This window comes from Anoplopoma fimbria, chromosome 24, assembly GCF_027596085.1.
Source record: "Anoplopoma fimbria isolate UVic2021 breed Golden Eagle Sablefish chromosome 24, Afim_UVic_2022, whole genome shotgun sequence".
Taxonomy (NCBI): Eukaryota; Metazoa; Chordata; class Actinopteri; order Perciformes; family Anoplopomatidae; genus Anoplopoma; species Anoplopoma fimbria.
Window position 1 is genome coordinate 16,822,941 of NC_072472.1, and position 60,243 is coordinate 16,883,183.

Genomic DNA, 60,243 nt, shown 5'->3' on the forward strand with positions numbered 1-60,243 from the left:
TATGATGGACACATTCATACATCTATCTAAACTAGCGTATGCTCTCATTAGATAGCTCATTTTCATAATGGTTGGGCCATTTTCATACAGGATAAATATTTACATTTTCAGACTACATTTATATTTAGTTCTAACATCAGCTCATCAAGTATCAACACCAAAAAACTTTATCCTATTTTTGGATTTAGAGTTGTTTTTTGCTAATGTCGACCTGCTACAGGTCGGTCCAGTGATACTCCATCCAAGTTACACAACCTTTGAGGGGATTTTTCTCTTCTGTTGCACTTTTCCCATCTCCTCTCCTCTCGTCTTGTTTCCTCTCCTCTCCTCTCCTCTCCTCTCCTCTCCTCTCCTCTCGTCTTGTTTCCTCTCCTCTCCTCTCCTGGTCCTGCCAGCATGAAAACTGCTTTAGCTGTCCAAACATTTTCAGATGATAAGCAAACAAACCTGTTGAGAATGACAGAGGCCGTGACGTATGAAAGATAGCTTTATTGCACAAGGTGTTAGAATGATCTTTTTAGTTTTTGTTTTCTTTTCATAGAAAATGTACTTTTGAACACAAGCAATTGCTATAACAAGCAACTCAAACAAATGTTTGGGATACCCTCAACATTTTTTTTTGTTTGTTTTCTTTTTGATTTTCATACATTTTCTCCTTCAGTTTTTCCCTTTTAGCAAGCATGCAATGATTTTTTGAGGATGAACAAAATACAAAATAATGATAATAAAAAAAGTAAATAGGACAAATGACAACAGCAAAAGACCTTTAAAAAAGAATAAAAATTCAACAAATTAGTATCAAAAACATAAAGGGAAAGAAAAAAAAAGTTTTTTGCCCATTTCAGAAGTAAAATATTTTATTTTTGATACTATTTCAATTTTGAAATTGGGGCATTCAACCCTGATGTGTCCCCTGATTTATTCTGACGAAAATAGCTCTTCATACAAAACTGTGTTTTTATGTACAAGACTTAATCTATAAACAACACTGACGAAGGTAGAGATGATGGATCTAGCATGTTGCGGGTGGTGAATTTATACTTTAATTTATCTGAATGGGGGGAAAGGATGGGAGCCAGAATGATCCAGGTTTACAGACCGACTCCAGTCCAGTATTTACACAACAGTAGTTTGTGTGACCAAAAAGAGCTACGAGTCCCTGATTTCACTTGGCTGTACTGGTTTTAGCCACAGGCCACATACCTCACTACCAAATTTTTGTCAAAACCCCAAACAAATGAAAATGAATATTATGAATCAAAATCAACGGACCAACAGATAACCCCTCCCCTAAACCGACAAACAAACAAACAAAGTACATGGATAAATAAATATAAACCACAAAACGCTATAATGGAGACATTCCAAAAGATTCTTGTGTGAATGTACATCAGAGCAAAATGTAGAGGATGTATGGAGATAAAGAAAGCAGGGCATATACAGTAATTCAGACAGGGCAACAACAAAGATATCAATTGAGTGAACATTATATCATTTTTAAAACTGAACTCCCTGACATATAACATCGCTCAACATTATATTATTTTACTTCATTCACATCATGACTGGGATTATTTCAGCTAGGTATACGTTTCTTTGAAGAACGAAGCTCGGCTGGGTGACACCAAGGCAGGCTGGGAAAACTGGTCGGATGTGTTACTGAAGCCTTAATTCTGTATCATAACTCAAGTCTGCAACCAATCTCCCAACATAAAACTTATTTGTGGATCCTTTGTGACACTTGTTTCTATCTTTTTTTACCAACCACTCAGGCTTTTGACAAGCTCAATAGAGTCAAAAGGCCTATATTCTCATAAGCAGACTTAAATAATATGACAGAAGGCTTTCTGCCATGATTGTTTCCGCTGAACACTCATACACAGCAAAGTAGGCGTTCAAACCCGGGAGCTTTTTATTCGTTCACCCAGCCAGCTTGCCTTTTCAGGAACTGAAACTAAAACTAAGTTTGGAAAGGGCCACTCTCTGTCCACACAGGAGCGAAACACTCTTCTGTTAGTCGGTCTACATACAGCAACATACAGAACATCCCGTATATATACTAAACTTTTTTCTTTCTTTAGTCCAACCTTCTTTTTTTTTTAATTTGGGTTGAGCGATTGTCTCATTCTTAAATTTGACATTAACATTAAATTGCTGTATATACTACTAGACTATTGTAGTATATACAATTTATACTTTGTCATAATTTCACTTAAATGTCAATAATATACCTACATAGAAATATATATGTAAATTCTTTATAATACCAAATATTCTCTATTTGTAATGTGAGAACGTATAGCTGGTTCATTTGGGTTTGTCATGATTTGTTTAAAACGTTAGACACTGTTCGGCTGGAGAGAGATGTGTGGAGAATATTAACATGATAGACATTTTATCCTTCTGGGAAGTGAACCTGAATCATATCTTTTGGAATCACTGTTAAGAGAAAATCTGCCAATAATTATCTGGGACTTTAAGAGACACATAGAGGGGTGAGAGATACAGTAAGAATAGGGAACTTAACTGGAAGTCCTGCAAATTGACAATAATACTCAAACTATGGAGGACAGTATGTGTGTGCGTATGAGAGACAGGATGGCCACACAGCTTCATACTGGCTATCGTAGTCTTCATCATCATAAACACAGAGCTTTTAGCTCCTCAATTATAGTCTATATTTCCAAATGACCACAGAATCACTTCCTGTTTTTTTTTTTTGCTGTGCTACTCCACGAGGACTGGGCGGAGCAGAGCACCAGCCGGCTGGAACTGTTAGTTGGAGTTAGTAATTCTTTTATAGAGTCCCAGGTGAACATGAGAAGTAGGGTTAGCTGGGTCTCTGTCCGGGATAACGCCTATCCCGAGGAAAATTAGAACGCTGGACAGTTCACCATTAGTTGGGTTTAAAGAAAGATGGTTGCATGCCCTTTCTGGCCCAGACTGAAGAGCACCAGAGTGGGGCTGGCTGAGGAGTGTGACAGCAATGCAAGTCTGTGCAGGAGGACGGACTACACCAGTGTGTATGACTTGGAGTAGGCCCCCGCGCTCTGTTTCTGCAGTCTCCCCAGTGCGGAGGAGCTGCTCTCTAGCAGCGAGTCTCTGGAGCCCCCCACCTTGTTACAGTTGGTGGGGTTGCTGCTCGTGCTGGAAGTGGAAGCTGTCGCTGCAGTGTTGGAGCTGGGCATGGTGAGAGTCCTCTGGGGCAAGGTGGCAGTGCCCGAGCTCGCACCCAAGCTGCCCAGCCCAGAATGGCCCAGCGTCAGGACCTGCTGCTTGGTAGGGTCTAGAGTCTTGTGACGGCCCTGGGTGTGGTACGCCCGCTGCGTCAGGCTGCGGATTGAGGCTTCCCGCGGCGGCACAGCTGGGCACGGGTCATGCAGCTCCCCTTGCTTTCGGAAGAATGGGTCTGTTTTCATGTATAAGGGGAGGTTGCAGAATTCACCTGAGAGGGGCAAGAGAAGAGGCAGGACAAGAACACACAGTGAGGTGATTTTGAATTTGAAATTAATTATTTCCAAATGCATAGGAATAAATATGGTCCAGGCTTTTACATGCTTTACATTATAACTCATGACTTGGTGGTTTTGATTTGGGATTTATGTATGTGCAGAAAAACCAAGCCTCTGATTGACAGCTTTGGCATATCTGCCAGGAAGATGACAACTTGGCTCATTCATAGTGATATTGTGGGATTTACCTATTTATCTGCCAAATTGTTTTTGGTATTTTCTTTTTATGTGTTTAGTGAAATCTCTTTGGATTCTATTCCAGTATTGTTGTTGTTGTGACTTTTTGTCGCCCTTTTGTCAAGGGAAGACCTTTTCCCTCCATTTTAAGTCGCTGTAAATTAAATTCCTTGTTTTGATTTTGGAGAAAAGCCGGTATTCATGCATTTCTTCTTACTTACTTTTGTTAGCGCGGTGGGGAATGGGCACAGCCACATTTTTACCGCGGTCATAGTCCTGCGGTTTGGGCGGTGAGGCAGTGAAGCGGCAGATGCCCGGTTCAGACGGCGTGCTGAGGGAGGTCATGCTGTCTGCCGGGTCGTTGGTACCCGTGGTCATCTGGTCAGATGAGCTATCGGAGATGAAACACTCTGTAATGGTGAATTTGGCGTGCTGCAGATGCTCCTCCAGCTTGGCGTGCTCGTAGGCCCTCGCCAGCTCCTCATAAGTGGAGGAGGCGCTCTCTGTAGACACCATGCTGTTGCGACCCTTATCTAGAAAAAGATACATAAAAAGACAAACATTTAATGGAAAACTTGTGGCAACAATTTTTAGTGAGCTGGTTTGATGATTAATGATTCTAGTTTAGTTTCTTTATAGAAAAGGATGATCTACAGAAAATGTTAGTCTGTTTGAGAGAAAACTGTTGGGAGCTCATGGTTAATGGTTTCTGAATTTTGGTGGGTGGGCAAACTATATATGGTTATGTAAATTTGTGTTATCTCCTTGTTTCACTCCCTTTATGTTTTACAGTAACTTCTTCGTAATAGTGTTACTGGTAGTACTTGGCAGTGTTAGGCATAATGGAATAAAATATTTCTCCATTCTTTGATTTGGTAATTTGAGAATTCATGTTATGGTGTATATACTAATCATATGCTGCTGGATTGGACTAGCCTTTGATGTTAAAACATGTTAAAGACTTTTAATTATTTTGATAAAAGATCAGTTGATATAAAAATGGAAATAACATAAAAGCGATAGCAGTACATAAGAGTTGCGGTGTCATTGTATCAGGCATGCTGGCTGGGATTGACCCACCTGTGTCTTGCGACAAGCTTGCGCTGTAGCTGTCACTCTCCGTGGCGGTGATGCCGTGGGAGCCCATCGTCCGCCAGTCGGACGTCAGAGTTCGTGCCGAGGCCGTCGACTGGCTCTGACTCGGTCGACTTAGTGTCCACTGGCTGGAGTATCTGTTCCTGGAGCTGTGGGCTGATTTTATACTCTTCCTGGACACAGGGTCTAAAAGAGAGGTCACAGTGATCAGAGAACAGCTTGGTAGTACACAGACTGTGTATCCATATATTGATTGTCAAGACAACAGCATACTGTCTTTACTGTCTGAAGTGGTATCAATACAAGATCGAAGATTTCAACCTGGACTAAGCTGCTCAACCTATTTCATGTTCTGTCACTTTAAGAGCTGTGAAGTGTAATGCAATAATCTTGATTTTCAAAAAGATAAAAAACTCACTTGTGCCTGGGCGGATGTCTGACATGTCAATCAAAGGCCCTGAGTTCTGGATGAGGGCTTGGTGGTGCAGAGACACGCCTGTACAGAAGTTCTGAGGATTCACTGATTGGCTGAACTCCGTGTCTGTCACCGGCACCGCAGCCTTGTCCTCCCCTGTTGTAAGCAAAATATGACGATATACAACCAAATGTTAATTATCAAATAGAAGATAGTAGAACATGCGTGACACAGTGAAAAATGAGTTTAAGTTATTTTTTAAGTGCAGCCACATGCCTATCTGTTTGATGCCTTCCTTGTCCTCAATGAGTAGCTGAACACGAGGGATGTCGATGTGGAGCCTGGGTCCTTGAGGAGGGCCCTTCACTGGAGTGTCTATACTGCGATTGTTCTTGCTGCACACACACACACACACAAGGAAATAACAAATGTAATTCACCAAAGTTTGACCCATGTGAAATATTACATCCTCTACACAGTAGGCATACAAACTATGCCCATAAAAGCAGCTCTTACCTGATAAGCATCTCAGCGAGGCTCTTAGCATCTATAAGAAGACAATACCTTAATTAGATTACGGTTGGCTGTGAAGATAATCGTTTCAACTTGTCCCTCCTTGTTACATTAATCAATTACACACAATAATACTGATCTCCCTCTGAACTCTCGCTCTCTTTCTCTCTCACCTCTAAGACGTTTAAGCCTCTTCTCTTTGCGTTTCTTGCGGATAATGAAGAGTAGGGCGACGCCCAGAGTAACGAGGATGACGGGAGAGCCGATGGAGAACAGCTTCTTCACATCATCCCCTTCTCCACGAGCTGATTTAATGGGAGGGATTGTACCTGTGGAGAGAAGGGGAGGAGAACAAATATTTAGTAAAGAAAAGTCAGTGCTAGTGGCACCAAATAGGAAAAGATGTAGGGTGAACTTACTGCCGTCATAGTCAGTGGTGGCAAACTGGGAGCTCTGGTTGCCACACCCAGCACTGTTGCATGCCTTCATTTTGAGCTCGTACCAGGTGGCCTCACGCAGCTCACTGAGGAAGAGCTGAGTGGTGGAGTTGGCCTTGAGGCTCTGCCAGGCCCAGGTACCTTTGGGCCTAAAGTCCAGCATCATGTCGGTGATGGGGCAGCCGCCGCTGGTCCAGCCCTGCAGGTTGAGTCCTGCATGAGTGGAGTTGATGTGGGTGAGCAACGGCTGATCCTTATTGAACACTGGTTCTGTAGAGAAGAGAGGCAGACACAGAACAACGGGAGGTCAGAAAGATGGTGGTAATCCAAACAAAGCAATATAGTAAGTCTTTATTTATTTGTGTTATTGATAGCAATGACCACCTGGGAAGAACACTTTCATTAATGGTGCTGTTTCACATAAATACAAGGTCTTAGTCATAATGAAGATTTTCTGTATCATAATATACAAGTGAAAAAATTGATGATTTGAGAACAACAAGTCCGCACCACAGCTTGTTACGTCATTGATTCAGAATATTTCCATGTAGAGACTGGCTTTTTATCTGCTTCTCTATCATGGCAACAACATTCTGTGTCTTTCTGTTGCGGTTATTTAAAGGTTTTGGAGAAATGTTTGAATTTAATCAGTATTAAGAAAACAGGCAACCAATTCCCTCAACATATGTGCAAAATAACAATCATTCTGCCCGTTTATATCATATTCTAGTTAGTGTTGTTCTGCTTCAGTAGTCCTGCAAATTTCCCCGATGTTGGAATATTAAAGGATTATCTTATCTTAAAACTATTCTTTTGCACAATCTATGTGTCAATTATACATGCCCATGATCTGAGAGTGGCAGAAATTCACATTACCCTTAAAAAAGCGTTAAAAAGGAAGGAACAGCAAAAGCCCAAACCTAAAAGCAAAGACAACTTTTATCTGTTTTGGGGCCAGAGTTATAGTCTGTTCACTTGTCACCTGCTTCACCCGTGTCTACAACACTTTTGCTTCCACTCCTCACCTCTTCCGTGTGTCTTAGCCTCAATGATCTCACTGATGCGCCCTGAGCCCACGCTGTTCTTGGCAGCCAACTTGACCTTGTACCAGGTTCCACAGCGCAGGTTGTCCAGCCTGAAGGAACGTTCGCTGGAGCTGATGAACACATCCCTCCATTCCTCTGTGTTGTCCACAGAATACTGCAGCACAAATCCTGCAGAATGACACAACACATTAAATCATTTAGCAACAACTGATGTTAATCCAAGAAATTACAGACTGGGGAAAATCCTCGCTGCTACATGTGTTGGACACCAGGGGGCAACAATACGCTACAATCAGTTCTAGTTTGACTACGACTTACACAGAAACATTGTTTACCCTGTTATTTGCAGATTTAGTACAACTGATAGCAGGAGGGTGAAGCGCATTGACAGGATATGTTGTCATGAGACAGCTGCAACGTGGGCAGGTGTTTTCTCTGTTCACAGAAAGTCTTACCCCTGATGGAGCTCCCTCCGTTGTCCCCGGGGATCCAAGCGAGGGTTATTGAGGAGGTGGAGGTAGTGGAGACGGTCAGACGAGGCTGATCAGGGGGAACTGGATGTAAACACAGAGACAGTGACTCAACAACAGAGCAGAAACATCCCAAAGGAGACACATCCTCCACTGGAGCTCCACTCAGATACATCTTCTGTTTCTTCTTACCTTGCACCACCAGATTGACTATGATGGTGTCGAAGCCCAGAGTGTTAGTGGCCGTGCAGGTGTAGTACCCAGAATCCTCCGCTTTGACTGAACGCAACACCAGTGTGCCGTTGGATAAGATCTGCCGTTGACTGTCAGCTGTCACTGGAATGGCAGAGTCCTCACTGCCGAAGTAAGGAGAGGATACAAATGTTATTTTCATTCTAGAAGTAAGGGATTTTTTTCTCTCTCATGCAGCAGTATCTGTCCGTGTGAGTCATAATGCTGACAGACAAGTGGTGTAAGATGAGCTCTGACCTGTCTTTGGTCCATTTAATTGTGGGGGCGGGTTCTCCCACTGAGCTGCAGGGCAGACGCACTTCCTTCATCCAGGGTGTGGTCACCGTTCCCCCAAAGGACAGGATCTTAGCCGGGACTGCAAACCCCAAAAATAAAGCAATGAACCTTTGACACACAGATGATGATAGCTACACCAAGACAAAACAAAAACTGCTTCAGCATCTCTCTCACAGATATGTGTTCTCTATACTTTCAGATGTCTAACTGAGTCTCCACTGAATGAGTGGCACAGTTGTCCTGAGGGGAAAGGTCTTTACTCACTTCTGAGGGAATAAAAAAGCCGTAGCCTAGTGTTTTAGTGTAGCCCCTCCTCTAACCTCTTAGTTTCAGTCCATCTTTTCTCCATAGATCCTCCTCTCTATTGATTCTCCCCTGCTACCTCTCTCCCCAAGGGTCATTTTACAGGGTAGGCCCTGTTCATCACCACATAATTAACAACAGCGTTTCTTGCAACATAGCCACTACTTAATCAATAATACGGCTGTCAATCAATAACAGAGAGAGCAGGACAGAGAGAGAAGGAGAGGGAGTGATGAAAGTGATTTGTGGACAGGAGATCATGTTTGCCGTTTCATAGCCATCTCAGGAGCGCTCTCCCTCATAACCTTTACAGAAATCTCTTTACCCTTCTCCTCCACTACAAGCTCGCCCCGAGGACCCACCTTTCCCAGCAGGCTCCACTGTGACCTTTGAGCTCATGTTGCCGCGGCCGGCAGTTGTCACGGCGGCAGACCAGATCTGGTATTGTTTACCACGGGTGAGGTGCGTGATACGGTAGAAGAGCATCTCCGGGTTGGCCTCGTACTCGCTGGGTGCCTGGGACAGAGGGCGTGCAATGTCATGTTAGAAAAGTATGATGAGACAGTGACACGACAGTCTGCGAGGCCGCTCTCAGACTAAAGAAGTGTTAACAGCTCATACATCTCAAATGGTTAATGAAAGACAACACTCTTTCTCATTTCTAGTCTTAATTTTCTTGGAAAAAAGGAGTTCACTTTTTTGCAGTCGTCAGTTTAATAGATCAGATATCAGCAATGATTGCCTTCTTTAAGATAGAATTAGGCTAACATATCTAGTATGTGAGACAGGTGTTTCAATTTACAGAGTTTACAGGGCATTCAACACAAACACAGAAATAGAATTAATAGAGATATTTTTAAATAATTGCATGGGATATTCGGGTATGCTATATTGACAGCGATCCATTACTGTACTTTCATGTAGGTGCTGATTCTATTTATATATATTATATCTTTCCTAATTGCTTTTCTATTTCAAAATCGTAATCCGTGGAATTTGCTGCCTTTGGTCGACCTCAAATTTTGCATGTGTAACTCTGATATGTGTTCATATTCTTAATAGCTCGTGTTATTGCTTAAATGAATTTAGGCATCCAGATGTTTTCCAATTTGTTATTTCTGTTGTTTGTATTTGCTGGTTCTTGGAAAAAGGACGTGCCTTTATCAGCTATGACTGAGCTCTCTAAGGACTCCATCTCTTTGTTCATGTAGATTGCCCTGTGAACTCTCAGAAGATCACTGGCATTCATCCTGAAGCAGGCGAGAAACTTTAATCAGTGGAATTTTGAAAGGCTTGACTGAAACGATGATTAATGGAAGTGTCATTGTGATGGCAGCGATTTGCTCGTTGATGAATTGATTTGCCTTTAATACACAAGTTTATTGTTTTGAGTGAGGGACAAGTTTTTGAAGGACACGTAAAGTGCTGTGCCACACAGTATAAACTAATGTGGTAATTGCATTTAAAGTTTTGAGAATCGTAACAGTATTTCAGGACAGTTACAATTAAGAATTCATTAATAAAATAACTATAAGATAAATGAATGAAATAAAAACATGCATCAAGATTGAGTGCATGAATTTCCCCATTTATTGTTATTTCGGACAAGAAATCATAGAGCAGATCACTCCGCTAGTCCAAATAAATTTGACACAAATTAAATGATATCACCTCATATAGGTAGATGTATTCACTGGGTTTACAAAATTTGTATTTTAGGCCCCTGGTGCTGGATTAAACTATGCGTTCCTCTGGATATTTTTCCAACAAACACATCTTTTTAGAAAATATTCACACAAAAACACACACACACACACACACACACACACACCAACGCGCACACAAAAAACACTGTTCCCTCTCAAGTCGATCCTCTGTTCTATCTCTTTAATCTGTTCATCTCTCAGTGTTCATCTTCAGTTCCTTCACCATTTGCTTTCCCCCTATCCCTCTCTGTCTAGCTCAGCGAAGAGGAAAGGATGGAGGGACCAAGGGAGGGAGGAGGGAGGATATGTGTGTGTGTGTGTGTGTGTGTGTGTGTGTGTGTGTGTGTAGGGGGTGCGTTCGAACATTCCTTCAGCGGAGCGGCGGTGTTGTGGTGATCCAGGGAGTGATACAGGGAGATAATGAAAAGACGGACAAAAGCACTCTCATCTCGATGTGACTGATACCCTCCTCTGCTCCTCCCTTCTTCCCAGCTTGTCTTTCACTCTCTCACTCTCCCCTCATCTCTCTCTTTTTCTCTCATTTACACCCTCTAATGGTGTTTCTCTTCCTCTCTCTCTAAACCTCCTTTCCCCCCTCCCTTCCTCCCTCTCCCCTCCCCTCTCTGCTCATGCTCATTTACATGGCACTCATGCACAGAGAGGGAGGAGTATTTGTGAATAATAAGAAAGTGAGATTCTATCCTGATATCAGATTTCACAGTGCGCTGGTGTTTGTGTGCACACGATCTATGCGAAACTGAAAAATGCCGCACACACATGTATAAATAGAAAATGTTGAAATGTGATGTCTCCGTGTATGTGTGTGTTTCTGATGCGGCAGTGTGCATGTGTGAGCTTGTTCTCTGCTCATTTGCATATCTACGTCTCATCACGTTGCCAAGACAACCTCATCTGTTCATCTGGGAGGGCAGGAAATAAAGCGATGGTGCAAACACGGTGAAAGAGAGACACTCGCAAGGATACTCACACACACGTACAGGTTCAATTAATAATTGTAGATAAAAATGAATTATTTCCGTTAGTAGATTTCTATCAAGTTCACCAATTCCTTGCTTCTCAATCACCTGGAACATTTTCTAGTGGCCCCTTATATGAGTCACACATAGAGAAAGAACTTACCGGCTGCCCAGACCCTGGACTGGAGCAGTAGATGGTGTACTTGCGGATAACACCGTTTGGTTTGTGAGGAGGCAACCAGGAAACAACCACACTACTCGGAGAGGAGGGAACTGCCTTGATGCCAGCAGGTGGACCAGGAACTATAGAAAAACACATGGGAACATCAGCAAAGCGGAAATGTGCATGCGTTTTCTGTGTTTGTGTGTGTGTGTGTGTGTGTGTGTGTGTGTGTGTGTGTGTGTGTGTGTGTGTGTGTGTGTGTGTGTGTGTGTGTGCATGCCCATGCTGGGTGTTGGATGCCTATTAAAGTGAGCAGGCTTGTTTGCAGATTGCTAGTCTTATCCTGCACTAAGCCGCTCTGGGAGGACTTGGAAGAACTCCCTTTGGGTGGACGGCGGTGACATATGTTCATTCAGACATTGGTCAGCAGTACTGACTCTATGACACCCAGCGTTCACTTAACTCTCAAACCCGCAAACAGATTAGACAATGGTGTCTGATCCGCTGCAGGCCACTTAAGCCTGACACTGGACACCACATAATACCCTCATGGCCATCCAAAGGCGTTAGAAGGGGTTTAAAATGGATGCACACTTTAGCGAAACACATCAGGACACAGGATACTGAGAAAGGCTTTTGTCGCATTGGCCTTACAGTACGGGGTTCACGGTGTCAAGCCTATTCAATCCCCGCCATAAATATGACTAGCACTTGACAGTGGGCCTCATCTGGGGCCTACAGAAGGTGGCTAACGCATTGTAAGGCCCTGGCTCTCTAAATCCAACCCCCAATGTCTCTTTTTCTTTTATGTGGGGCCCCCTGATCCAGTCATTCAACCAGCCCATGCAGTAGGACTCTTTCATTTTGCACATTACATGAGCAGGGATAAAAACTCCAAAAGGATGGATGTGGCAAGGGAGGTTTTAAAAGAGGTGGGCGGGGATGAAAGAATGGCGAGAATGATAGGTGCAGTTCCTGGGGGAGTGATGATGGTGGTGGTGGTGGTGGGGAGGGGCAGAGGAGGCAGTCATCATTATCATAACTGGACCTCCATGTCAAAGTAGGAGTGGCATCGGGTGGGGGTGGGGGGAGTTAAGTCCCATCTGGTGCCCAAAATCTGCCCAGGACTCCAGACAGACATACAGACAGTCTGCTGCTCAGTCAGCACGGCCTGTGTGATAACAAGGACGGGAGGCACAATGGTGCTGAGCCAACATCCCCACCTACATGTATACATTATGGCAATCAGAGGAGGATGTGTCCCAGTAAAGGGCTAATACACTCAACTAAATACAACGAGAATGCAGTCCTAGCAGTTTAAATTAGATTGGCTGAGAAAAAATAAATTCTTAGCAATGACATTATTACTACATCTTTTTTTTGGACGGTTCATTGGTTTTGTCGGCTAAGAACTGGCTGTGTGATCACCTTTCTATCTTTCCATCTTCAACCCCCAGGCCCCTCCTCCTCTCCCTCCTCTATAAAGAGACATGGATCCGTCTGTAATCCCGCCTCCAATGGTGTAAGCAGAAAATTAATTCTCTATAATCCAAGAGGAGTTAATCCCTCTGCCTATGGCAAGAGGGCTGGTGGAGGGGATCCGGGCCCGATTGATGGCTGACTCCTGGATGGTATATGCTCCGAGGGAGCACCCTTCCCCTCCCCCCAGCGTCTCCCGCCAGCCCTCCCTTAGCCCTGAGCCGTGGACCCAAAGCCTCTTAATTCTCATTAGTACTGCTAATGGAGCTTCCCAGCATAAATGAGCTTTTGTCATGGGTTTGAGATACAGCGTTTTTATATACCCCCCTCCCATCTCCCTACCCCCTTTACCCACCCCATACACTGTGCAAGCATAGATCATTTTGCTCTATTTGGATTTTTTTCCGCATTGAAATATATTGACAAAAAAAAGGCTGACATCTTTCTGTTAAGAGTGTCCGTCTGTGCGTGTACTTACGGTCCTCGCGGGTTTGGATATACAGGACGTTGCTGCGGACCCCGTCTCCAGCTTGTGTGTAGGCCAGCACCTGAACACTATAGTTGGTAAACTTCTCGAGCCCTCGCAGCTCCACCTGTTCACGTGTTGTGGTGATATTCTGCATCTCTCCCCATTCTGAGGAGCACAGGACAGAAAAACTGTTGGAAAGTACAGACAACCAACTATGATTTCTACAAAAAACAGTTATATACCACTAACTTGCTTTGGTTAATATGTTTTGGAGGAAATGTAGTGACTGCCTGGATTACAAGGCAGCAGTTGTAGGGAGTAATTCTAGGTGGATGGTTGGGTATAGGAAGCACCAAACTTTAAAGCAGAAACATGGACTTGCTGTTTCCCAAACAGTTTCTAGGCTACTAAAACACTTTGTTGAGGTTAAAGGTCGTCTATATGAAATTCAGAGCATAAATATACCAGCAAACATATGGTGGAGTAATGTCTACCTGAGCAGACCATGAAGTCGCTCTGTTATCTGAGCTTTTCTGTCCTTTCTTTACATAGACAGGTCGGTCGCCTGTGCCTTTTAGCTCATTTTAGTGCATATACAGTGGGGCAAAAAAGTATTTAGTCAGCCACCAATTGTGCAAGTTCTCCCACTTAAAAAGATGAGAGACGCCTGTAATTTTCATCATAGGTACACTTCAACTATGAGAGACAGAATGGGGGGAAAGAATCCAGGAAATCACATTGTAGGATTTTTAATGAATTAATTGGTAAATTCCTCGGTAAAATAAGTATTTGGTCACCTACAAACAAGCAAGATTTCTGGCTCTCACAGACCTGTAACTTCTTCTTTAAGAGGCTCCTCTGTCCTCCACTCATTACCTGTATTAATGGCACCTGTTTGAACTTGTTATCAGTATAAAAGACACCTGTCCACAACCTCAAACAGTCACACTCCAAACTCCACTATGGCCAAGACCAAAGAGTTGTCAAAGGACACCAGAAACAAAATTGTAGACCTGCACCAGGCTGGGAAGACTGAATCTGCAATAGGTAAGCAGCTTGGTGTGAAGAAATCAACTGTGGGAGCAATTATTAGAAAATGGAAGACATACAAGACCACTGATAATCTCCCTCGATCTGGGGCTCCACGCACGATCTCACCCCGTGGGGCCAAAATGATCACAAGAACGGTGAACACAAATCCCAGAACCACACAGGGGGACCTAGTGAATGACCTGCAGAGAGCTGGGACCAAAGTAACAAAGGCTACCATCAGTAACACACTACGCCGCCAGGGACTCAAATCCTGCAGTGTCAGACGTGTCCCCCTGCTTAAGCCAGTACATGTCCAGGCCCGTCTGAAGTTTGCTAGAGAGCATTTGGATGATCCAGAAGAGGATTGGGAGAATGTCATATGGTCAGATGAAACCAAAATAGAACTTTTTGGTAAAAACTCAACTCGTCGTGTTTGGAGGAGAAAGAATGCCGAGTTGCATCCAAAGAACACCATACCTACTGTGAAGCATGGTGGTGCTTTGGGGGTGTTTTTCTGCAAGGGGACCAGGACGACTGATCCGTGTAAAGGAAAGAATGAATGGGGCCATGTATCGTGAGATTTTGAGTGAAAACCTCCTTCCATCAGCAAGGGCATTGAAGATGAAACGTGGCTGGGTCTTTCAGCATGACAATGATCCCAAACACACCGCCCGGGCAACGAAGGAGTGGCTTCGTAAGAAGCATTTCAAGGTCCTGGAGTGGCCTAGCCAGTCTCCAGATCTCAACCCCATAGAAAATCTGTGGAGGGAGTTGAAAGTCCGTGTTGCCCAGCGACAGCCCCAAAACATCACTGCTCTAGAGGAGATCTGCATGGAGGAATGGGCCAAAATACCAGCAACAGTGTATGAAAAGCTTGTGAAGACGTTTGACCTCTGTCATTGCCAACAAAGGGTATATAACAAAGTATTGAGATGAACTTTTGTTATTGACCAAATACTTATTTTCCACCATAATTTGCAAATATATTCTTTAAAAATCAGACAATGTGATTTTCAGGAATCTCATTTTGTCTCTCATAGTTTAGGTATACCTATGATGAAAATTACAGGCTTCTCTCATCTTTTTAAGTGGGAGAACTTGCACAATTGGTGGCTAACTAAATACTTTTTTGCCCCACTGTAAGTGTACCCCACTGGCTAGCTAATAGCCGCAGTCTTCATTGCTCTCATACGGCGGTTACGTCTGATAACGCTGTTCCAACAGACTGCATCGTTGCAGAAGCGTAGCGCCCACCACCTGGTATTCCACTGGTAAATACTATTACCTCTGTCAGCACTGCTGTCATTGTTTGCACTGTTAGCGCTGTTAGCAACGATAGCTTCCAGCTACCGGCTCAGCCGCCACCATATTTAGAGCTGTGTGGGGGCAATTGATATACTCTGATTTTCAAATTCAGCACCTTTTAGAAAATACTGTGGTTTTGGATAAATATTGAAAAAGTCAATATGTCCTTTCTCGCTCCACAGTCTCCACAGAGTGATTAGGTAGTCTAAACATAACCATAAATTTTACTTTTCTTAGCATTATATGGACGTCATTTCCCACAAAACACATTCACAAATGCAAATTTGTTGTATATGAAATACATTTTTGGGACTCAGGATTGAACAGATAAAGGAGCACAAACACACTCAAGTACTGTAAACGTAATCTCATCCCATCAATATAGATGGTGTAAAGATTATAAGACACAAATAAACAAGGGCAGACGTGGACAAATTCAAAGACACACAGGAACAGGAAGTGCTTTATGGGAAAAGTGCAGACACATATTAACACATTCTGACTCACAACACTGACAGGGAGGTAGGTGGGTGGGAGGGAGGGGTGTTGGTGAACTTTAGAATGAGATAGGTGATAATTACTCTGCATTGGCCACTGGGCCTGGCCCCCACAGCACCCACCTCCGTCAGGGAAGAGGGACCAAAACACAACCCGGTAGCCTTTCAGCACACCGTGCAGCGTCAGCCGTGGAGGCTCTGCCCATGTAATCACCGCCTCGTCCGACGTCACAGAGATGGCCCGCACGTTCTGCGGAGGCTCACTGGGAACTGGAGGAGAGCATGGGGCAAGTGTTAGTGCTGCATAGTTCAAATACATACATTATTAGGCTGTTCTAACAATTTCTACTTCAAAAATCCTTGGTTATTGCTGTTGCTAGGAAGACCTGACTGATCTGGCATGGCGGCTGAAGCACGGATAATTAATGACTTCTCAGCACCAACAACACACAGGCAATCTCTGCTGAAACAAATCAGTCAAATAAACTCAAATTAGCTCCCAATAGCTTCTTGTTCATTGCTAGCTTTAAGAGCACAGAGAGGAGAAGGAGAGAAAGTGTAAAGGGGGTCGATGGAGGGGAGGAAGTAGACTGAATGAGAGCAACATGAATAGTAAAACAGCTACACCTTAAGGGGTTAAAATGCAGATGAAGAGGGCGGGGTTAACTGAGAGGTGGAGGATAAAATCTGAAGGAAGACAATGTTCGTCTTTAAGGTAATTGCTGCTGTTGGTGCAGCTTCAGACTATCTGGACAATTACCATCACTATTACTGTTACCATGATCAGGGTGTCTAACAATGCTTTCCACACAAGCAGGGAAGGTCCATATATTTCAGTAAGGGTCTATAAGAAATTAAAATATGTAAAATAGAGAGGATGAGGGGAAAGAGAAGGGAACCAATGGGAGGAAGAGGACGATAGAGAAAAGGAGTGGCAGAGTGGACAGACATTTAGAGAGTAATGGGGTTCCTTGTTCCTCTCTCACTCTCTACCAGCCTAATGAGGGTGCTAATTAAATTGGAAAGAAGAATGGGGGATGAGCTGCAAATTCATTTTTACTAATATGTCTGTGTGTGTGTGTGTGTGTGTGTGTGTGTGTGTGTGTGTGTGTGTGTGTGTGTGTGTGTGTGTGTGTGTGTGTGTGTGTATATATAGTCAAATGCAGCAATATATATAGTTATATTGCTGCATTTGACTATATTTTCTATTCTTTTTGACAAATCAAAGAGATATGCTTTAGGGTTCTTTTAATGTCTGTTTCTCTCCGCACTCCCTCATGTCTTCCCACACTCCTACACACAGTCTAGCGGTCCATTCTCTCAGTAGTGTCTACACTCCTCTCGCAATCTACGTTCGTTTTCATCCATCCTTCTCTCCTGGCTCTCCTACCATCTTCCAACGTGGTAGCGTTGATCTCAGTACTGGATGGACCGGTCCCGGCTCTGTTGAAGGCCTGGACCACGACCCCGTACTGGGCAAACTTCTTAAGGTTGTCCAAGGTGTACACTTCACTGTCTCCTGTAGCTTTCATCTCCACTATGCTGTACTGGCCGTTGCTGCCTGGACCGTTCTCTCTGTAACCAATCTGGTAGCCTCTGATCACCCCGTTCTGCAGCTCCTTCTTAGGAGCCTGAAAGAAATGTGATGATAGCCATTAATATTAAAGTGCATGTCATGTCACATTTAACCTTTGTTCAGCTGCAATAAAATCCGTGGAGAGATATCTTTAAGTTGTCAGTAATTAAGCAGGAATAACAGTAAAACCTAAAATAGTACACTCAGTAGAGTACTCATCTTAACCAGGTGTGTCTGCAATGACCACTGCTAGACCGTCCCGTCTAGATCACAAGTATATCACGGATGTGACGGCAACTTGAAGCGTTCATGTAGGTTAGATTTCTCAGTTTTTTCATAATATGCGTGTAAATGGTTGATGCCGAATAAAAAGGCACAGAATAACTGTGTTTCTGGTTGAGAGCAGTCGCAGAGAAGCAGCGTTGCGGTCATCTGTGTGTGTAGTTCAGTTAGCTGAAAAAATATGAGTGAGCTAACTGTTCTCCGTAGACAAAAGTTTGGAAGTTCCACTGTATGGCAATGAACTCAGCTATGTTATCACCCTTTGACTGCCTTCAGCAGGCAGTCAATGGCAGTATATATCAGGTAATAAATGGTGTTCTGAGTAAGTGTGAGTCACTGCAACCAAGGGAGGTCCTTGAGCATTTCGCTATTAATAAGCACCAGAAATATTATGCAGTTCGCTTCAGCAAAATACCAAATTAGCCTCGGACAGACACAGAGATGCACACTTCACTTACTTATAAATGCAAAATGTAAGAGCTCAACAAATGCAAAATTTCTAATTGATTTTATAATTATGTATTTTTGTTTGAAAACTGTAACTGAAACTTTCACCAATGTCTAGTTGTATAGCTCAGAAGAGTTTGCCGTACTTTTTTCCTCCTTTTTTCCTTCGTTATCTTTTAACAAACTAAACAGTTTGTGTAAATGCTTATCCCTCATATGGAACTATTAACAGCAAAAGCTTACATATTTGCATATTTGCCTTAATTCTTGCTTAAGAAAGCAATATAGTAATAATTAAGTCTGTCACAATGCAGTGTATTAATAAATTAAACCATTTAGGCATGCTTAAGCTTAAAGAAAATTGTAGGTTACGAGTATATTCAGTTGTCAGGACAGTATTAACATTTAAATGAACTGTTGTTTAGACAGAGGTATTCATTCACTGGGTATTATAATAATAATCATAGAAGTGATCTTACCCTCCAAGTAACCCGTATGCTCTGAGATGTCATTGGTGTAAGGATTACCTCCATCGGTGGCCCGTCAGGCGCTGTTGATAGAAGATAAGAATAAAAATAAGGTGTTCCTGTCAATAGTCTTAGCCCTTAGAAATTCTTATTTTTAAAAAAAGTAAATCAAGGTGAAGAAAAAACAGACGAATGTGATTTATAGAGAAGAAAACAATCACTTACGTGCTTCCTCAGTACTGATTGTGAGCTCTTTGCTCGGAAGGCTTCGGCCTATCTTGTTGTAGGAGTACATGCGTATGCTGTAAACACAAGCTGGGTGCAACTCTACAATGTTGGCCTGGTTGTTGGTGGGTGAGATGTTCCTGGTTGTGTACATGTGATCCCAGGAATCTGTCAAATACAAAAAGATTTGAGATTTTACAAGACATGTATGTTAAAACAATTGGACATACAGGTTTATATTTGGGATACCCACCTGACTTGTTCTTGTACTCGATGTCATAGCTTGTGATGATGCTGTTTCCATCGAACCTTTGAATCCAGCGCAGGTTCATGCTCCTGTCCTTCACCTCCCTCACTTCAAGTTCAGGAGGATCTGGTGGTTCTGTATGTGTGAGTGAGAGAGATAGAGAGGAGGTGAGAGCTTTTCACATGCAATATTTTATTAAAGCGTTGGGAGATCTGTTTCATGACATTTTCCCACCGGACTGTTTACATATCCACATATACTTTCTTATGAGGACTAATGTTTTGGTCAATTAAAGAAGGTTGTGAGACATGTGCGGTTGGTGCTAGAGATACCTTGCACAGTGAGTTGGATGAGCCCTCGACCCTCTCCATAGGAGTTAATGGCATGGCAGGAGAAAAAGACAGAATCTCCTCGTTCGGCTGGGTTCAGCTGTGAGCAGCAACACAAACAGGAAAAAAGTTAAAATATGCCGCATTGATCGTCTCTAACTTCCGTCAATAATGAAAAATGACGGGTATTTCCTTAAAGTTAAGACCTGAGAGGCATTATGTAATATTAGTGACTGGAACGTGTTATATGAGGTTTTATTTTGACAAAAAATGAATAGGAAATTCTTAAAACACAAATCTGCTTACACTTTCAGAATATATTATGCCGAAAAAAATTGGCAATTTGAAGATGCTGTTTATTTTCCACGCAGCATCTAACAATCCATCTCAGTTTTTGCGTGAGGGAATTATGCTGAGTTCAGGGTCTGCTGGGTGTGGTGTTCGAATCTGACCTTAAGCGTAGAGATGACTTCGTCCCCCTTCTTATTGATGGTTATGGAGTAACGGGGGTTTCTCTCCGCGTCAATGACGGTGTCTCCCCTCTCCCATCGGATGATGATGGGCTGCTCGCCACGCGCCGTGCAGTTCAGCTCCTTGGTCTGCCCCTTCCTCGCCATGGTGGTGTTGGGGTGGCTGGTGATCATGGCAGGAACTGAGCAGAATCGTAGACATATGTCAGTGTAACGAATGGTATTATATGGAGTAATGAGACTAGGGAACGGGGATGTGGTATTGGAAACCGAGGATATATTACAGATGTATAGACATCTCTATTTCTGCACTTCGTTTTCCATTTTCATTTCACGCTTCAAGCCCCGCTGGCCCCCGCTTACTCTACCTCCTCCCTGTCCGCCCTTGTTCTTCCACCCCTGATTCTTTTCCACCTCCTTTCCTCAGACCTAGATTATTGATTGAAGGGGTTCCTGCGGTTTTGTTTTCATCACTAATTCATCAGTCCTTTTCCCCACCAAACATTCAGGAGCCCACAGACCGGCAGCCGGAACACATCAATCAATAGCAAAGATACCCCCAGTTAGTGATGTGCAGGGTTGGAGACAAGGTTTTGTTAGGTTCAGTACAGGCTTCACTAGCCTCGGGCAAAAGTGCATCTTAGAAGAGCTGACTCCCCCAAAAGAAGCTAAGGCCTGTCTCTGTGTACAGTATATCTGCAATCCAGGAGATGTGGTTATAAAAGTGTTCAAGCCAAAGAGAGTATGATTGACACTTACTCTTGACGGTGAGGATCATGCTCTTACTGATGTCTGAGCCCACTCCGTTGGAGGCCTGACAGAGGTAGTACCCACGGTCGTCCTCAAGCACGTGTCGGATGAGCAGAGAGCCGTTTGACATGATCTGGATACGGCCGGTCAGAGGGACTGGGTGGTACTGCTGAGGGTTTCCTACACCTGCACCACACAAAGTAAATGCATGTTAATGCTTGATTTGTCCTAATTCACATTGTTTTGTTTTTATGATGTTGTATGGAGGGATGATGTTACCTTTAGCGTGTTTCCACATGACTTTTGGAGGTGGGTAACCCTCCACAGAGCAGTTGAGAACTCCAGCTTTGCCGTAGATACAATCTTGATTATTGGGCTGCACAACAAAACGTGGTGGCACTGAGAAAACAATAATATGTGATTAACCTCAATGGAAGAACTAAAAGAAGGTCTGACAGTAAAAAGCTAGAGTGTGTAGTGTTCCTAAAATAACATGTACCATTCTAAGCTCCCTCTGCACATTAGATATCACATGATCTGACCTAATTCATCATCATGCCATTCTTCCTTTGCTCAATCTCTCACCAGTAACAATCAACTGTCGTTCCCAGCTGACGGTGGCAGCGGCGTTGCTGGCGATGCAGGTGTAGTTTCCGTTGTGCTTCAGTGTCACCTTGGATATTTGCAGGGAGCTCATGAACTCTTTGGTCTCTATTGCGACGCCAGAGGCGGAGCCTGGCACGATGAGCTGGCCGTCTTTGTGCCAGGTGATGCGTATGGGCATGTCCCCAGATGACACCACACAGGCGATGTACATGAGCTTCCCCACTGAGGTAGAGGGGATATCGAAGGGCTGGATGAGCGGCGGCACTGGGGGAGAGAGGAAAAGTCGGTGGAATAAAGGTAACAATAGACATGGAATAAAGGTAACAATAGACATGGAATAAAAGGTAGCGATAGATGTGGTTGAGTGGCAGTGTGGCCATCTGGAGTAATGCTGAGAGAGAGAGAGAAGGTCATTGGCCAGTGGGCCCCTCTTCTCTCCCCCCCTGCAGCCCCATCTCCTGCAGCCCATAATAGCTGCTCTGGTTAGAGTCCAATTGGCAGGAGGAAGTCATTCCGTTGCCATGGTAATAGAGGTTGGGTGGGGGTACTACAGCTGAGACATCTGGGGGATTTAATCTAGGCTTCATTATTATTCATCTAATTAAATCAGAGACACACTCACACGCAGGCACACGCACACACCCTTAAACACCTCTGCAGCTGCCCTGCTACCATCGTTACCCCTCTCACAGACTAAACAAAATATACAAACGCACACTGAAACATAAATCTATCCTAAACCAACATCTACCTCTGTCAAGAATTACTGTGAAGCCGCACCGCACAACTTTGGTAGAGGTTAGATTCTCTGATACCCAGTAATCTTTTTTGCTATCATCTGTAAACTGCACACATGTGGGGTTACTTTTTTTTTAATTTTTTTTTTTTTTACCAAACAGACCAGTCTGTTTTCCTAATCAAAAAATATAGGCATGAATTTGGCTACCTCAGCTTTTTTTATTTGGACAGATTGCTTTCTCACTACTGTCTTAAGAGACATTTTGAATTTTAGAAACAGTGATATGCTCAAAAGAAAGGGTGAAGCCACAGTACATTCCAATCAAGTAGTCACTGTTGGGTCACTTTATCTGGATTTACTTGTCCTTATAACATTGCCCAGTGCGGTTTTATCACTTTGAATCCATTCTTCTCTTCACGCTTACCTTTAACACTGACATGAACAGTCTGGTTGATTGACACCTGGGGCTGGATCAGAACGCTACACAAGTAGGTGCCCTCATCCGCGCCCTTCTGCACGTCCGTCAGCCTCAGGGTGCCGTTCTCAAAGACCACTTGACGATGATTATCAGGCAGCTGCATGCCGTCCTTCAGCCACTTGATGGAGTAATACGGGTAGCCAATCACGCGGCACGTTATGTAGGTGTTCCTGCCCGCCACTGCGGTGATGTCCCGCATGGGTCTGATTCGGGGTGGACCTGGAGACACAGGGAAGAGAGGGAGGGGATGGAGGGAGGAGACAGACAGAAAGAAAGACAAAAAGGTCGGAGAGAGGGGCAGATGAGGTGAGGGAGGTCATGGCAGAGTAAGGGAGCAGCCACGGAGACGAGAGGTGGTGAAGAGGTAAAGGTTGAGGGACAGAGTGATTGGGGCAAGTTGACAGGTGGAGAGGGAGGTTAGTTATGCTCCCTTTACTAAAATCGGATTGAGAATATTTGTGGATTTTAATCTAATGAAATATGTGTATATGCGTATCAAAGGGATTGTGTGTTTTTTCTAAAGTACCCTCAGATAGATAGATAGATAGATAGATAGATAGATAGATAGATAGATAGATAGATAGATAGATAGATAGATAGATAGATAGATAGATAGATAGGTCAAGACTAGATAACAGGAGAGGAGACTAGATAAGAGGAGAGGAGACTAGATAAGAGGAGAGGAGACTAGATAAGAGGTTGAGGAGACTAGATAAGAGGAGACTAGATAAGAAGAGAGGAAACTAGATAACAAGAGAGAAGACTAGATAAGAGGAGAGGAGACTAGATAAGAGGAGAGGAAACTAGATAAGAGGAGAGGAAACTAGATAAGAGGAGAGAAGACTAGATAAGAGGAGAGGAAACTAGATAAGAGGAGACTAGATAAGAGAAAAGGAGACTAGATAAGAGAAGAGGAGACTAGATAAGAGGAGAGGAGAGGAGATAACTGTGTGTGGAATTATGTGTGTGATCTTTGCCTCTCACTAGCCCTTGTGTGTTTGTATAGAGTCAGGTGTAGAGTGCATTTATATTGAAAAGCAGACAGGCACCTCTTACGTTTATGCGCGCTTGGTACTCGGCGCTACCGGCCGAGTTGCGTGCGACGCAACGATACACTCCCCCATCCCGAATGAGCGGGCTGCTGACGTTGACGTGCGACACGGTCAGGCCGTCCGACAGGGTGTACTGGCTGGTCTTGTAGGTGGAGTCTCGCACCACGGGCTCGTCGTCCAGAGTCCAGGTGATGGAGGGGGGTGGGGCTCCCTTGGCGCCACACATGAGGGAGAAAGGCTCGCCAGGGTTCACCACCCGCTCGCTGAAGGAAGACACAATACGAGGAGTACCATCTAAGAGGAGACAGAGAAAGACGGAGAGAGAAAGATGAGAAATAAAGATGTTATGACAGAAAAGCAACATTTTTTACGACTTTAGATCTGTTCATGCCCATCTCTATTTATGTATCTATCATTGACATTTGCAACGGCAAACAATTTATTGCATGGGTAGTCAGATGAAAAATAAAAGTCAACAGTTAAAGTAGTACTCTTTAAATTTAAAGAGCATGGTTTCCTGTCACTTTGCTGACACAATGCTGTAATAAAATGTCTGCTGCTCCGTGTTTATACAGGATGTGCACTTGTTTAGTTCCCTCCAGTCTCTGTCTACGTACCCTCGAGCAGAATAATGGAAAAGTCCTGAGCAGTGTGGCCCTTTCGGGAGGCGAAGCACTGGTAGGCCCCAGAGTGGAACTTCTGTGCCGCAGTGATCTGCAAGGTGTCGTTGTGTTGTCCCTGGATGGAGATGTGCTGGTCGGGGGCGATGGGCTCCGTGTTGCGGTACCAGTTGATGGTGTATTCTGGAGAGCCCTCCACAGTGCATGTGAAGAACAGTGTGCTGCTGATGCCAGTTTTCAGATTCTTAGGGGACAAAGTCACTCGTAGTGGATCTGAGAGAAGGACACATGTTGTTTGTTAGAACACTTATGTATAACAAAAACCTCCAAAGGAATATTTTTCTTTCTTTTAGTTTACGCATTTAATTTTTTATGTTTCACTGAAAAACAATTTGTTAAGCTGGCATATAAATGACACATATATTTTAAGTATTTATTGTGCTACACAGCTTGACTCATTTTTATTTAACATATTGTATTATCATATCTTGATAGCCAAATACTTTTTTTTTAATTCTGATATTTTCGTCATAAATGAAAAGATTATAGAGTGTTGTGGTACCACTGTGCAATGAATTATAACCATTAAAGGTGTATACGTTCTTTGTCGATTGATGGAAAATAACTAATTCTACAGCCAGATTTGAAATAATTTGAATTATACTCTTTGCACATTATATTAGAGTATTACTCATTAGCAAAAAATCATGATTTACAAAAACACAAAATCATGATTTATAAAAACACATTTTAAATCCTTTATAAGTATGTTGAATTGTAAAGTGATACCAATTACCCTTTATTTATTTATATTAATATATACATACAGAAGGCGTTTACATTCATAGAGACAGCGAGAAAGAGAGAGAGCACAATCGGCGGTGGTGACTCAATCAGTTTGACGCACTCATTAAAAAAGCAGCTGGAGATATCTCTTCACATCTCTGTCCACTTGTGTGTGTGTTTTTGTGTGTGTGTGTAGAGAGTGTGTGTATGTCCGTGTGTGTGTGTGTGTGTGTGTGTGTGTGTGTGTGTGTGTGTGTGTGTGTGTGTGTGTGTGTGTGTGTGCAAATGTCAGTGAGCAATAAGGCAGCTGGTGGTGTGTGCTGGGGGCATCGCCGTGCCCCCCCCCCCCCCCCATCCCCCCATCCCCCCACCCTGTCAGAGTCACAGAGTGTGCTGCCATGATGTGCCCACTGGCAAAGCCTACCGCCTCTCTATTCTCTCCCTCCGTCGCGCCTTCTCCCGCTCTTTGTTTCTTTGTATAGTTTACACAATGTACATTTATCTCCGCCTCTCATATTATCTTGTTATCACGTTGCAGATAATGTCATTCCGGCACTGTCTGGTTGTCTGATCGTCCCTTCTGTGACCCCCTTGTAATAATCTCCCTCTTCCTCGCCCTCCTCTCTGATGGTGAATGGTGCTGGCAGCTGTGTTACGGATTCAGTCTCAGTGAATTACCGCCCTGTCTCTCTTTTTGAGACCTGATATGACGGGGCATCGTACAGCTCACACATGTGTTTGTCACAGACACACTCTAGGTGCGACTTTATATGTGTGCCTCAAACCAAAAGAAGAGGAGTTTCTGAACGTGTCCATCTGCCAGGCTGACTCACTGAGAAGACAGCGCAGGAGTCTGTCAGGTTGTTAAGTGAGTTGTGTGTGTGTGTGTGTGTGTGTGTGTGTGTGTGTGTGTGTGTGTGTGTAGTCACACCTATAACGTGAAGCTGTCCAGACACCTCCTTTGAGCCAAAACTGTTGGTGACCTCGCATGCGTAGCTGCCGCTGTCCTCCTGCCTCAGGTCACTGATGGTCAGCCCCGTCAAACGCCGTGTCCAGCGGGCATCCGAGGGCAGCGGGCGACCATCTTTCAGCCAACGCACAGTTGGGGTGGGGTACCCTCCCGCTATACAGGGGAGCTCGATACTCTGGCCTGCGTGCACCTCCCCTGCTTGGAAACTGTCCAGGATGGTGGGTGAGGACTCGTTGGGGTCTGGAAGGGCAGAGATGGGGTAATTTTTTTGGTCAAGACAAAGAAAAGAGAAATCTGACTAACATAAGTAAACTGGCAACAACAAGCCGCTCACCCATTACAGAGAGCCTGGCTCCATTGCTTTGGCGTGTCTCGCCGCTGTACTTGTGTTTGGTGATGCACCGGTATGTGGAGAGGGCGTCCTCCTTCTGAACGTCAGAGATGTAAAGAGCCCCGAAGGAGGTCAGCGAGAACCTGTTACCTGAGGAGAACACATCCAGTAAAGACTTACGTTAATTTCCCCAAAGAAAACTGCTGACAGACAGAAACACGCGGTAAAAAGCCTGCACCAAGACGATCGCTCTGGTACAAATGCATTGTGCTCATTGCGAAACCGTGTTGTGCAAAGAACAAACAGCTGCCTGAACAGTTGGCACTACCTGCCTGATAATGTAGCAGCCCAAAAACCTGGCACCCTTTCAAGGCTTGGAGGACACGCAGCGGTCACTTACACCACCCATGGACAGATTTACTGCCCCTTTACACATCATGTAAAACTGCACCATCATTTGCAAACTATCTAAATGTTCTTACTTTCAAGTGTAACGACAAAAGTGGAAGGCCAAAGATTAAGTGTGCAACTATGTGATAAGTTCTTTCCGTTCTCTTTCATTGCATTTTGTGCTTCTCAAAGAATCCTGGTAAATAACCCAAAGTGTCCATGCTGTTACCACTGATTGGAGGAAGAGTGTGAAATTGGAGGCACATGAACTCAGCCTAGTACTTCAGCAAATAAAATATTGCAAAAGCAATTGTCTAACAGCTTACTGTAAGTCTGATATAATTCAAAATGGTTGCCACGATACAATAAAGTTAGTTGAGGTTTGCCAACATAATTTTGTCTTTTAGCGTCTAAGCTACAGGCCAGCAGCTGGATCGGCTGCGTTTAGCTGCACCTGTGTGTTTTATCAGCATCAATATTTTATCTACAAGCTCTGTGTTTGTTGGGGTCTTGCTGAGGGGTTGAGCAGAAACACTGAAGGTAGCAGTTATGGACTGTGCATGTGTTTGCATGGAATATACCGCATGACCCGAGAGGGAGGCACAGGCTGCAATTTCACAGCAGCCTTTGTTTGCCCCCCAGAATGAAGCCTTACAGGATAATGAGCACTTTAAGACTGCTACTCCCACAACACCGACGACTCGCCTGTCACAACACTCTGACATAGGCGAGGGGAGAGAGAGAGAGAGTGAGAGCGAGAAAGAGAGAGAGAGAGAGTCAGCTGGATCTGTCAAAGCCAGACTTTCTGTCTTCAGGAGGGGACGGAATTCATCCCTCTGAAACACACTGATTAAACAGCACATCACATGATTCCCTTTATTATGTGTCCATCTCAAGTGGCTTGAATTGTATCAGTCTATCTTTAGTTGACTCTCTCCATCTCTTTGTGTGAACCTTCTCATCGTCTATTTCACCCTTTTTTTTCTCTCTCTCTCTCTCTCTCTCTCTCTTTCTCAGTCTCTAAGCAGAGTGGCAGACAGAGTAAAATATTAATTACTAAATCACTGTGCTCCCTCAGCTTTTATTCATGCTGACTTGACTAGATAACGAGAAACTGAGCCAATGTGCATTATACACACACAGACAAACACACACGTATAGACATGAACACACACACACGCAGCTGCAGCAAAACATGCAGACATGCATGCATGCATGCAGGCCCTCCGAGCAGAAAATGGCCACAGTTGTTAGTGTTGCATTTTTTTGTTTGTTGCCACATTCATATGTTATCTCTCTCTCGGAGTATGACACTTTTATTGGATAAGTATCTGTAGTTTGTCCCCCCCCTCACCAAAATACAATCCCCAAATCATGCATATACACTAAGCATCTAGAAACATGACTCCAACATGGAATAAAGACATGTTCACACAGAAACTCTGCAGGGAAAGGTCCTAGTTTGGACGCCTTCTTCCTGTGACAGTGAGCAACAGAGGAAACTGCTGATGAACTGGCCATCACACATGGTACTTCACATGTTTCTTCATGTGAAGTACAATGTGTACTGACCTTCACCAAAATTGTTAAGACTTTAAGCTGTTTTTGACCATGTTTTAATAGCTGTAAAACCATCAAAGAGCTTTGTTGTTTTGCAGAACACAATGAACTGTTAAACCAAAATGACTATAAGGGTAGTGAATAGAAGAACTCATGGTTTCTAAAAAAGAGCTCTTAAGGAACCATTTAGAGGGGTAAGTATTTTTCAAAAATAAAAATGGCTCTTTAAAGGGTTCTTTCACCCATAAAGAAGCTTTTTAAAAGAAGCTGCATCGCCTAGAGGATGTCAACATTGTTGGAGTTCGGTCAGAGTCTCAATGAGACGCATTCATGGAAGAAATTGTGCAAAATTGTTTGTGAAGTCCTGACGCAGATGGGGTCCAGAGGGGAACTATTGTAATCTTAACTCATAAGTGCTGGATCTGGAAAATGATGTCTGTTTTTGACAGGAAAAGTGTTACAAATACAGAAAAACATATTTTCAATTTTTACAAAAATGTAAAAGTTAATACAATATTTGAATCATTAATTTAAGAAAATGTGATGTTTTCTCATTTTTCAACAGAAGCAAGATTATATTACCTACACCCCTCCTATATTTATCTTTTTTTTAATGCTTTTTTTTTTATATATAGGTAACTGAGAAAAATCCAAATGGTCTTGAGATTTCTCAGGCAGTTCAGGGCAGCAACTGTGTGCTATGTTTGTATGTAATGTAACAAATGAATCATACTTTATGTCCTTAGTAAACCTCTCTTGTGTAACAAAGAGTTTATTTTATTTTATCCAACAAGATGCCCGTGGCCTCGCAGTCAAACAAAGACCAGACCTGCTGCTGTGACACATACCAAAGACAAGGAAAGAAAGGGGAAAATAAGTATAAATGTGTGAGAGAGAATAGGAAAAATAAAAGAGTCTATAAATAGGATACGTACTGTAGCCTGTGTGGGTCCAAGAGTTGTGTGTGAGTGAACTGTGTGTGTGTGTGTGTGTGTGTGTGTGTGTGTGTGTGTGTGTGTGTGTGTGTGTGTGTGTGTGTGTGTGTGTGTGTGTGTGTGTGTGTGTGTGTGTGTGTGTGAGTGTAGTTAGTAGCAGCCTCATTTTCTCACATGCAAATGAAGGCGTCGGCGCAAAGATAACGAGGCCCATATTTCCACCTCCTCAGTGGGGCCATTATTTATTGATGTTCTGCATCTTTCCCCCTCCCTCCCACTCTCACGCTTTCTTCATCCTCTCCCTGTTGCTAGGGTCTTCTCACTGCTATCCTGTTATGATTTTGGCGTACTTTCAGCAATTATTAAAGCGCTGCCAGTTTGCAATCATCAAGGACGAAGCAGTGAAACCCTCTGTGTAGTGGGATCATAATGGTAAATCGGTAGAAGTCAGTGAAACTAATGGGGAAAGAATAGTATCTGTATGTAGTTGCTAAATATAGCATTTCAGATGCAGGTAGGGTTTGTGTCCAATCAGAAATATTTTCCAAAACCATTCAACATAATACACTTTCTTTTTAGAGTGTCAACCTGGATTTAGAAATACAGTTTAGTCCAATGTTGTGCCTTGAAAAAAGGATAATATCAGGAATTTATTTAGCCTCCAAAAGCCCTCAGGACTATCCTTCACACAGAAAGTAGTTAAAAATTACTTTGGGCCTGTTCTTTGGCAGTTCTATGTGCAGTTTGGAAACTAAGTTGGACTTCTCTACCCTCAACAGGAAACTAATTTAGCTCTTGGAACTGATACTGACCTACATGCTTTAGGGGGGCAAATTTCCACACTATCTAGACTATTCTATTTAGGGGGCAACCTTTTTCCTCTCTTAGCAGGAATTATCTTATGACACTAACCTGTCTGATTTAAAGCTCTTCCTGTGCACAAAGCAAAAAAAAAAAAACTAAATAAAAGAAAAAACTGCACAAATGATCGTTCGGCACTCACAGCTCTGGGTAAAACCACTGCTGTTCCTGTGGGAGTTCCCAGTATGGACCCCATATCTAATCAGTTTGGAAAAGGCTAATGAGCTATCGAACTCCCATCCCAGTTTTCCTTCTGGCAGAGCACTGCAACCTGATCCCTGGAGTCTCCATCTTCCTCAACACTGTTGACGGTCAAAGGCAGCGGTTCCTTGCCTTGAAGGGCTTTCCCAGTTAAATGAAGGTTAGCCTGTTTTCACCGCTCATTACGATGACTATAAGCTAGCACAAGGAGAGAATGTGCCAAAGCAGCGGAGGGTCAGAGGCTTCACTCCTCCACAACAACAACAGTAAAAATCCTCAGATAGATGCCTGCAGCACAACATGTTTATCCATTAAAGAGATGTGGTCGGAAGTTAGAAGATCAGAAAGAAATTGACTCAAAAAACTAATTTGAACGGTTACCTTTACGATTACGTTTCACAGGGAAAAATGGAAGGTATGCTGAAATGTGGGCTGGAATATCTACACAATACATGGGGCTATAATAATCACATATTATATTATACATAGACATATTTTGCAGAAATAACTAATATGTAAAGTGAATTATTTTAAAATAAAGATTTTGTAATTTTCCTCTAATTTAATGACAAAACAGCAATGTTCACTTGCCAAAAAATCCATTGTTGTAAATAATTTACCATACACTATTGGAAGACGAGACAAAGTTAGTGCCTTAGATAACCTTTGGAGATATAACTTAAATTATTAAAATATAAAAAATACATATTTAATCTATGTATTTGATGAGCGCAGCAGTGAACTGTAAACATTTCGCTGCAGCAGACCTGAGTCCTCCTGTGTAATGCCAAAGGTAACTGTCTGGTTTGAGCTACAGATATCCCCAAAACTCTGATACACACAAATACAAATGAACAAATGTGGAACATAGACATCAAAGTTAGGTTAGTTGAATGTCGTGGATGTTAGAAAAATCCCTTTCTGTTTCCCTACCATCTCCCATCCTCTCAGCGGCAAGTTGCAGGGAAGAATTTGAAAGAAGGTGAGAAGAGAGAGGGGAGGAGGAACGGATCAAAGACTTGTGACTGTCACAGAAAGAAGAAGAAAGAACAAAAAAAAAAGAGGAGAAAAAAACGCAGTGTATTCCGGAGATATTCTCTGCGGTGCTGGAATGTGCTTGGTGCTCACAAATGCAGACATGCCAGGCACAAACACACACAGAAACACCTACCGGGCTTAAAATAGGACACAAAATATTTCCCGGCTGGAATGAAAAATAATAAACTACGTTATAAAATTAGCACAGAGGAGTCAGTGAATGGCAGTGGTCCAGTTTTTCGCAGCGGAGGAATGTGTTAAAGCAGAAAATCAGCCCTGTTTGGCTGAATGACTTGATTTAGAGTGCAATGAGTGGAGAAAGGAAGAAAAAGACAGTAGGGGAGAGAAAGCAAAGGGAAAGATGGAGGGTAAACTGTGGAGGAGATAACAGTCCACGTCTGTGTTCTCCCTTCCTTTCAAACCTTTATGCAAAAAAAGGGGTGTTGCATCTGTATTCAAAGCGAGGGCCCACTCCACCCTCCCTTTGCTCTCTCCTCTCTCTCTCTGCTGTGTACATTAAAAGCCCAAGTAGAAGCAGGTGTCAGCCAATTAAATATATACACTTTCCTGGCTTTTATTCTGCTGCACACTTACTTAACATCTATGAATGGCACCCTCTTAACTCTTTTCAATTCACATTCAAAGCAGGTTTTATTGGCACAACTGATGGGTAACAACTAATTGTGCAATGGGAGCCCACCCCGCTGCATCTCCTCCATAGAAGAGACTTTGTTAACACGACCAAACTGTTCAGACGGAGCACGAGTCAAGCTGCCAGTTAGGACTAACGCTGCATGAGCAATATCTGAATCTCAGCATTCAATTCTCTCTTTTTCCCCTCTCTCGCTTCTTCTCTGTCGCTTGTTCATTTTTATGGAAGGGGGGACGAGATGCAAGACGTAGAAGGAGCCGCAGCTCTGTCATGTTTTCATTAAAAAGCCACGCTTCACTGTCTAATCCTAACTGCTGTCCTCTTTCCTAACCAATTCTGACTGCTTACCTCACCTTTCAATCACATTCTCCCTGCCCTGCCCCTTGCCACTGTGTTGTGCTGTGCACCGACTCACCCTGAGTGGAGAGGAAAGTTCAGGGGACAGAGGTGAGGCGCGGACAAAGGTGGAGGTTGAGGGGAGAGAAAAGGGGGGTTGAGAAAGAGAGACAGACAGAGCAGAGTCCAGTTTCCGCTGCGATGGGACCACGTCTCTTCTGCTTCACTTGACTGCTCTGTCCCAATTTGCCCTGTGTGACTTTAAACAGTAAACACTGGGGGAGGGGACGATGCAGAGGGTTGTGTGTGTGTGTGGGGGGGGGGGGGGGGGGGCGGCCAATCGGGAGGCTGAGCGGCCAGTCGGGGACAGACATAAAGCTGATCGTATGCAGAAGACGTCGTTTGCGTGGATATAACTCAACACAGTGCTGCAGAGACGCCGCGTTCCCCCCCATAAACCCATCGTAAGCAGACAGGCCGACGATGCTGCATAAAGCTAAATGGACCATCTCAGATAGACGGAGCGCGGAGGAGATTAAGCATCAGTAGGAGCATCAGAGGAAACCAAGGATGTAGGGGAAGAGGGTGGGAGGATAGGAGAGAAATGGGGAGAGATGTAGAAATAGGACTCCATTATTCATGACGTGTGTTTCATGTGCTTGGTGACATCTGGGACAGCAGTGATAATGAGAGTCCCGGGAGAGAGAAACCACATACACACACACACACACACACATCCCGATGCACCGCACATACAGAAGTGTGTTACTGTGGTCAAAACCTACCCTTACACTGGATATCCCATTAACTCTTATTGAACTGTTAATCGCGGGTACACTGAGGCTTTAACACTCAAGTAACTATTTTAAAAAAACGTAATTTTGTCAAGGCAAACACCCAGCTCCTCCACCTTGTTTTGATTTTGCATCTTGAGAGACAGAGTTGGATATACGGTGTGCCTCTGCCATCCTGTGTGTGTGTGTGTGTGTGTGTGTGTGTGTGTGTGTGTGTGTGTGTGTGTGTGTGTGTGTGTGTGTGTGTGTGTGTGTGTGTGTGTGATGTGATGTACTCCAGCTTAGCCCATGGCCTGGGGCAGTGAGCTGCATTAGCGGGACTGAGTGAGCGGCCTGGTCCCTCCCTATTAGAGTGCTGGTGGCAGAGGAGTGTCACTGCCCAGCATGGAGAGAGAGAGAGAGAGAGAGAGAGAGAGAGAGAGAGAGAGAGAGACACTGCTACACACACACACACGATCATATACATTGTTTACCAGAAAGCCCAGTTGAAATCCGCCAATGAGCATAAATAAACTCTGAATCAAAGTATCAAATATCTGACCAAAACGCTCCGGAGCTTCCACCGTTGCCATGGTGATCGACATATAAATAAGTATTAAATTGCAACACTTTAGTTGCTTATATGCATTACCCCAAAAATCCCAAATAGCCTATGATATAAGGAGGGTGATTATGAGTCTGACGGATAGCACTGCGTGTTGTGTGTAGAGGGAGTGTGTGTCGTTTCCACGACACACACTCCAGCACTAAAACAGGATGGAGGAGATCAATGGACAGATAGGCCCATCAATACCACGTCTTTTATTGATATGTCGCCATAGGCTACAGTCTATTTATTTATAGACCTAAATATGAACATGGCTGCAATGCATTTGACATGATTTTTTTGCACATCTTGTGTTGTCATCGTTGCCCCATCTCATCGCATTTTTAATGAACTGGCTTACCTGGTTTCAAACCCAATGGCCACGCGTAGACGTAACAGCAGCTGTTTTTGTTTTGTTTTCACCTGACAAAATCTGCCACGAGAGAAAAAAAAGCTGTTTATCTGACTGAGCATACGCAGTTGGCGCATTTGCTATGCTTGCAGTTCGCGCAGTCACAAATGTTGGGCTGCACGCTGACATAGGGTCCAGGATGACATGGACAGATGACGTCATTTTCATCACACAGACCGAAGTGTAAAGTAAGAATTGGCCCTAACCTGCAAATGTAAAGCGGTGTGCAAAATGTTCTGTGTTGCACATTAGAGACCGTTATTACCACTGATTTGAAAATGGTTTTAAAGTGTATGTCACACCCACTGGTAACTGGTTCTATACAATCACAAACATCCAGTGGGTGAAGTACAGCAGTGAAAAGAGTACTCTGATTCTTTACTTTGGTAGAAGTAGTAATACCTCAATGTAAAACTACTATATTACAAGTAAAAGTCCTGCATTAAAAACTTTACCAAGTAAAAATATGCAAAAATATGCATATTAGTAGCATTTAATGTGTGTATCTAGTCAAGAGGGAGCTTATTTTAACCACTATGTAGAGTTGGGTAGATAAACTATAATAAAAATGTATTGTAACTTTTGTGTATTCTAAATTGGCAATGTAACTAGTAACTACAGCTGCCAAATAAAAGTAATGGAGTGAAAATTACAATATATAAGAAAAAAAGAAAAAGCTAATACTAACAATACTAAATAAAAAAAAAAATTGGCACCCCAAAACATATCGTAGGCACTTCAATAAACCTTGCAAAGTGTGCATACTATACTGTAAATGGTCGTAGATAAATCATCACATTATCTGCTGAACATCGAGCACAGGTACTGCACATTTAAAGGTCCGGTGTGTAGAATTCAGCACTATCTAGCTGTGAGGTTGCAGATTGCAACCAACTGAAATTTATGCAAAAGGGTAAATAACCCTACCAAATTTTTAGGTGATTATACACTTAAAAAAAGCATACTTATCAATATTATATTCCATTTCTGCCAATAAATCCCCCTAAATGCTTCACACTGTTCCTTTAATAATGACACACGTTGTTGCATCAATATAAAACTTCAGACTGACCCTAGTTTTTTTATGTTATTGATCTGCAAAGAAAATAGTGACTGTTTTCTGTATCATCACTGTTGTATATAAAATATGCAGAATTGTTGAATGAAGTCTTAACAGAGATTCATTGTAGAGAGAAACATGGAGAGCAAACAGCTCCCATGCTGTAACCATGTTGAATTATTGACTTGCTTACACATGATATTTACTTTGTAAAAAACAACAACAGTGGAGGAACATCACAACCCTTTCCTCAGACTTTTCTATCACATTAAGCCCAAAGCAGCATTCCAGATCTGCGCGTCTCCTTCACCTTCGCGCCCACCGCCGTCAATCACAGCCCGCTGTGTTGATCTGGCCTTTATGTGTGTTTGGACAGCTAATGGTGAGGTGGATCAATAGGTCTGATTGAGAGGTCATGTAGGAACATGGCACTTGGATGACCACCAGGGATCCCATTTGATCCCTGATCATGTCTCCCTCGCCGTCCCCAGACAACCGGCTGCATTCACAGAAACGCAGTAAAAACAATAAATCACTCCATCAGGTCAAATCGAACACGCTATGCCCAAAACATATTAGGCCTATTTTGGGCCTCATTAAGAATATCTGATTCCTGGATTATTTTACAGTTTCTAGTGTTTTCTTCCCTTACACCTTATCTTTTCTTTTCTCATCTAAATTATACATTCATGAACTTTATACTTAAGACTATATGTAATAATCCCTGGATGGAAATTTGTGGAACCACACTTTAAACCGACAAGCTAAGAAATGTTATGACATGATTTGAGAGAAAATGTCAGACTTTCGTACTGAGAGAAATACAGAAATGAAGGCTGAGGGAGGAAAAAATCTGAACAAAACTTCTTGCCGCTGCTACGAGCTGCTGAGTAAAGAAGCATTTCCTTAAATACTATTTCTTAGTAGAGCCTGCTGTAATCTCCTCACACTAATCCCTCCTTCGCTAGCCTAAACAAAAGAGTACAAGAAAGCGCGAGGAAAGTGGTAAAACCTCTTTACTGAAATCCTATTTCTTAACCCAATCCAGGCCACATAAACCCTCCAACTCTTTTACTCTAAGCCTTGACACAAGCCTTCGGGCTTTCCTCTGGATGTGGTTAGCAGTGCAGATTAACAACTATCATTCACAGAGCCAGTAAATAGAAATTATTTGGTTAAAATATCTGATCAGAAACTAAAAATTTAAATTCCAGTGATGGGAAAGTGGTGATCACTCAGGAGCAAGACCTGAAATCTATAAAAAAAAAAAATGACCATGTTACTTTGATAACAATAAACTTTCATGCATCAGTGCATGTGCTATCAATCACATGTTTGATCTATATATTCACATTTTAAATTGTTGATATTGTATTTAAATTACTGTCATATTCAACAACTTCTGACGATAATACAATAATTACGATCAACTTTTTTCTAGTGTTTTTTTTTAATTATCAAAGTGCCAACGGAGAAAAGAAAAAACAAGACAACAAAAGGTCCATTCAAATTTAAACTAATCCAACGAATCCTACTTTTTTTTTTCCTGGTTTAGCAGGTTTGTCCCATCGGAATTTCTTGAAGCAATATCGTTACATTCCCTAATCTCAGCAAATAGCATTTTATCAAAATAACCAATAGAAACAATGGCAGAAAAGCAGAAAGGCAGAAAAGCAGAAAGAATAGAAACAAAAGCAGAAAATAAAACCCCAGTTTATTACCAAACTGTATTTATCTTTTAAACCACGTGATGAGAAAAGTGTGAGTCCAGACCAGACTTCCTGAAGCACACACTCTCCCTCCCTCTCAGTTGATATACTCTCACACAGCCTGGCTCGAAGGGTGAGATAGTGGCCAGATTTCTGTCAGAGTGATGTGCTTGCAGGGGCTTCCCCATCTCTCCCTCTTACACTGATTGACACTGATACACTGATGCACTGTAAACACACTCATACTGCATGTGTGTGTGTGTGTGTGTGGGTGTGTGAGCGACCCTCAGTGTGTTTGATGGAGACACAAAGAGGGAAAAAAAGGTCTGGGAGAGCGTCGGCAGCAGCGATAGAGTGCGTACGTTTCTGTGTTATGTGCACGCGAGCAGGCGTGTGTAGCAGTGTGTAAATAGTCAATAATAGCCGACACTTGTCAGCCCTCTGCTCTGTACACACAAAGCCTGTGGTTGAGCCATTGTTGAACTCCGCCTCTCCACGCCAGCCGCCCTTCCACACACACCACCTCCCTCACCCCCCACAAACCGGGCCTCTCAAGCAGAGATAATTATGCCTATTGTACCCCCTTTCACACACAGACAACGCACGCACACACGCACACACACACACACACACTTGTTCGTGCTAATTCACACACCCACCCACGTGCCTACTCAACCTAACTGAGTAAAAGATGGCTGCCAGCACCCCATCTGTTCCTGCCCCGGCTCTCAGTCGCTCTCAGCACACTGGGGCAAATGTGAACGGGGGCAAAAAAGATCCTATTTAGTTGCATTGGAAACAGGATTTGAGTAGTAAAAGAAATTAACACATTTCCATTTTGTTTTGTCGTTTCTTAGATAGATAATGTTTGCAAGAAGTTTCTCATTGTTAGGTTAGGGTGTTACCGCCGTATGTTTGCATGTGTGTGTATGTGCATAATAGCGGCACTATCAGCTGCATGATTTAGTCTTTAATGGACCCCCATGGCCATGCTGTGTGCCATGTGGGACAGAGGCAGGAGGGGAGGAGGGAGGGAGGGAGAGGGGTGAGGGAGGGATGGTGTGAGACTTGGGTAGGGGTGACAGAGGGCAACAGTCGATGTGGTTGTGTTCAATGAGCCCTGGGGACGCCACGTGCTCGCTGTCCTCCTCTGTCACACCACGTCCTGCTGCACCCGGGCGGCCCGAGCACCACAACGGGACAGCCGTCACACAGCAGAGCAGAGCGGAGCGCAGCCTTAATGTATCCCGAGTTTAATGTTTAATGAGCGCTCCATATTCAGGCAGCTTCATGCAAAATATGAAAATGGCTTTATTGTGTTACTTTTGAGAGGTGTGTGTGTGTGTGTGTGTGTGTGTGTGTGTGTGTAGGGGGCAGGCTTGCACATTTGTACTTTGCAGGAACGAGTATGTGTGTGTGTGTGTGTGTGTGTGTCAGACCGGTGTTTACAAGAGTCGGCTGTGTCCCAGACAAGTGTATCTATTAATGTATTCCTGCTCTGAGTGCAAAAGCACAGATTTACAAACAGACATCGTGTCCTAACACACCACCGCTCTCCATGAGGTCCCTCTGCCTTTGTCACCTCTCTCCTCGCTGCACCTGTGCAAGGCCTTATGACACTAACTTTTTAATTACTGAGAGGAAAAGCTGCAGTATGTGCATGTGTGAATATATATATATATATAATAATAATAATAATAATAATAATAATAATATAACCATTTTTCACTTGTCAAGGTCAACTCAATATATAATGCAATTCATATTTATATTTTAATATACAAATAAGCACATTTACTGTATTGTTTGTGTAGAGGGCCAATCTGCAAATGATTGAACATTTGGTTCATATGGTGCAAATCCCTTATAACCCATGTAATAGACTACTTTTCAACCATGATGTGCTATAATGAACTATTCATGGTTGCGATTTTAAACCAGTGATTTTAATTGATAAGTCAGTCTCTTTCTCTGTTTTGTATCTTCGTTTTATAGCTCTGTAAACTGAATAACTTTTTTGGGAGTGTCAGTTGGACAAAACTAGAATTTGATGATGTCCCTTTTTAGTTGTGGGACATTCTAACCGGCATAATCAGCATTAATGAAAATAATCGCTGGTTGGAACCGTAAATATAGTCGTCCAAGCTAAATTGGAGAGATGGAGCACCACTCAATTAATCATTTTTTAAACTCAGGTCACTGCAGATCAGTTTAGCTTAGTTGTAACTTGCTTATCCAACAAATTAATAAACCCTTCTGTATTTTTCCAGGTGTTGCCAATTCAACCCTGTGTGTGTGTGTGTGTGTGTGTGTGTGTGTGTGTGTGTGTGTGTGTGTGTGTGTGTGTGTGTGTGTGTGTGTGTGTGTGTGTGTGTGTGTGTGTGTGTGTGTGTGTGTGTGTATTGACTTGGCTTCCAGCAAGGGGCCCCAGGGATGGAGGATTGATCGGTAATGTAGCCTGTAAGTGACCTCACCATCCGGTGACACCCATTAGGATCCAAGTTCAAATTAAAGGCCTGATAACTCAGCATTTACACACACGCAAGTTAAACACAGGTTAAATCTACCTTACTTTCAACACAACCGGAACTTAACTAGACTGATGAAGTCTGTCAATGGTCTATATGTATGTAAAACATATCTGTATCTTGTGCAATTCAACCTTGACGGAGTAGACCGTGGTGGAGTGGAAGTTTGGACAGAAAATGAGAGGATAAGAGCAGAAAATTGTACAAATATTGTGCAAAAAATGTATACAAAGGAAGAAAATAAATAGGAGTACAGGAGTATAGAGGATGATTGTGTGAAGTGTTGATGCGTGCAAGAAGAATTTTCTCATTTGTTTTTATCTAATCTCATCCATAAATTGAAATTCTACCCTGCTGTCATTGCTTTTCAGCTCTGAGTTTTATGGGCATGTGTATCAAATTACTGTGCAAATACATAAACAAGGCCAAACTGTGTGGCAGGTGGATTAGATGGAGCATGGTTGGGCATCTTCTGTGGACCACCATGTGGCCACAGCCATCTGCTGGTCCAGTCTCTATTCATTGGAGCCACTCATTAGCTTTCTGCTGGTTAGACTGACGGCCTCGATCTGCAAGCTGAACCCTCTCTGTGTCCCACTGTTGTTTTTATTCCCGTCCATAAACCCTCCATCTCTCTGTCCCCGTTCCAGCTCTCCTCCTTCAGATCACTGCTCAGACTAGCAGGACTCCGTTGTCTCAGAGGGTCACACACACACACACACACACACACACACACACACACACACACACACACACACACACACACACACACACACACACACACACACACACACACACACAAGCTTAACTACAGGGATGGCATGGGACGGGGAAGTTAGGGGGAAATAGGTCAGTCTGCCTACACCCCTCCCCTCTTAAACCCCGTCACTGTCCTGGCTGGACAGGAAAGTGGGGCAGGCAAGGGGACACACACACATAAACACACACACACACACACGCACACACACACACACACACACACACACACACACACATATGGCTCCAGATGGGTAACGTGTGTTTGACAAAATGGAACCTGTTGGGGTTCAGAGGGCACGGCTGCGTTGTGTTATGTCATCAACTCAACCTCCAGACCGGTATGTGATCGCACTACTGATCAGGGTCTGCTCAAAGTGATTTCTCAGTGCAAAGGCACAGGTAAGTGAAGAGGAAGTAGATTCTTTTTTTTTTAATCGAAAGGACACCGGGTGGTCTAGTGACTTTTGTAATGTAACTTTGTATTCAGGTGGTGGGGAATCAGAGAGGATACACACAGGAAGGAACTGTAGTGAGATTTAGCATCAGGTCTGGGGTGACACAGATGTGGCTCGGAAGGTAGATGACTTGAATGCATTATTAATGCATTAATACCTCCAATAGAAGTAAATTAAAATGTAAAAGAAACCACTACATAAACAATACTTATGTATTGTCAAAATCTCCAGCACTAATCCTTCATGCAGAAAACTTGCAGCTGGAAAATGGAACCAATCCTATTTTTTTTCTTTTGTATTGCAACAATGCGACAAGACAATCACAGCCCACAGTAGTATTTGTTTTTTGAAATTCAAAGAAAGTTGGGTGATGGTTGAATGCTTTTGACTTGATGTTTGCAGTGGATTTCAGCAGACAATGTCCCATTTTATCCACACAATACCAGGAAACATCCCAGGCAGAATATGTGCTACCACAGAGATGGCTAATGGGGACTTGAACAAAATAAAAGACATGCAAGTCCATTGTGTGAATGTGATTGTTTGTCTATCTGTCTTTGCTTTATGATCGCTTGTGTAAAGTCCAGGTTGTTTCCCTGCCTACTGCACAGTGCATGCTGGAATAGGTCGACGGACAGGATCAGGCATGTATGGGAAAGAATGGAATGAAAGCTTTTGATTAAAAAAGACAGGTGCATGTGTACATGACCATAACATATATGGATTTACTCACTCGAAATCAAGTGCTCCCGCTGTTTCTTAAGCAAAGAATAAGTGACAGGCCAGACAGGCAACCACCCACACACTCACATGCAGAAAGCTCTCAGTCACAAAATCAATTTTAATTTTCACATCTTCATAAGACCTATCCAGATAGTCCTTTGCTGGCCAAGAGAAAGAGTCTGACCTATGATGTTAAAAGTGACTCAAAAAGATGGTTAACTGGCGAGTTGGGTATCAGCATCAATAATGTTTCTCATGTTTATATAACCACGTGTGTTTACTGTATATTGATATTCACTGTATGTGTACGTGTGCATGTTTGCATGTTGTTGTGCATCCATGTGAGAGTGCACACAATATTCAGTTTATGAACTGTTCTGCAGACACGTTGTGTTTTAGAGGTTACGTTGCGGGTAAGTGACGCCGTTGATTGGCTATGAGGTTGATGAGGTCGCTGTGTTGATTAGCGAGAAGGTCGGGGTCAAGGTTGAACACGGCCACATTGCGAATGCTTGTTGTGTTTGTGTGCGCTGCCGTCGTAGGGAAATGAAAGTTCAGTGAGCAGCTCATCATGTTCAACATCTGATCGTCACACTCACTGCTCATCAGCTGACCTATATACCCCTAATTACACACAGCAGCCTTATGACGGTACACAGGAACACCCAATATATACGAAAAACATAAACATACACACACCGAGTACTTGCACATCCAAACAAGATCAGCTGTATTTATGTTTAGGAATTACAGGAAGTCATGTTGTCACTGTGAACCAAACATGATTTTAATTTCAATTTGATTGTAAAGAGCGACTGCAGGGGAAAGATGAATGGAGGATCCTGCTTGATTTTAAAGATAAACAGCATATCAGAATAGAATAACAATGAAATTAGTGTAGATTGAAAATGTCTTTTTTTTAATCCCATTCAATAATATAACAGAGCCTTGTATACAAGAGAATGGATGGTTGTGTGTGTGTGTGTGTGCGTGTGTGTGTGTGTGTGTGTGTGTGTGTGTGTGCGTGTGTGTGTGTGCGCGCGCAATTTTTATGCAATTAGAATAAAATAACTGAGAACTGAGAACTGGAAAAGATAATCAAACCGAATTTTAAAAAGTGATTTTGTGATTGTTTGCACCAAAAAATTTAACTCAAAGCTGGAGCATTGAATGATGCTGCAGCAGACAAACACAAAAAAATGATGCAATGCATTTTAATATTAAATGCATTACAGCCATATTTGGTAGTTCTAACACAATGTGCAGCAATTTTCTGCAAGGATGGTTACTGAAGACAAACATTTAATACAAAGTACAGTAAAACACTACAATACTTTACATTAAAACTGAAAATTGACATTTCTGAAAATAAACTGCTGCAACCTGGGTGCATGTGTATGTGCGACACAGTGTCTGTGTGTTTTGCATACATATAATATAAAACACCATCTGCCAGGACCTGAGGCCGTTCTTGCCCTACTACCCTCCTTGCTTCTCTTCCTTTGGTTCATTTATCTCCTCTACCTCTAATCCCTCTCTCCTACATTGTTATTGCAAGCATTTTAAATGCAGAATAATAATCATACATACATCTAAAACATTACACAAAATATATATAATCACTAAATAAAACACTCATAATTAATTCACAAACAGACAAAAAGACGGAACACTACATTTCTCTCTTTCTTGCACACATGCACACAAATGAGGTTAATGAAGATGAATGTGGGGGCACAGTCCTATTGACATCCTATGTCTCTAATTGTGGCCCTGTTCTTCAAGGACATGGTGGAAAGACAAGCAGGGAGAGGACAGGAATAGATCTGATGAGGAGAAACTGTGTGAAAGTCATGTGACTTGGAAGAGAGTCTGTCTAATGCTGTGTCAATCACAATTACAGGCAGGATGTGACATTAGGGTAAAATCTGTATGTGATGAGATGTTAAAGCAGCGATAGCAGAGAGGGATATGTCTGTGAAAAGAGGAGGAAGACCAAGGAGAGGGAGGGAGGAGATTCTGAGCAGGCGGGGAGGAGGAGGAGGAGGAGGAGGACCAGATCAGTGATCCAGAACAGTGAGCAGACAGAAGACACGAGTGAAGAGATCGGTCAAACATATAGCACAGCAGTGCATCAGCCGTCCTCACACACAAACAGACAAACACATAAAAGATAAAGACATACTTAAATCCTATGAAATTGATCAACCTGCCCACCCCAGGATTATTCAGATTCACTCATGTGATGTCTTACCTGGTACGATGGAAACAGTGTCTCTCTCCCAGGACACGACGCTGACGTACTCCTGCACGGCAGCCGGGATGAGGCACTTGAACACAGCTACGTTGCCCCGCATCGAGCGCTGGTCCGCCACCCGCACAGTGTAGGGCTCCCTGAAAACTACAGAATAACACAAATCATATTGAGACAGCTGATATCTCAAGCTTTAAAAAGGCAATGTTACAACCTACCATTGAATAGTTGAAGTGGGGTGATACATGATGGTGCAAATGTTGCTTTAAGGATTTGTTTTTTTACACATAAGAGTTATTATCATTTAAACATATTATCACCTCTAAATATCTTCTATCATCTACCCAGAAGATGTGCTGACAATGGATGAACATCTTTGTTCTGAGACCCCCAAAAAAAAAATCTACATTAACATCATCAAAAACAACACATCCACACTCCAGAGCAAAGCGCCCTTTCAGAAATTACTACAGAAGGCCACACTTATTCATTGGAAATTACTGACCTACTCTTGTGTTGTTTGAACTCTTCTAATTCAGCTTCCCCTTTCACCATAAAGGCTGCGAGCCGCCATTAAGCAGGATAATCATGGAAATTGTTTTCTAGCTTTAGCAGGACATTATCACAAAAACACCAAAGCTTTTGCACAAAACTTCACAAGGACGCAAAAGAGTAAGCTGCACATTTTTAGTAAGCTGAAGGGTTATTGCTTCGGTTTATGCAGGTTCATGCAATATTTTACACTCTGGTGAATGAGCAGGGACTCATTAGTAAAATCACACGAAAGCTAGGACGTATCCTAAGGTTGCTAAGAAACTGGTTCGGAATCCCTTCCCTGGTAACAGACATGATGACAGCATGCATACATTCCTGCTGCAAGAGCAAGTGCACGGAAATTTGCATCTTCTTTGAACAGATGAGTTAAATAAAAAAAACATATCTGTTAAGTTCCTCTGAAATAATATGATACAAACCACCACTGAATTTGTTTAGAAATTGCTGTTAGCCATAAAGTAGTTAAGGTGGGTCAAACGAGACCCTTGTCAATTATTATTCGATTGGCAGGGCAAGTACAACACAATGGTCACAAGTCTGAGCCTCAAGACAAAGCGTCCGCGTCCTGTCTGACCGTAACCTGTGCACCAGAGCTGGCCCGACAGAGGCCGCTGGCTGCAGGATGTTTGGTTCATGCTAATCCCTCGTCTCCTGAGGCCAGGCTTTTGGGTCATGTGGGAATGAAGGCAGCAACCGGCTGGCATGCAGCTCAGGGCCCTGGCTCAAATCCTCAACTTGGCGCTAGTATTAGTATTAGAATGAATATGAGTATTAGTTCAGGTCGGTGTTGGGAGGCAGAATATGAAAACAGATGTTGACGGCAGGAGGGAAGGGGGGAGGGACCAACTGGCCTGAATGAATGATGGAGAGGAGGGGAGGAGGGGACAATAGATAAAGTGTAACTAACATCCAGCTCTAGCTTTGTTCTAGCAGATTTTTTGATGTTACTGTTTGGTTAAGTATCTCTTCTGGTTCTAGAGCTGCATGAACCCAAACCCCCAGACGTACTATTTTACTTTAGACGAGGTCTCGCTTATTAAAGCAGCCTCACGCGGTCCAATCAATGGAAAGCACCAATTAGGGTTTGTTAATGAGAGATAATTAAAGAAGTGTGCTGTGGCTATATTTAGTCTGGCACAAGAGGACAGTTTGAAGAACGAGGAAGCGGGGGAGGAGAAGGAGGACAGAAAAGAGAATATGATGGCAACAGAGGCAGCTTTTGGTTAAAATGTCCAAAAATAGACCTACTTATAATATCCACTAGTTATTTATCAATTTATTCTTTATTCTACCCGAGGATTAAAATATTCAATAATTTCTTCTCTTTCCTTAACAAAAAAAGGCATGAGATGTTATTGTATGTACAATCAAATTATATCCCAAAAATATTGGTTTATGACTATAAAATCCCCCTATTTTAGGTCAGCATACATAGCTGTAAAAGATGGTGATAAGATGGTTCACTGACCATGAACTGTATCTGCTTATCACTAGGTTTTGAATTACTTTTCTCACCTTGCTATGCTTCAAAAAGCATTCCTTGAAAAATATACAAGTGGCTGTGAAGTTCCTGGTGGTTTTAATTCTGCTGACTTTTTTCCTCCTCATCTGATCTGGTTCATCTAAAAATCACATTGGAGTTGCTACTTAACTCTAAGTCCTGTAGGGGTTGTGTTTTGGATTTCATCTTTCCAGATGGCGCCATGCTGTAGATGCAGCTGAAGGGGTTATGTCGGTATAAAGTGCAGTGGTTCATCACCAGCTCAGTCAAATAGGTGTGAGCGAAGGCCGAGGCCTAGCGTAGTATGGGATGCAGATGTTCTCTCTGTAGACTGTGTTCTAGGTCAATCTGTGTTCAGGTCGAGACGGGCTATTTTAGGGCAGGTGATTCTGTGTGTGGGTAGGGCTTTTTGCAGCTGCCAATCACATCTGCTCTACTTTATGCGTTCACAACTGTCCCTTTATGCTCCATCCCTCATCATGTTGTGTCTAACTTTGGCTTTTTGATCCATATCCCCCCACCTTTGTTTCAACTCAAACTTTCAAGTCCGCCTGTCTTGCTTAACTCTCAGGCAATGTCCTCTTCCTGACTGTGGTTCCAACTCACCAGCTTTGATGCGGATGTTGGGGCTGCGGATCTTGCCGGCTTGGTTTTCGGCGGTGCAGAAGTAGTCGTTGTCGTGGATGTAGCTGTTGTAGGCTGAGGGCGAGAAGGGGTACAGTTGCAGCGTGCCATTGGCGTGCACGTGCCGGATGTGGGGCACGTCGTAGATGTCGTCGCCGGTGGCCAGGTACCAGCGCAGTATGGCACTGGGGGTGCCCCCTGCTGGACAGGGCAGGGACACCCCCACCGAGCTGGAGTAGGTTACCCTCTGCAGGGAGGCATTCACAAAGTACAGCCTGGTGGAGCCCACATCCTCACTGTGTACTGCAGGGGGCAAACAGACAACACAAAATCACTTATCAGTCCATGGTGGAGGTCAGAGGTCAACGTGAGCACCTGTTATGTGCTGTATACAGTGTATAAACACTAAAATATAAGCTAACGGGATTCCACTGCATCTGATTCAAAGCGATCTCCATCACTTTAATGGACAATAAAATTGACAGAGAGGGAATGTCCTTCAAATGTGTTGCAAAATAATCATAACAAATATATGTCAAATGTCCAGCTGCAAACATCAGTCATGTGATTCAGAAAGCCAGGGATTTGGGCTAAAGCCTGTGATGGTTTAGATGGATCGGAGGGAGGAGGAGGAGCCTGTTTCCGCCGTACAGTGAACACGTACACAAACAAAGACCGAGAGAGAGAGGGAACTCGATGATAGGTTATGTGATTGGAATTTCTATGCCAGACGCAGAGATTTAAGTCTATTTAATCTCCTTACATATTTAACACGCACACACACACACATGCACACACACACATATACAGGAATGTTCTTCATTGGCACTCAGATTAAACACATACAGCTCTAGCAGAGAAAGGAGAGTGAGAAGAGAAAAGAAAGTGGGGGAAGTCTCTTAAATTTGGGGTCATAATAGGAGGGATTAGAAGATAAAGAGTGTGGGGGACACTGCTGACAGACAGATGTGGATGTTAACCACCGCTGCTTTTAAATGATATCTAATACACATCACCCACATGTTCACCTTGTTAGTTCAGTTCAGCACAGAAACTCTGTTAATCATCCAGGAAGATACTAAAAGATTTTGATCCAAATTGGTTGAAACTACCGCTCAGCATACAAGTGGTTATTGTTTAAACCATGAATTGCAGGTTCAATTCAAAATTGAACTAATGTATATTTCCCCTATGTCTTGCCTATCAACTAATGCATATTGAAATTGTAGAATTTTTAAAAACAATGACAATAGTTATTATTTTGTGCTTTTATACTTAATCCTTACTTATGATCATTGGTTAATTTTGTGAACTGTTTGTGGTGTGTTTACAAAACAGCCGATATTCTCTTCTATCCTTTAAACATCTGTAAAAACCTATGTGGAAAGAGCAATTGAAGGTCTGGGACTCAAATGTATTAAAAAAAATTGTCAATTATTTTACAGTTCAGCACAAAATGTGGCAAATTGAAACAGAGATGTGACTACAGAATGGATAACACACAGTATTTATTTATCCAAACACCAGGGCTAAAACTTAAGATTAATGTTGTTTTTTTATGAATCGATGAATAATTTTAGTCAAGAAAATGTCAGAAAATAGTAAAAGAATGCCTTACAGCTCAAGTTGATATCATCAAATTGCTTGTTTTGTCTGACTAACGCTCGCAAAGATATTCAATTTTATCATATAGTATAAAGAAAGCAGAAAAACCTCACAACTACCAAAACTACAGAATATTTAGACTTTTTCCATGATTAGAAAAATAGTTTGGCTGTTATTTTTCTGAGGATTCACTTATTGCTTAGTTGACAAATTGTTTTTTTAAATCAAAAAGGTTTTGACTATCCAGTGATCAGGATCATCTATTTTCCGGACTTCATAAAAAGGTCATTTTTAACAGCAGCAGTATCACCAATCACAGCTGCTCCCTGCCCTCGGTGTACAAGAACATGATTATGTTCTGTGACACTGAGATACAGATATCTTCAATTTCTGCAGATAGAAGTTTCTTTACTTAGATTGATAATTACATTATTTGTCATTATCAGCTACCCCTTTAAGATGGTTATTATGCTCTCAGCTAAATTATGGTTTTGAACTCAGAGCTTTGTCACATTATTTTTGAATACTCAATAAATCATGCTGTAAAGTTAAGGGAACAGTATAAGAGAAATATTACTGTTGTTCACACTGTTATTAGGTTTTCACAGGTACACAAAGCTCTACACCCAAAATAGGCCTAGTTGTGACCAAGAAGACTATCTGTGTGAACCGTGACTGTTAAGTTTGTGATATTTATTGCAGAGAATCACAAAGTCCATCAGACATGACCTTCTGTAAAAATAAAATCAATCACAAGAAATAAGGATTAAGAGCAAATAGCATATCTGATCATCAAAATATATTAAGACTTAGTTGAAGTCATGGCTTTGATGAAGCGTGGCTTTAAGCTATGTGTGATGCATAAAGAAAAACATTAACAGAATAAATCACCACCATCAACAGTGTCACTGCTGAGTGTCACTAAGCTCAGTGCAACAGATCAAAGAAAGACGCAGCGATCCCGTCCATCCAGGAGGGTTTGTTAATAACTCCAGCTTCCTTTCAAAGAAGTGCTACGATTCCTAGTAGACTAGAGATTGATAAAGCTGGACAGAATGTTACAGATGGTATATGAAAATGTGTCTGGCAGTCCGGTGGTGGGCTGCAAAAATCAGGTCAGACTCCCTCCCCTCTGCAGATTACTGATAATGGCCCCTGAGCATAAAGCCCATATTAAAGATTGCAATATCTATAATCTCCCAATGGGGGGACAGGACTAAAGTGGAGGAGTGAGGGGGTCACCCTGAGAGCTGGGGGGCTGGGCAGCAGGAGAACCTCTCATACAGTAGATTATATGGCCTGGGGGCGCAAGCACTGGGGGGGCTGGGGAGCACTGGGACTGATGGAGCAGGAAGAGGAATAGAAAGGGGATCAGAGCAAACTCCCACCACACATGAACTTTACACAAATAGACACACACACACACACACACACACACACACACACACACACACACACACACACACACACACACGCATACACACTCTAAAAGCAGCTCTCAGCGCTCAGTCACACTGGGAGGAGACATAACGAGTTGCCATGGTGGAAACTGGCACTTGAAAGCTGTGACTGAATAAAAACAAACAATGCAACAATTTAACCTAACAATACGGAAGTCAGCAAAACCCAAATTCTGTCAAACTGTCTTAAATATTTGCAGGCTGCAAAAATAGCTGGTAAAAAATAAGCAAGTCATTTACAGAAGGTGTGTATACACTACAGTTTGGTAAAACAAGGCAAGTCCACTAGATGATGATAAACTGCTGTTTGGTTAGGTGGTGTTGTCAGGCTTATCACACTGCGTGCACTCCAACACTCAACTGGCACAGTACTGATTTGTACCAGACTGGCCGACTTTCCAGTCCATTTAAAACCAACAGACATTACATACCACCTGTGCCAACCTGTACAGACGGCTTGAGTGGCCAGAAAACAAAATGCCACATGTAGTGACAGTGGGGTTTAACAACAGAGACTGCATGCTAAACGCTTTTTTGTAATGGCCGAAACCAAATGGAAAAAAATGAAATTCAAGTTGGGCCAGTTGCAACCCCCAGCTTTGCTACATGTTATGATGAGCATAATGAACAGACACATTCAATGTTAGGTGCTCAAAACGGAATTCAAAGCACATATATGCTGCCTCCACATGGCTCTCAACATGGAGGCGGTTGGCTAGCAGCTAGCAGCTAACGGTGCTATCAGCCACAACTTTACCTGAGGAGGAACCGGAGGGTGCGTGCTACGCTTCAGCAAAGACGCCGCGGGTCCGGACAGTGTTACCAGCGGTCACTGGCTGCGTTTAGCTAGCCAGTGACGTACAACGGAGAGGCTGAGTACACGGAAATGCACTCCGAGCCTTTATCTTTATAATGCAAATAGTTATTTGTTTATTTATTAATGCCCTGAATCACATATATAGAAATCATTTAACGTAAACTCAAGTCTTAATTCATGGTCATGCAATCCAACCACATTGAACAATTTTTTATAATTTTTTTTGGCATTTTGAAGTTGAATTACCACCAGTCATTAAAAATACATTTGATGATAGGATCTCAAGGGAAAAAAGGTATATGTTGATTACAGTCTTGACAGTAAAACACCAGTAAAAGCAGTGTAGCTAACATCTTGTCAAACCAGCATGCTCTCAGACTAACTAACAACCAGGCTCTACGGTGGATATACAGCAGGTAATGGTTAAAATGTAAACCTCTCTGAATTCAATACACAACAGGCACTATTTGTCAGTATTTCAGAGTTTGTTTTCAATGGTAACAATGACTGCAAATTTAAAAGATAGATTATTATCAACTAAAAAAAACCCCCACTAAAAACAGTCTCTGCATTGTTATCCATGTCTTTAGTTTCATCAGGATGCATTCCCACATAAAAGGTGCAGCAAACAACTATTTGCCATGTAAAGATACAGTTGCGTAACATCTACCTAAGGAGAAAATGAAGTCGTTCTGCCTCTGTTGGTGTTATATCTAAGGTTCTTCCTGTTTTGATAACATAGAAATCCAGCTGCGCAAGATTTCTGATGCATGTAAGTGCATGTGAGCTTGTCCCACTGGTCAGCACACGGCCGCTGCTCTGCACTTAGCTCACTTACATGGTGGTTACAGCTGATAAAGCCATTCACAGGGCTGCAAATCACAGTTCATTTTCATTATTGATTAATTTGTCAATTTCATTTCAATGAAGTGATCAGTCATTTAGTCTTAAGAAAGGACAACAATAAGAAAAGGGCAATCATAAGTTCCCAGGATCCAAGGTGAGGTCTTCACATGTCTTGTTTGGTCCAACCAAGAATTCAAAACCCAAAGATATGCTTTTTACAATTATATAAAACTGAGAAAAGTTGCAAATCCTCCTATGAAAGAATATGGAAGCAGAGAATGCAGAGCTGAAACGCTTAATCGATTGTCAAAATAGTTGGCGATTAATTTTTCGACGTCTGACTTATATCAATTAGCTAATTGTTTCAACTCTATATTAATCGATGCTGACAGAAATACACTGAAACCTGCAAATGGACTTTAACAATTTGAGACAACTGTATCCAATGCACATGATGCCCCTGTTCATTTCAGTGACACCTTTCTCAGCAATGCATATCCACAAATATCTATCCCCAACAGCGTGTGGACGGTCAGTGCCCTGATAGCAGTATCGACCAAAGCTGTAGGGGTTCCTGTGTTGATGTGGCTGCTGCAGATCACCTGCATCCAGGTGGTTCAGACACGGCACCAGAGAGAAAGCCAGCCCTCACCCGAAGGTGTTGGAGCACCGACGGCACCGCTGGAGCTAAAGCTTTGGCTGTCAGAGTTGCAGCCACTATTTTATACAACCTGCCAGAGAGCCGTGCATGAATATGTATGTCACAGAGGCAGAAGTCATAACCTATGCAAGGTTTCATCATGCATAATGCAGCTGATATACGCCTCTCCAGGATGTGAGTGTGCATAGAAGTGTACACACACACACACACACACACACACACACACACACACACACACACACACACACACACACACACACACACACACACACACACACACAGACACACACAACTGTATTGTGATGAGGAGGTAAACAAACCCCAGAACCCCCAATGTTTCACATACACACATTCTCACACCCAGTGCTCCCTGAGCCCATCCTGAGGCATAATGCCTCCACATGTTCTTTCTTTTCTCCTCTCACCCATCTCCATCTTTCCAATCTTTTCTCGTGGTAAAACAATTTACACAGCATTTCTTTATCGGATTTTGTGAATTGAAACGTGGTAAAGGTCAAGAGTAGGATTCATCTAAAGACATGCACATCACTCATGTGAACTGTCAAAAACCTCTGCCTTCTCTCCTCGAGTGTTTGTTATTTTATAAATATCTTCATTTAACTCCTGTGTTCAATCTCTTTCTTGTCCTGCGTCCTCTCCCTCACTCATCCTTCAGGTGTTTTCTGGGACAGAAAGTTGCGAGCGGCGTTTCCGATAAGACGATTGAATTTGTGTGTGGGAACATACAGCAGCAGATAAAGAAGTGGGAGGAGACACACTTTAAGAGGGGTGTGAATTGAATATTGGTTGGTTGCAGGGGGATGAAGATATAGGTGTAAGTTTATGGATAATCCTCAAGGGGTCTGGCATAAGTAGGTGGTTGATGGGTGGAGAAGTAGGGGTGAGGGTTGCTGGGGTTACGTCTAATCAAGGAAGGGGTATCAGCGCTCCCCACCTACTGTCTTTCTGTCCCCAACAATCTGCTCTCCACCCCACCCACACACCAACACCACTAACACCCCCCGGCCTGTGCTGTGTCAGTAAAAAAAAAAAAAAAAAGTGTGCTACTTCAGCAGTCCCCTGGGACCTGCTCCCCCTCACATCAAAGCAGCCAGTTTCTCTCTTAATGTGAATATCAAATCTGTGGATCACAAGTCCCAGCACAGTCTGCATAAACTGCCCCTCCCCCAACCTTTAATTCTGCCTAGTGATGAGGGAGAGAGAGGGAGGGGAGTTACTGCGAGAGGAAGCGATGGAGGGAGGGAGAGATGGAGAGAGAGATGGAGATAGAGGGAGAGAGAGATCCAACAAAAACAACTACTTGCTTCATAGATTTGACATTTGCTGAACGCACCCTCCTTCTGAAAAATGTGCCGCCCCAGCATCCAATAAAATTTTGGAGGAGGTCTGGCTCAATTTAGCAGTTCTTGCAGGGGGAAAATAAAAATACTTCTTACTGTCGACGGCGTTCATTTGCATCTTTTTTTTGTTGTTATTTTAAATGATTAGTTCTTATTCATAATCTCATTTGAGGACGAATAGGAGAGCAGGGATGCCGGTGACAGAGCCGTGACATCCTATTGGTGAGCTGGGAAGTGCAAAGAGCTCCGTTTCTCCGCTGACAGTCTTACACCAGCACACTTTGCCCACCATTATGCAACAACACTGATTGATTTTGTCTTTGTTGATTTGTGAAGAATAATTAACATTTGTCTTGTTTATTACATTTAACTGCTGGTTCTTAGAGTGAAAAGTGTAGAAGATGTAAGTCAAGTTGTTTGATCAATTATCAGATTTTGATATTTTCTATTTTTAAAAAATGGCAATTATTAGTAAGTTAATAAGAGATTTCTTTATTTTATATTATTGTTGAAGCAGAGTACTACTATTTTGAATGAAAAGAATCAGAATCGTGTATCCTAAGCCCTGAAAGGACCAAATTACAACAAAAGTCACACTGAGTGCTTGGTTTTTCTCCTTTAACCCTCTTTAAGATGGGTGTTTTCTTGTCAAATTAAATAATGCCGGGTTTGAGCTAGTAAAATATGTAGGCCTGTGCCCCGGCTGAGTAATGATGGGCACCCCTGTGGACCACACAGCTCTGTCATTGAGTGGTGCCTATAGCTCAGATTGCAGCTTTAATTGTGCAGCCTTGCAAAGACAGCACAGGGAATTGGACTGGGGAGGGAAGGAGGGGGTTATTTTTGCATATTTCTATTTGTGGAGGGTGAGCAGTGGAGAGGACAAGAGTGTGCCAGGGTGAGGGATCACCTTATTGCTTTAAATTAAAATTCAAGTTTGGTGTTTGAATGTTACACATATCATTTTATTTTGTTTAAAATATTAGATTTTAAATAAATGTTCAGAACGGGCCTACAGCAGGCCTGTATGTTAATGTGGATTGTATTCACTGCTAATTAATCCACATTTCTGTAAATAGAATCTGTGAATTTCATTTAAAATTAAAGAAAAAAAAACACACGTTTTTGTTTTGACATGAATAATTCCAAATCATATTTAAAAAATCTTTAGTCAGGTTTTATATTTTAAATTGCAGCATAAAAATGATAGGCATTGTAGTCTAATTGGTTATGGTTATTAACTGTTATTACCCTTCAAGCATTTTTTTTTTTTTCAAAGATCCGTTAATAACCCTACACCCTCACTGCCAAATAAACCTTTATTTAATCAAAAGTCGCGTAGAAAAATTTAAATATATTGTAAGAATCTTCTTAATAAGTAAATGATTGCTCTTCCAATTTAGCTCTTTCAGAAATAACATCCAAAAAGTGTCCACCATTTAAAAACAAAACCAAGAGGGGTGTCCCCGTCACTTCTCCTCCTCCGCACCCTGCCAATACACACACACACACACACACACACACACACACACACACACACACACACACACACACACACACACACACAGCACCACGAGCCGTGACGCACGCGCTGGCACACGCGCGAGCACGAGCGAGGGGTCCAGGTGCGCTATTAGTGAGGAACATGACCGGGCAAGTATATAATCCGCACCCACGCCCCTGGACTTTCTCATTTGGGGAAATAAATTTGCGCATATTAACAAGATTCCGCAAAACCCAGGGAAGCGCTGAAAAAAATCACAGCTTTCAAAGGTGAATAATTGCTTTAAAAATCAATAGCAAATATTTGGAAACGTAGATCATTTAAGAGAGTTGAGGAAACTACATGGATAGAAAATCACAAGTAGCACATGTGGGACTAATGCTAATTGATAATCGCAGATATTAGAAAAAAAGAGGTTTATTCAATGTGTGCGAAAATGCCAGAACATATTATTGCCTATTTTAATCTGGTTTGCATCGAGAGCAGCCATATTCCTTCTTCCAGCCAGCCCACCATGCCCCAGACTTTTTGCTAAGTAAACGTACTCCCTCTCAGGCCCTGTGCTATAAGGACAAACAATATGTAAACATGACTCCAAACAGGCAAGGCTTCACAAAGGCCTGGGAAAGGCTCTCACGTGGAGATTGTGAGTGTTGAATTGCTGTTATTTTCGACGCAGATTTATTCAGGATTATTATAATGCACTGTAATAGCAGAAGATCAACTTTGCAGTAGGGTCGGGGATTTACTGCATATGCAGAACGAGAAAGAATCCATTTAAACAAACAACCCGCCTTCTTTATTTATGAACACAATTAAACAAAGGACAAATTGCGGAAACCAAATGATTTAAATAAGGGGGACAAATCTGAATGCGCCAATTAAGGCCTTCATGTGGGAGTAGATCTATTAAACTCTTAAGGCCGTTGTGGGGAGGAAAAAAAAAGGGGGGGCCTTTTTTTTGCAATCCAATTTAAAATGGAAACAATTTGTCATCACACAGACAACGAATTAAAACCCTAAAAATCTCAGCCTAAAATTAAAAAAAGAGCATCTATTTGGAATGGAGCGCTAGTGCCAAATATAGTCCACGAAAACAGCTGCAATTAGCAGAGGCTACACAATGAGAGCATCAAGATATCAAAAATCACAACATTTTCCTTCAAAACTTTACAGAACTGATACAATTTTGAGTGAACTTGCTCCCAAATTCGTAATCTATGTATATAATTGCAGGCCGATGCATGTTTTCATCTTTCTCTCACCCTCCCTCAGTATTTGCACCTCATTCTCCCTATTCAGCCATTTTACATATTCATAACCGGAGTTGGTAATGCGAAAACAATCCGTGCTATCAGCACCATCTGAGGCCGCTGCATAAAACCCCAAAACAGTCGGGTAAAATAAAATCACTTTCCACCCTTACTTTCACAATATTTCTACCAGCCAGCCTCCAGCAGGTTTATATATTTTGATTAAAAGAATATTTTCTTTTTTTTTTTACATCAACTCCTTGCAGGGCATCCGATGATACATCAAAGCACAAACCACACACATCATCCACCGCCACAAACCGATTGAGGATTCGATTAATTATCACTTTTCATTCAACTTAAACACAGCAAGACTCCAGCACTCGATACACACACATGCATTTGGGATTTTTCAAGCGTTTCTTTTTCTCTTACCTTCTTGGAGAGAGTACAGCAGGAGTAAAGTTACAAGCCACATGCCATAAATAGCAGGTATATTTTTCAGGAATATTTGGCAATCCTGGCAAGGGTGAGGCGCGTGTCTTTGGCCAGGCGGGTCTCCGTGCTGGACAGGCGACTGTGCTCCCCGGAGGTCTCTCCAGCCCTGCTGCCCCGCTACGCATGGAGGGGGAACGAGAGGCGCTTCAGCCCCGCCCATGTCCCTCCTCTCTTCCCAAGACTACTGTGCATACAAATCCATCCTCACTGCACTAATCAAACACCGCGCAACGATGGGGCACAGCAAAAACCCGAGGGTTGATGTGAGCTGAACACTGGATTTCGGTCCAATTGGGTCCAAATTGGCAGCTTGGGTGAGCGGTGAAGCTGCGCAGACGGATGTGTTGGCCCCTTGGAGAGCGCGCACCCACCTGTGCGCCCCTGATGATGACCGCCTTCCTTTTGCGCAATATGGATCTACAAAAAAAACCCGCTCGGCTTGCTGGGGAGACTCTTAAAATGTATTAATGTCTTTTTATCTGAGTTTGGGCCTTAATCACAGGGACGTGGAGCTACACCACAGATTAATGAGTGTTTTTTCTTTGTCTTTCGGAGGAGCCATGGAACGTGCGCAGACATTTGCGCACAGATATGCACTGCAGATAGAGAGGAGGAGAGAGAGAGACAGAGAGGAGCGGGGTGTGGGGCATGACACTTTCACACAGCAGGTGAATAACACAGCAGGTAAAGCAGAGCGGTTATCAAAGGGTTCAGGGAATCCTTAAAGCGCAGTAAGCAACTTTCTACATGGCTATTGTTTTCTCTCTGTTGCGCTCCCCTGCATAAGCATAAATTAGGACGGTAAGAGTCAGGACACTCCCAGTTCATAGAATATTTAAAGTCACTGTGGATGCCAGTGGTGGATCTGAGAAGTGATCGTCTGCTGCAGCAGCCGCACTAAAGGCATAGAATGACCAGTGAAACCACATCAAATGTTTAAATCGTGCATTTATGTTGATCCAGTGTCATTTTGGACTGATTGATAAACTCCATATAACGTTTTTCTACAACTGCAGTCTTCAATAAAAGTATTTATTTTGGCATTATGTTGTAGCTCAAAAATCCACACACACACACCTTTACGCATGTGTATGAACACTTCATACAACAGGCCCTGAGGTTGGCAAGTACGTGAAGTGAAGCAGGTGGCTTTAGAAGGAGATTTTCCACATCACTAACAGAAATGATCAAATCTATAACAGAATTTTTCATTATTAAACGTAGATTATTATAAACTAATTCATTTTAAATTCACCTATACATTGCTTTGTTCACAAGTCAAATAAAGCTCAGATTCGTATGTGATTAAACGTTTTCTGCCCACATTTAAGAACACATAATAACATTATAGTAATGAATAAAGACATCTTGACATGTGTCTATTTGACGTCAGTGTGACGGATGTCACTTATTGAAAACTTAGTTGTCTTTAAACTTTAACATCTTCAAGAAAAGGTCAGCATCGCCTTCTCGCTTCTCCTCACGCCTCAATGTGATGTGACCGCAGGTTTCAAGCTTCTGACTCCACATACGGGTCACTGCTGACATCTGCTGGTTAGACTCACACAAGCACATCATTTAGTTTTATATGACCGTGTAGATGTGAAGTGTGATTGTGTTTGTGGCACTTTGTACTAGTGTGAAAATAACACTTGAAGATGTCTTAAGTGACTGCACCAATGATAAAATATTAAATAAATATACTCAAACTCTGATGTGAATAATTCCTTTTATATAAATTTCATAACGTTTGCACTTTGTTTGATAGAAAGTATAAAGGGAGGAATGAGCATATATGGTGAAACTATCTAAGTCCCCATGTACATTATTGTATTTTTGCATTTTCCTTTGTGCAAAATCCCTTCACTTCTGCATGCCGGGATGCAAAATGTTTTATTGGATAATTCATGTACTGCCAATGGCTGAACCTGAACATAACAATTCCAACCAATAATATGATCACAGACTTTTGAGCAATTCTTCACTCCACCCCTCCAAATATCAGAGGGGTTAGGTGTTGCAGTCAATGGGAAGTACATGGCGATAAACTCACTTTAAATAACTAAATAGTCCTTTTTCATGGAGGCTGAGCATGGATGTTGTTGTTAATGTTAATGTATAGACAAGATGATGGGTTAATCTCCCCACCTTTCCCTAGGGATTACAGGGATACTCCAGCAATTAAGCTTTTCACATTAACTAACAAGAATGCTAAAAATTGACCAGCAGAGGCAGTTATATACTGACCTTTAGTACTTAGTACAGGCTCCAAAAACAGAGGATACCACACTTCCCATAATGCAACTTGATAGTGTATTTTATTAGACCTTCCTTGAATGCAAGGGTTTGTATTTCTATAAATTGAGATGACCCTGATGACATCATCAAGGCACATTTTCTCAGAATTTTAAAAAAAAGTCCCTTTAAAGTTAGCTTTTTTCAGCAGCTATATTGTAAAGGCATTCGCTCTGTTATTACCTGTGTGGTTGTCTGTTGTCCTTGTTCTTCTTCCCTCAGCCCAGCAGGAGGCAGTCCAATCAGGGAACTAGTGTTGCACTTTTTATACAAAAAACATGACAGGACAGATTTTATTCAAAACTTTATTAGATTTCATGTTTCTAAAAGACATTTAGAGCTGATGTGCATGGTTGAGATGATGAAACTGGAGACATCATTTAAGGGCGAGCCAGAGCATTTCATTTGCACATGTGGCTATATTTGTCTGCAGACAGCAGCGGTGGATCATGGCTTGCTGAGTCTATAAGCTCTGCAGGGTCTGATCAAGTACAGGGGCTCCGGTCCACACCAAGCTCCTCTCTTGATGTTCCCATTCACCTGCATCCCATCAACACAACTCCCTGATACACTTCATCTCCTAATGTTGTATTGCTCACCGAACTATCACAGTAACTCAAAGGTGCAATGTGACAAACTGTCACCTCTGTCGTGATTTGCATAGAGTTGCTTGTCATCATAAAGCCCTCACTGTCACAATCTCAACATTACACAGGTTTTTTTTTTTCTCAATTCATTGATCAGTGAGAAAGAAAATCACTTTTTCTTTTAACCAAGTCAAATTAGACAACAACTGACAGATATCAGCCACTTAGAGAAAACCCACTCTTCAACAGTTAAATAAAGTTATTGCGATTGAATGATTTGATCTTTCAAAGACTGCCTTTTGACAACACAATTCTTACACCAGAGTGGATTTTCTCTCTCTTTTAAATCGAACAAGAATATGGAAAACATGATGAATATATATTACCCATAATATTTCTTGCACCTTCTGCAATATTATTCACACAGATCCCATGAAATCAAGAATAGCCCATTGTTTTATATCCCAATTAAAGGAATAGTTTGACATTTTAGTTTGTTAGCTTAGCTTAGCCAAAAGACTCATAACAGCAGGTAGAAACTAGCATAGCTCTGTCCAAAAAAACCCCCAAACATCTGCCTACCAACACCTCTAAATCTCACTAAATAACATGTTGTATTGTACATTTAATACCTGGAGTGTTGTTGACACTGTGCAGTTACCAGGCGACAAGGCAAGAATCCAGGAAGTCACTGCTACCAGCCAATAAAGAGTCCTGCACATAACCCTTCAGTTAAAGCACATTTTGTCCATTTTACACTTCAGATTAAACAAACGAGATATAAAATTGTATCAGTCGAACTTTAGAGGTGTCTGTAGGCAGATTTAGTTAACCTAGAAAAAAGCCATGCTAGCTGTTTCCCCCTTTTTTAGTTACTGAGCTAAGCTAAGCTAACCAGTCAGACACTAGAGTGGTATCCATCAT

The 60,243-nt window shown here is 42.5% G+C and overlaps 1 protein-coding gene across 2 annotated transcripts; it reads right to left on the reverse strand.

The window, feature by feature from the left end:
• Nucleotides 1–3,011: 3,011 nt before the first annotated feature.
• On the reverse strand, nucleotides 3,012–56,597 carry LOC129113519 (cell adhesion molecule DSCAML1-like). 2 transcript variants are annotated; one of them, XM_054625858.1, is made up of 33 exons: nucleotides 56,375–56,597; nucleotides 46,415–46,735; nucleotides 43,753–43,899; nucleotides 26,503–26,649; nucleotides 26,130–26,408; nucleotides 24,410–24,685; nucleotides 23,790–24,086; nucleotides 22,687–22,959; nucleotides 21,503–21,787; nucleotides 21,197–21,316; nucleotides 20,927–21,103; nucleotides 20,150–20,349; nucleotides 19,701–19,797; nucleotides 19,375–19,503; nucleotides 19,122–19,289; nucleotides 18,909–18,979; nucleotides 17,515–17,755; nucleotides 16,209–16,394; nucleotides 13,300–13,455; nucleotides 11,343–11,482; nucleotides 8,859–9,012; nucleotides 8,155–8,272; nucleotides 7,858–8,021; nucleotides 7,651–7,749; nucleotides 7,175–7,363; nucleotides 6,132–6,419; nucleotides 5,886–6,041; nucleotides 5,716–5,746; nucleotides 5,476–5,594; nucleotides 5,203–5,355; nucleotides 4,770–4,970; nucleotides 3,911–4,222; nucleotides 3,012–3,445 (listed from the first exon to the last, which is right to left on the reverse strand). In XM_054625858.1, exons 1-33 carry the CDS (start codon nucleotides 56,595–56,597, stop codon nucleotides 3,012–3,014), a joined length of 6,351 nt encoding a protein of 2,116 aa, XP_054481833.1. The 2 variants fall into 2 exon arrangements, with proteins under 2 accessions (XP_054481833.1, XP_054481834.1); XM_054625859.1 differs by having other exon boundaries at nucleotides 16,248–16,394; nucleotides 56,375–56,420.
• Nucleotides 56,598–60,243: the final 3,646 nt, after the last annotated feature.

What these genes read in the sequence shown, in the direction of transcription:
- LOC129113519 (XM_054625858.1), bottom strand. Translation starts at nt 56,597, where the DNA reads ATGGGCGGGGCTGAAGCGCCTCTCGTTCCCCCTCCATGCGTAGCGGGG. An exon ending in CACTGTTTCCATCGTACCAG is followed by an intron (nt 26,650 to 43,752) that starts GTAAGACATCAC and finishes TGTTCTCCTCAG; the next exon opens with GTAACAGGTTCTCGCTGACC. An exon ending in TTCCATTATTCTGCTCGAGG is followed by an intron (nt 24,087 to 24,409) that starts GTACGTAGACAG and finishes GTCTCCTCTTAG; the next exon opens with ATGGTACTCCTCGTATTGTG.